General features: G+C 46.7%; 13 protein-coding genes across 14 annotated transcripts in view; 3 read left to right on the forward strand and 10 right to left on the reverse strand.

Moving 5' to 3' along the window:
• Positions 1-5,258: 5,258 nt before the first annotated feature.
• Positions 5,259-7,937, reverse strand: LOC101784318 (putative xyloglucan endotransglucosylase/hydrolase protein 1). Its single transcript, XM_004965038.2, has 4 exons — positions 6,567-7,937; positions 6,302-6,402; positions 5,959-6,158; positions 5,259-5,869 (listed from the first exon to the last, which is right to left on the reverse strand). Exons 1-4 carry the CDS (start codon positions 6,754-6,756, stop codon positions 5,461-5,463), a joined length of 900 nt encoding a protein of 299 aa, XP_004965095.1. The 5' UTR covers positions 6,757-7,937; the 3' UTR covers positions 5,259-5,460.
• A 195-nt stretch (positions 7,938-8,132) lies between these two features.
• LOC101784712 (NLR family CARD domain-containing protein 3) lies at positions 8,133-14,066 on the reverse strand. The gene is made up of 17 exons (XM_004965039.3): positions 13,636-14,066; positions 12,964-13,167; positions 12,791-12,849; positions 12,524-12,661; positions 11,823-11,897; positions 11,659-11,742; positions 11,485-11,546; positions 11,279-11,348; positions 10,587-10,662; positions 10,355-10,485; positions 9,717-9,776; positions 9,265-9,339; positions 9,085-9,189; positions 8,904-8,999; positions 8,740-8,820; positions 8,557-8,658; positions 8,133-8,463 (listed from the first exon to the last, which is right to left on the reverse strand). The coding sequence occupies exons 1-17, from the start codon at positions 13,985-13,987 to the stop codon at positions 8,395-8,397; spliced, it is 1,839 nt and encodes a 612-aa protein (XP_004965096.1). The 5' UTR covers positions 13,988-14,066; the 3' UTR covers positions 8,133-8,394.
• A 2,930-nt stretch (positions 14,067-16,996) lies between these two features.
• LOC101779481 (peroxidase 31) lies at positions 16,997-18,025 on the reverse strand. Its single transcript, XM_004966795.1, has one exon. The coding sequence runs from the start codon at positions 18,023-18,025 to the stop codon at positions 16,997-16,999; it is 1,029 nt and encodes a 342-aa protein (XP_004966852.1).
• Positions 18,026-18,611: 586 nt separating this feature from the next.
• Positions 18,612-23,571, reverse strand: LOC101785102 (chaperone protein dnaJ 16). The gene is made up of 12 exons (XM_004965040.4): positions 23,087-23,571; positions 22,644-22,767; positions 22,489-22,571; positions 22,290-22,401; positions 22,111-22,215; positions 20,679-20,729; positions 20,177-20,263; positions 19,977-20,085; positions 19,755-19,903; positions 19,601-19,654; positions 19,199-19,485; positions 18,612-19,118 (listed from the first exon to the last, which is right to left on the reverse strand). The coding sequence occupies exons 1-11, from the start codon at positions 23,257-23,259 to the stop codon at positions 19,204-19,206; spliced, it is 1,329 nt and encodes a 442-aa protein (XP_004965097.1). The 5' UTR covers positions 23,260-23,571; the 3' UTR covers positions 18,612-19,118; positions 19,199-19,203.
• Positions 23,572-25,444: 1,873 nt separating this feature from the next.
• LOC101785504 (putative DNA glycosylase At3g47830) lies at positions 25,445-30,030 on the reverse strand. 2 transcript variants are annotated; one of them, XM_022825729.1, is made up of 5 exons: positions 29,573-30,030; positions 29,245-29,445; positions 27,461-27,517; positions 27,192-27,357; positions 25,445-26,409 (listed from the first exon to the last, which is right to left on the reverse strand). In XM_022825729.1, exons 1-5 carry the CDS (start codon positions 29,912-29,914, stop codon positions 26,315-26,317), a joined length of 861 nt encoding a protein of 286 aa, XP_022681464.1. In that variant the 5' UTR covers positions 29,915-30,030; the 3' UTR covers positions 25,445-26,314. The 2 variants fall into 2 exon arrangements, with proteins under 2 accessions (XP_022681464.1, XP_004965098.1); XM_004965041.2 differs by having other exon boundaries at positions 27,109-27,357; positions 29,573-30,027.
• Positions 30,031-33,260: 3,230 nt separating this feature from the next.
• LOC101786182 (protein ALP1-like) lies at positions 33,261-34,032 on the reverse strand. The gene is made up of 2 exons (XM_004965043.2): positions 33,895-34,032; positions 33,261-33,810 (listed from the first exon to the last, which is right to left on the reverse strand). Exons 1-2 carry the CDS (start codon positions 34,001-34,003, stop codon positions 33,353-33,355), a joined length of 567 nt encoding a protein of 188 aa, XP_004965100.1. The 5' UTR covers positions 34,004-34,032; the 3' UTR covers positions 33,261-33,352.
• An 884-nt stretch (positions 34,033-34,916) lies between these two features.
• Positions 34,917-36,642, reverse strand: LOC105914193 (L10-interacting MYB domain-containing protein-like). Its single transcript, XM_022826068.1, has 4 exons — positions 36,249-36,642; positions 36,037-36,167; positions 35,652-35,957; positions 34,917-35,561 (listed from the first exon to the last, which is right to left on the reverse strand). The coding sequence occupies exons 1-4, from the start codon at positions 36,640-36,642 to the stop codon at positions 34,917-34,919; spliced, it is 1,476 nt and encodes a 491-aa protein (XP_022681803.1).
• A 1,757-nt stretch (positions 36,643-38,399) lies between these two features.
• Positions 38,400-40,451, forward strand: LOC101786578 (U-box domain-containing protein 39). Its single transcript, XM_004965044.3, has one exon. It carries the CDS (start codon positions 38,600-38,602, stop codon positions 40,172-40,174), a length of 1,575 nt encoding a protein of 524 aa, XP_004965101.1. The 5' UTR covers positions 38,400-38,599; the 3' UTR covers positions 40,175-40,451.
• Positions 40,452-40,993: 542 nt separating this feature from the next.
• LOC101786971 (protein CREG1) lies at positions 40,994-43,684 on the reverse strand. Its single transcript, XM_004965045.2, has 6 exons — positions 43,408-43,684; positions 42,810-42,845; positions 42,518-42,719; positions 41,767-41,845; positions 41,564-41,681; positions 40,994-41,444 (listed from the first exon to the last, which is right to left on the reverse strand). Exons 1-6 carry the CDS (start codon positions 43,572-43,574, stop codon positions 41,417-41,419), a joined length of 630 nt encoding a protein of 209 aa, XP_004965102.1. The 5' UTR covers positions 43,575-43,684; the 3' UTR covers positions 40,994-41,416.
• A 7,051-nt stretch (positions 43,685-50,735) lies between these two features.
• On the reverse strand, positions 50,736-52,154 carry LOC101752836 (protein JINGUBANG). The gene is made up of 2 exons (XM_022825782.1): positions 51,954-52,154; positions 50,736-51,877 (listed from the first exon to the last, which is right to left on the reverse strand). The coding sequence occupies exons 1-2, from the start codon at positions 51,983-51,985 to the stop codon at positions 50,884-50,886; spliced, it is 1,026 nt and encodes a 341-aa protein (XP_022681517.1). The 5' UTR covers positions 51,986-52,154; the 3' UTR covers positions 50,736-50,883.
• Positions 52,155-56,448: 4,294 nt separating this feature from the next.
• LOC101753247 lies at positions 56,449-57,647 on the reverse strand. Its single transcript, XM_004965047.3, has one exon. It carries the CDS (start codon positions 57,645-57,647, stop codon positions 56,736-56,738), a length of 912 nt encoding a protein of 303 aa, XP_004965104.1. The 3' UTR covers positions 56,449-56,735.
• Positions 57,648-57,786: 139 nt separating this feature from the next.
• LOC101753658 (ribosomal RNA small subunit methyltransferase G) lies at positions 57,787-65,204 on the forward strand. Its single transcript, XM_004965048.3, has 8 exons — positions 57,787-58,306; positions 58,423-58,618; positions 58,724-58,833; positions 63,772-63,850; positions 63,919-63,986; positions 64,134-64,200; positions 64,574-64,660; positions 64,749-65,204. Exons 1-8 carry the CDS (start codon positions 58,085-58,087, stop codon positions 64,772-64,774), a joined length of 855 nt encoding a protein of 284 aa, XP_004965105.1. The 5' UTR covers positions 57,787-58,084; the 3' UTR covers positions 64,775-65,204.
• An 807-nt stretch (positions 65,205-66,011) lies between these two features.
• Positions 66,012-66,755, forward strand: part of LOC101754470 (metalloendoproteinase 2-MMP) — a 1,604-nt gene continuing 860 nt past the window's right edge. The window contains exon 1 of the mRNA XM_004965050.3: positions 66,012-66,755. This exon is cut by the window's right edge and continues 860 nt beyond it. Coding sequence (XP_004965107.1) covers positions 66,110-66,755 — 646 coding nt within the window. The 5' untranslated portion in view covers positions 66,012-66,109.

The raw sequence follows: 66,755 nt of genomic DNA on the forward strand, positions 1-66,755 counted from the left end.
ACGAGCTATTCAGATCCCTAAGCAAAAATCGCCCAAATATAGCTTGTATTAACAAGTTTGCAAAATCCCAATGAGTTATTCAACTCATTGGACAGAATCATCCAATCGCGACTTGTAGAAGCAAGTCTGTAGTCCACAGAAGAGGTTATTCAACCTTACTGGGACAAATCTATCCAATTACGGCTTTCAAAAGCAAGTTTGCAGCTAGTCAAGGAGTTATATAACGCCTAATAATAACTTATTGGATAACACTGTCCAATGCGGCTTGCAAAGACGAGTTAGCACTTCTTTAGGGATTACCTAATCACCTGACAAACTACCCATTGGGATATTTAGCCTAAGTCATGGCTTGTATAAACAAGACCGCAGTTACAGGCGTTCTAGAGCATAACATCAATACAACTCAGAGAGGTTGTAAAGATAGGCTCTAGTCGTTGAAACCCTGAAAAGACCTATATTAAAAATGTCTACACCCCAGGCAGCTTGAGTACTCGTGCACCGCAACAAAGGAGCACATAACAATAGCACTCACAACTAGCACCTAATGAGGCTCATCAAAGAAGCCTTATGCACATACACTTACATCTACCGTATGAGCAAATATCAGGGAAGATTGTAAGATGCACTAAAATAACAAGTTGAAAGCAGCAGAGATTGCAACAAGACTTAGAAATATTTACATTGCAAAGCATTCATATTATGTTTTCAATATAGAACTAATGTTTGCTTTAATACAGAACTACTCAAGGACCAGATGATTGACTACTTCTTTTGTAATGGGGTCTATCTCCTGCAAGTACTCCTGAAAGAGTCCGTTAGAGCAGTCCTCTGCTATACCCTCTGCAACAGGAGCCAGATCAGCTTGAGGATAGAAATACTTGACGAAGCTCAGCAGTTGCTTGGAGACAGACTTCACCATCTTCTGAATATAGCCGGCGAATTTCCCTAGCATGTCCTTGAGTACTTCAGATAGCGGACAAGGCTCTACACCCTCAATTGGAGGCTCCACCATATCCGCTATTGGATGGGCTGCTTAAGATATCTCCTTCAGAGCGAGTTTGGAAGTTTCCAGCTCAGCTTCGCGCTCTCGGATGGTCTTCATGGCATTGACCAGATCAACCTCGCCATCCTCATGCATCCGCGTCTCCTTCTCCAGATCTCGCTCCAACTTCTCACCATGACGCACCAGCTTGTCATGTTGATCTGTCACCCAGTAGAAAGCATTCTTCCAATTGGTGATTGATGCTTGAAGCTCTAGTTCCAATTTCTTATATTATGTGCAACATTAGCACGGGGTTAGCAAGATCATCAGACAATCAGTAGTCGAAATACACCAAAGGAGAGGAGACTACCTTCAATTTTCTGATTGAGAGACTTATTGCGAGCAACAAGATGATCCTTTTCATCCTCCAAGTCTTGAATCCGGCTCTGGAAGGGTGCCATCGTGCTGCCGTGCTTCATCATCTAGCGGGAGGTATACAATTTTTCCTTGGCAAGCTCTTTCTCCAGCACTTCAGCACGGAGTATGGTATCACCATACACCTCGAGCATATCTGACTTGCGACGGGAGCAATTGATCAAGTCCTCGAACTCAGAAATTAGTACTCGAACCATCAAATGAGTACAAGCTAGCAAATATTGCGCCAGCAAAGCAAGGCAAATTCAACTCACCTCCGCATAAGTGCCGAGATGATGGTGCATCTCCATGATAGTAGCTATCATCTCTGGGTTCAGCAGTAGATCATCGATCAACTGGATGTCCTCCAGAGTCATCTTCCTATCAGTGCTAGTCCCAGCTTCCGCGCTTGCATGAGGGACCATCTCAAGACTTGTCGACGTCCCCCCTTGGGAAGATGCATTGACGGCCATGGCATCAAGAGCTATCGTCGCCTCGACTTCTATCTTTGGCTCTAGGGCTAAATCTGCACCCATGGTGCCAGTGGTAATTGTTGCTTCACCAACAATCTGTTGCTCCAGGGCTACAGAAGTAGTCACCGCGTCCACAACAACTAGCGCCTCCTTGGGTACTTGATGCTCGGAGGTCAAGATATCAACATTGGTCGCCGCACCAGAAGCAGCAATTGCCTTTTTAGGTACTTGTTGCCCAAGGGCTTGCACTACAATGTCAGTCAAAGATGATATGACATTTTGCATCAACGCTGCTACAAATGATACAACACCTGGACTACTTGTTGTCAAAGGTGTTCCTCTACAGACTTGCTTGGGCTGGGGCAACATCCTGGACTGAGAGGCTACCGCCATTGGTCACGGGCCTCAAGCTAAACCCTCCAAGGTCCATATCAGAGGATTTCCTGCATAAAACAAAGCTTTAGCAACACAACAAGTCAATTTTGAGTTACAATTAGTACTCAAAAAGAGCATAAAAGATTACCTTGACGATCTCCTCAGCTTTAGCGTGGGTTTTCCAGACAACCGCAGTGGCTTGACAGCTGGAGATGGTGCTTTCGGCACGGCCTGCACATCCACAATAGGATATTGGCCAGCTTTGAGCTCCGCCTCTGCTGCTTGAGTTGTATCTGCGCCAGCGGGTTCATCACCTGAGGATCACCCTAAGCGACATCTTGAGGCTCTGGATCATCCTCAATTTCGATTGGCGACTTGTTTTGAGCGGCCACAGCAGCCGCCTTCTCTGCTTCAGTTGCCTCGTCGAGTACTTGCAAACCACCAATGTCATCTTGAGTAGACACGGTGGGGATATTGGAAACGCCTATTGGGAGTACATGATCATCAGGATCTTGTTCTTCCTCATAAGTAATTACCACGGAAGGCACTTCTTTGGCGGTGACAGACTTCTTCATGACCCGTTTTGCAATAACGGATCGCTTCTTCTTCGGCAGTGGAGGAAACGCAGCTTCAAGCTCATCAGCAGTCGAGCATTTTCTTGTTCCGGAGAAAGACCCAGCCTTAGTAGACGGCTGAGCCCTAACTTCATCCACGACATCAGAGCTAGTGCCACTGGAGCACTCGAATACTTCCTCCTCCTGGTCGCCATCACTCTTTGCACTCTCTGTTGTATACACGCGAGGAGTAGTTTTGCAAGTAACGTCTGATCCAGGAGGAGGAGGAGCAGAGAAGTACAAGCCGACATCTTCCTGCAAAGAAATACAAGTTAGCAAACCCAACAACTTCAAATAAGTACTCGAGGGCTACGACCACAGGTACTTACAGGCTTTGGTGGGTTGGTGGCACTGAATTCACGCACAATTGTCAAGATCTCAGTCACATGTTTAAACATCTGTTTCAGCCTCATCATAATTTCATCTATGATGAGCTCATCAGGAAAAAGTCTGGATGGATCATTGACACCAGTATACTCATAGCCCTAATGGCATTGTTTCTGTAAGGGCTGGATTCGTCGCTTCATAAAGTTGAAGGCTACTCTAACCCCAGTGAGCCCTTCTTGCTTCAGTTTGGCTATTCTATCAATGAGATTGGGTAGTTGGAGGCAATCCCCATGTGTTGGCTCATCAAGCCACCGGTTGTTCCAGGAGGAGCGATGTCCTATTAGCTTGGGTAGTTTCGGATCATGGTTGCCAATGTAGCACCACTTTTCCTTCCACCTAGTATTGGAGTCTATCAACTCATAATCTAGATACAAGCTGTTGAGTTTATCCCGCATCTGGATACCGACATCTCCGACTACTAGAGTGTGTTCCCTCATAAGTTGCGTCTTTACACGAAAAAATTTCCAAAATAACTGGAAGTGAGGCTTGATTCCCAAAAAAGCTTCATAGAAGTGAACAAAAATGGTAAAGTGGAGAATTCCATTGGGGTTCAGATGAACCAACTCCAACTTAATATAATCCAAAAGACCCCGGAAAAAGTCAGCTATTAGCAATGCAAGACCATACTCGATGAAGTGAGAGAAAATTACCGTTTCATTGGGGTGTTCCTCCAATGGCCACGGATTGCCGTAGGTGGATCTCCAACTGATGAAGTCTTGATTTTGGAGCAGCTTGGCAGCCACAAGAGCCTCGATCTCCTCCTCTTTCAAGGATGACCACTTCCAAGCGCAAGTAGGAGTTGGCGGTGCGGTCTGATTAGTTTTCCCATACAAGCGTCGGCAACTGAAGATCTTTTCCCTTGCCAGAACCTTTATTCTTCTTTTCCCCCTCAGCAGGCTTGACAGCAGCAGCCTTCCTCCCCATCCTTGATGTCACGAGCTTTTTCTGCCGCATACGCTCAGGGGTTGAGTGGTGGGGGACAGTGGCGCTAGCGCTCGGAGATCGGGCAGCGGCGGCGCTGGGGCTCAAGTGTGGAAGTTGGAAAGACAAATAACGAGGATAACACAGAAGGGATAACTTCCTTCATTATTTATCATACTAGAACGGTAACAATTGCGCAAATGAAGAGATTTCGAATCACAAGATTCACAAAAATCAGGAAACCTGATTGGCAGTTACCTTTATTTTCTCGAGGAGATAAGATTTCCTTCAACAGATAGTCACGTCAACCACCCTTATACCCACCAAACTAGTCGGCTAAAGGCTCACGGGTTGTGTGCCACGTGTTTATCGATAAAAAGTTTTTTCTTCAGGTTTTAAGGGAAAAGTGATGCAAATTACAGATTGATCCTCAGCCTAATTCTTCGATTCAACCTAAGGCTCGAGGGCTACTCCATATGCATATAAAATTCAAGGTTGAAAGATAGAATCCTAATTTAAATGAAGCTTGAGCACATTCTAGCCGCACGGCAGTTTTTGGAGTTTTTGGGTACCTTTGAAGATTCAACCAGGTGAACTACTCAAAGAGTATAAAAACTAGTGGTGAAGTCTACAAAATTACTCGAAATTGCTACATTTGACTAAAAAAGTACTCGGGGATTTATCGTACATACATCTATGGGCCCACCAGAAGGTTTGGACAGTTCTAAATATGCGGCTGGACACCGAGATGCATCTGACATGGAGACTAGCGTAGTCTACATGGAAAGACAAGAACTAGTCGAGGATTAGGAAAGTAATTGTAGTAATAAGAGTAGAACTCCTCTAGTCGTATCCGACTGGTATTGTTGTAACCAACCGACATGTAACCCTACCCCCGATAATATAAGGTGAGGCAGGAACCCCCTCCAAAGCAATTCAATCCAACCAACACACAGGACATAAGGTTATACGCAATCTAGCGGCCCGAACCTGTCTAAATCGTGTGTCTGCGTTTACCTTCGAGTTCCTGATCTCGATGAGCCCCACTAACCAAAACACTACCTCGAACACTCACCTCGGTAGATTGCCGGGTTTAAACACCAACATGACCTCACCTCCAAACAAGATTCATGTGCATAATTTTCATTTTCCAAGCTAGTACAATTATTAGCAATAGCCTTTCCACGAATAGTCACGGTTAGTTACGTAAACACACTTATTTCAGCAAATAACCACACTCATATCTTTGGTACTTATAAACCTATAAGGAGATTTGACCCATCCAAAGGCACAGCTAGCTTCTTAAGTGTAGACTGTAGTTGCACTCGATCGGCACACTGTTGTTGAACCGGCCATTATCGGCGCAGTAGTCGTAGTACATGTACTCCTTCTTCACGCGCTCGTACGCCGCCCGCTGCTCCGCAGTGATGTTCCGGTACTCGCCGCCGTTCCACCACAGGTCCGGCGAGCTGCACGGCGTCGCGCTGCCGTTGGCGCATCCGCTGACGTCGAAGCCCCGGTACCCGGCCGTGAAGGGCCCCTTGGACCAGTCCACCTTGGTCCGCCCGCCGTCCGTCGCCCAGCCGGAGCCGTCCCACATGCTCGCGCGGATCAGCATCGTCTGCTTCGCCGGGAACGGGTACCCCGGCACGGTGGCCGTCAGGTTCCTCAGGACCCGGATCGGCGTGTCGTCCACGAACATCCTGTGGTGGATTTGTTAGTTAACATGTGCTTTAGGAGCCATGCAATTTATCATTAGGAACATGAACAAAAAATATCTTTTGGGGCTTACACGAGCTGGTAGGGATTCCAGAGGATCTTGTAGTCATGGAAGTCGGCGGCGGGGTCGAACCAGAGGTGCATCCGCTGCTCCCTGTCGCCGCGGCCGTTGACGAAGACGTTGGTCTGGAGGGTGATTGGCACGCCGGCCTTGTCGCCAAGGAACTCGAAGTCCACCTCGTCGCGGCTGCCATCTTCCGGCTGCGAAATAAGCTGGAACATGCACGACGATGTTAGCTAATTCTGATCGACGTGTTCGGATCAGGAAGTGAACGATCGAGAAACCAAGCAAGACGCATAGTGATCGATCGAGTACACTGTGTGTACACAACAACGTCGTCGATCGCGGAACTCACATAGAAGGTTGTGACGACGCCGGCCGTGTAGCCGGAGGGCAGCTTCATCCTCATGTGGAAGAACCCTGAGCCGTACATGGACTTGGACCGGAACCCTGCACCTGCACCCACGAAAGCACGATCACTCACGGGAAGGCTATCATGCATCGCAGCAAGAGAACGCAAACGGCGGGTCAATCTTCACGTTGCATGTGTGAGCAATAAGTTTTTTTATAATTTATATATATAATGAGCAACTAAGAAGTTAGCTCATATATACACCTACCAGAGCTCTGATCCATGGTGATGTTAGCCTCCGTGCCCCTGTTGACGAGGTGATAGCCATCTGCACCCCACTGCACCTCATAGTTCTTGTCGAACGCCGCCTCCGCTGCTGCCGAGCCAGCGGCTGCCACCAGCAGGACAACGACGAGGAGGAGGAAGAGACGCCAAGGACTACAGTTCTTGGCACCCATTGCAAAACCAAGACGACTAGCCTCCTCTAAGCTTAGCTGAGCTCCCGTCCCCTCTCACACCGGCCGCACGCAGCTCACCTCACCCTACCCCCTCAGGCCCTCAACTGTCACGCCCTTTTATAGCCGAGGGATCGGAGAACTTGCACGCTGGAAACAATTGGCAGCGTGTGTGAACTGCGCCTTGTGCACACGCATGGACTACCTCCCTGTCCGTCCCGATGCACATCTCTAATCTTTGCTCTCATTGCTCAGCCACGGAAGCTTGATTTCGACCATGGAACTGATCTCCATGCACTTGCGCAAGTTGTACGCAGCAACTGCCTGCCTGTGGCTGTGTGTATCTAGTTAGGCGGCGTCGCTGTGGTGTGTACGTGATGCCGTCCCCCGTTATGGGGCGCACGCGTTGCTTTTCTTTTCTTTCTTTCTTCGTTGTTTAATTCTTTTTTTTTATTAGATGACGCACGCGTTAGCTTGATTAGCACAAACACTGCGTCTCCGTGTCTCTTCTAACTTTCTAAGTACTAAGTGGTGCCCGTACTAGCACATGCAGATATGCATGGATTCACACATATCAGCCACAGGGCATGCAAGGATGAAGCCGGAACGTTCTCTTCAATCAGTTATCTAAAAAACGAAGAGAGTACAGCTAGTACACGCCTTGACCAAATGACGACGGAAATGGCATGGGCACGGGCCGGCTTCTCTTTTCCGCGCGGATCCGTCCGCTGTTCACGTACAGGTATATATGGTTCGGCGGCGGTGCTCATATCTTGCTTGTCACCACAAGGTCGGAGTCAACCCAATGATTGGGCTGAATTCGTTCATCGATTCAGAGCCGTGCCCGTGGCAGCAACACGAACGCACGTTCTGAAATGGCCTCAGCCCTCAGACACAGATCATGGAGCTGCGCGATTCAGAGTCTGCCTGAGCACGCGACGGAAATCTTAGTGCCTGTCCGCTTGTCCGTCACATTTTAGCAGCTCAACATAACCTCGGTCAACCGCATTCTACAAGGGCTATCTGGCTGGCTCCGAATGTAACGCGTGAATCTTTGTGTGACAAGGATACTATTGTTATGGAAGGTTTTACCCTGTAGGTCTTTGTGTACACATGAATGGCATGATAACATGTTTCAATTTCAAGGAATATATGTAACCATACCAACGAAATCATCCACATAATTACAGAACGCGCCAGCATAATCATATAATCCCTCCATCTTTAAAATCTTTAGATGCATGACGTTTAAAACAGGCTAATTAGTTGAGTTTAACATCCATACTATGATGTTAAGTCAAGCTAAGTAGTTTATCAACCACACGTAAAGATTTGCCAAAAGCCAGGCCTGCGACAGAAGGGCCAAAGCCACAACAATGTAAGATCAGCGGTATGTAATATCCATCATATCCAGTCCATTTCCAGCCAATATGAATGGTTCAAGACAAGATTGATGTCTCCAGCAAAAATTGCATATAGACAGTAGAATGGCTAGCCTAAAGTGTTAACTAGTTCACCAAAAATTTCTATACAGGCATAAAGCATGCTCTACCTGGATCTTATTCTTCAGCCTACTCGATGAATAGTTCCCAAAAAGTGCAAAAATCATGTGTTAAAATTGTCCAGTGAGGAAACCACCACCTAAAAATAAATGTCTATCTCCTTTTCGCTCATCTCATATACATGATCACGAGCCTCAGAGAGAGCGATCTGTATTGAATTGACTCAAATTAAGGCATATGAAATTAAATTAAGTATGCTTTCACAGATAATCATTGATAGATGAAAACAAACTAAACTAACCTGTCCAAATTTTGTGAAGAAGTTGTTTCCAAGATTTAATGATGTGACTGCCAGATCTTCATTAGCCTTGAGTGCTTGCGCCAATGCAAACGCTCCGTCATCCTATCCAGAATATAAACTGAAGTTGAGTATAACATCCAGAATGCCAATAACCAATAGAATGGGGAAACACTGTTCACTTACTCTAATCTCATTAAAACCCAGGTCAAGTGACGTCAAAGATTCATTGATTATCTTGAAACTTCGTGCCAAGCATATAGCACCCTTCAAGAATAAGAAAGTGTCAGCAAGCAAAGCATTGATCATGTACCAAAGTGCTAGTTATAATGAACATGAAGCGCGCATACATCATCTCCAAGCCCATTCGCCCGCAAATCCAATGTTGACAATGTTGTGTTGTACTTCAGACAATCAGAAATAAACTCTGCACCTTGCACACCTATCTGCAGGATATGCAACTTTGCTGAAGAAGCAAGAACACTTAAAGGTAAACCAGCCCATATGATTCTATTCAGTTCTGAGGATCACCTGGCACCAGCCAAGCTTAAGGGTTTGGATCTTCCCATGGAACTTGAGGACATCACACAAAGCCTTTACACCATCTGATCCAATTGGATTGTAGCTCAAATCCAACTACAATGCATATTTTGAATTAGTCTTAGAATTTATCTTGTAGGCAAAAGTTGTCTCAATGGCAATAGGACTTACTGTTGTCAGCACTGTGTTATCCTTCAAAGTTTCCGCAATTGCACTAACCCCTTTGGAGTGAATGTTATTGCCGCCCTGAAAATAAGAAGCTTCAGGGGTTCAGCATGTATACATATCCCCTCCAACGTGGCTCGCGTCCCATATGAAACATAGAATTATCAAGGGAATTTCAAAGAAGGTTTTATTGCCCCCCAAATTATCCTGCTTCAGTTTTCAAAAAAAAAAATATCCTGCTTCCAAAGAGGACCATTTTAGGTTAGATACGAAGAGAACAAGTTGTGCTAATTACCAAAAACTATGCTGAATCAACAATGTAAAGATCAAGTAGAGAAGCATACACATTGAATGGACAGAGGCAACTTGGGCATAGTTTCCATATGTGTAATATAAGGTAAATAGAAAGGTATGTAAGATTCTGACTTTATGAGGGTTACAACAAAATAAATACTCACCAAATCTATGGTAGAAATTGTTTTGTTATCTTTCAGAGCCTCTGCAATCTTTTCAGCTCCCTGGTGAAATTCATTTTAATCTACATCAGAATGCAGTATAAAAATGAAAATGCACAAGTTTAAATGAACATGCTTATACATTGGATACATGGGAAACATGTAAGGAATCATGAATATACTGAATATATATAACAAGTTGCTAAATAACTGGCCACGTGAATGCAAAACTTTTTACAAACATAATGGAGGAGTAACCAAAAATTGAGGATAGCTTGAGGCATAATTCAAGGCTAATTCAAAATGGCAACATACATTAACTTTCTAAAAAAGGATCCTATTTACATCATGAAACAAGGTGTCTCATATTTCTTATAAACAGGTAAGCTTGAGGAAATATGGAAAGTCTGAAATTAACAGCCAAATGTCTGTAGGAGCACTACATGTGCTGAAGTTCTATACAACAACAACACGTTAATCTGAAGTTCAGTAATGTCTGTGCATCATTAAATGGTCAATAAGGTCAGTGCTTATGTATTTAGCTAATGCTTCTAGACTGATCGTATGACCATATGTAGACAATCCAATATTTAGGTCCCAGGCATCATGCAAAGAGAAAATAATAAAAGCAACAGTATTACCTCGTCGCCAATGTCGTTCATGTAGAGACTGAACCACAGTAAAGACTTCGTCCTTTTGATGAACTCAGCAACAGGACGTAAACCTTCCGGGCTAATGTTGTTGTTACCAATATCCACAACTGTGATCTTCCCTGTAACTCAGCCATGCATGCACATGATTAGGAATACCAAATTAACAATCCAATAAGCACAAGCCTGTTGATAGTTTATTTAGCCAGAAAAAACGAAGCACCTTTGTGAGCAGATAATGCTGACATCAACTCATGTATTCCCTCATTCCCAATCCCATTTCCATGCAAGTGAATTTCCTAAAAAAGGTATAATGCTTAGATGTCATAACCATGCACAGATGAATTCAGGGACATTAGAGAATAGGACAAAAAAGTTATTAGATAGTGAACAAGACAAATGAGAAAGAATGATATGAATATAACTCGAGAAATAATTTCCTAGTTACTGATTACAAATTTACAATTGAGCCCAAGGTCGTAGACATTCTTAATGAGCTGTTCAATTTGGTCATACATAGTATCACAGGTGGAGTTCTACTGATATCGGCCTACCAATATTGTGACAACATGACTCCTAGTACACAGGTTTGATGATTATTTCCGTATTATATGAGGTACTCCACACTTTACCGATATGTATTTTGAGATCCAACCATATTGTCCCTGTTAGCATCAAGTACTGGGGGAGCAAATTGGTTCATACAAAATTAAGACAAACAGCCAAACCTGAAAGGTCCAAACTATTTTAGTATTTTTACCCCTTCAGTGAGCTAAAAGAGACACTTCTCCACAACTTGATACAAGCAAAGTTGGAATGGAATCTAGTTCACTTCCAAGCATTTAAAAATTTACACAATATCACAACAAGAATATGTTAAAGACTGGAAGTATAATCAAGTGTCTTAAATAGTACCCTCAAAGACTTGTTCCCTAAAACTCCTCGAGCTAGGCTGGATGCACCAAGAGGACCGCCATAGTTGCCACTACGATATATTGAACATTGTGCAACACTAGTTAGTCAGTAGTCCCACAAAATTAACTACCCATCAGCTGTGCTCAACATCATATGCACATTTAACATATATTATATGTAAGGACACTGGGTTGTGAGTGACTAACTTGAGATACAGGCTCCTTATAGAATTATTCTCTAGAAGGGCTTCCGCAATACTCACAAAACCCTGTTTCAAGGAAAAACAAAAGAAAAGTCTGAAAACCTTTCAAGGACATAAGCATATTGTAATTCTTTTCCCTTTTGTACTCAAGTGTGTCTTTGTGGATGCTTATACATACACTGTATTCAATTGCATTGTTGCTGAGCTGTAGGATACGTATTGATTTGTTCTTTTTCAGCATATTTGATATTGCCTTGGCACCCTGAAAAGAAAAGTCAATGTTACATTGTACCACATGGAGGGAATGAGAGTGCGAGAGTGGGCGAGAGGGAGAGCAAGCACCTCATCTCCAATATTAATACTGTTCAGTAGGAGCTTCTGAATACCCACATTTTCAATCAATATATCTGAAAGACACTGTAAGCATTCATGAGTGTTACATTCAGTCGTGTGCAAAGGAAAAATATGTTCAACTCAGTCTTGAAAACAGTTTCTACCAGTTATAGATTGTCATTTTGTGGACCACGTTTAGTTTGACATGGCTACTTATAAATACTAAAAAATTTGGATTACTAATGAGGCAAAAGACTCCAATTAGACATAGAAAGAAAAAAAGGTAATCAAAATGCAACTCAGATGGTGATCTAATGGTACAGTGGAGAACATGTTAAAGTGAAGCAAGTACTACCAAAGCTGTCCATACATGTGAGGAGTTTGAGATCAGACCATGCTCCCAATAAGTGATGTTTTTGGCTTCTTTGAAGTCAACCATTTCAAACTTAGATTACAAATTATTTTTGTGTGTTGAATTTGGATATTTTTAAATCATACAAGTAATTTGTATTCGAAAGTAATTTGTAATAACTTTTTTCTATATTTATAAATATACTATAACAGAATCAGTAGTCAAAATTGTGTTTTGGATACCATGTTGATGTCCAAGATGTCACTTATTTGTGACTGGAGGGAGTATGATTAGCATAATAAAGCATGCAAATTACAGAAAAATAAATGAAATGTAGAGAAGATAAGATTGAGAAGACCTTAGCTCCTTCGTCTCCAATGTCATTTCCAGATAAATTGAGAGTTTTCAAAGCGGTATTTATCTGAAGAATTCCGTCAAAGGCTTCTATCCCCACAGCTGTTATCCCATTGCCAGCAAAGTCCACCTCCTCTGCACTCTGAAAATACACACACAGCTCATTTACCAAAGTAATGAATAGATGAGACTAAGCTGTTAAAGTGTGAAAACAACTAGGTTTGCCAATATGCACATAGAGTGTACTAGAACATGGCATGAGATCTCTGACCTTGTTATAGGCTAAGCTTTCTGCTAGAAAAAACAGACCCTCATCCCCAAACTGGCGGCCTGTTGAGCAAGTGGGATGTAAGTGTTACAAGTTGGATGCTACTCCATATGATGTTGGAGCTTTAACCCAACATTTCCGGTCAAAGTATTCAAACTTTAGTTCCCTTGAGTTACCTGCCAAGTTAACAGTTTTCAAAGTCCGGAGTTCTTTGTAGAACTTGTTGAGATTTTTCCGTGACTCCTTTTCAGCATTGCGGGTAGATGTTGCCAAATTGGAACCAGCAGCAAAGGACCACATGATCCCAGAAGGCGCAGATTCTCCAGAATCCTGGTCATTTTTCTTCCCCGGAAGCATATTCTGAACCACCTTCCATATGACTGTCCTCTGAAACAGAGAATTAGTAACCATACCACACTCTAATGGCAAAGCCTCAAAGCTTTGTATGTGACCCATCACATTATCAGAGAATGGACACATCCTAAACATATGGCATGATATGCTCCATTATGCAACTATGAAGTTACAATGTGACGTGTGATTGCAATTTAATCTTCCCCCTTTAAAAAGGTGAGGTTAGTTTTACAAAAATAAAAGGACAACATTAAATACAGAAATGATATATTCTTATTCACTTGATGACTAGCAAATATCTCTCTGCGTTTGATGGCACACATTTCACATTTATTTTGGAATAGGGACTATCCCGGTATCTCATCAACACCAAGGGATATAGTACTTATTTTTGGATTGCAAACTATTCCTGTATCTTATCATCAAATGATACGGGCGATTCTAATTATGACAACTAGGAACTGCAAACAGCGATTTAAAAGGTAAAGCCATACCAAAGCTCAGCACGAGCACCGCCCCGGCGGGGACGACGTAGGGCGCGACGGCCGCCGCGGGGGGCACGGCGGACTCCCCCTGCGTCTCGCGGTAGGCCCTCCGGCGCGCGCCCCCGCGGCCGACCCCGGGGGGCCTGTCCTGGCTGCGGACCCCGTCGTCGAACGCCTCGCGCGCGGCGCGCGGCACCGCCACGCCCAGCCGGCGGCTCCCGCGTGTAATCGGCGGCAGGGGCGGCGGTGGCGCGGGAGGCTTCCCGCGGAACGACGCGTGGCGACGGCGAGCGGTAGGGGAGAGGAGCGGGTGGAAGGACCTGAGGGGGCGCGGGGACGAGAGGAGGAGGGAGGACTCCATTAGACGCGGCGGCTGGGGGTCGGAGGAGGCGATGGGGAGGATCAGGATGAGGGAGAGGAGAGGCGGGTTTTGGGAAGGGAGGGCTTTTGATGATGGGGGAAGGTAAGGTTGCGGATCATGTCGGGCCGGGTTTGGATTTTACTGAAGCACGCCTGCACGTGTTTATCGTTTATCCTGAACTTAAAACAAATTTTAGTATAAAGGAATGTTGCGAAGGGTTGGTTAAATCAACATTTCTCGTTAAATCCTCTCACTGTCTATTTTGCTCATCTACGGCAGTAAAAGCCTGTATTTGTTAAACCGCCACTCTCATGAGTGATCAGAATTCAGAAAAGTGGTTGGTCATTATGGAGTAGCAGAGTATAAAGTCATGTTTGTTTTAGCTTATAGATAGATTGTTGATTGTAGCTTAGAGGTGAATGGTGCTAGGCAATATAATAGGTTTCACGGTGGTGCATGGGCTTCAAGATAGGAGCAGAGATGAGTGCGAAAGCACGAGAGAAAATCACCAAACATGTCACATGGGCAACAAAAAAGACAATATTGGTGAACTGAAAATAGCAGACTCACTCTCATTCCTCTCGTGGAATTTTTTTTTTGTTACAAACCGAACGAGATAGTTCGAGTTTCTATTGATATAGCAGAAAAATATAAGATCCCGGGAGGTCATAGGCAGCTAAAGGAAAAGAAAAGCAAAAAACAAACTAAACTCGTCCGGTTGGATTGAAACATCAACGCGGGTAACCACTCAACTCGAGAACGCCAAACCCGACCAGTTGGATTGGGACATCAACGCGGCCGCACCACACCACTCGACAACGACAGCCGAACCGAAGCCTAATCGCAGCATCCACCAACATTCTCACTATCATGTAGTCTCCGAAACCTCCAGGTGTGACCTTACATTAACACGGAACCGAGGGAAATAGACTGCACCGAGAAGGCTACCGCCATGCGGAACCCTTCGCTGTAGTGCCGCTGCAACATCATACTCCACCCGATAGAGTGATACCACCAGATCCGGACCTCTCGCAGTCGCCACCACGATAACACAAACACGCGGGGCCTTGCCATATCCGCTGTTGGACTCCACCTCGCTCTTGCCGCTTCGAAGAAACACCGCGTACGGGGGCCTCGCCATGCTCGCCACAATATTCCATGTCACGGATCCGATTTTTTTGTCGCCATCAGAAGGTGAGCAATATTGCCCCGCTTCTCAAGGTCTCCATCAAACAGCCAAGTCACCGCCGCAGGTCAACTTCACCTCATTGCTCCACCCACGCACATAGTTTTCGCCGCCATGTCAGCAAGTCAAAGTAGTCGCTTGCACTGTCTTCCGACGATGTATTGCACCGGAGTAGCCCATCAAAGCTGAGCAACCCGCCACAGTCCGCTACAAGCCTAGTCATCCCACGATGCTGTTGCTGCAAGCGCCGTCCTTCGACGCAGTCCCACACCCACACTGACAGTAGCCAAGCAACACCAGCCACCGCGGTCCGCTGCAAGCAGCCAGCAAGGAGGGGACAACACTAGTGGCGCCGTTGTCGCTCGTCCAGAATCTGGACAGGACTTTTACCTAGAGAACCCCGTGCAATTGAGATGGAGCTCCAAGATGATGCCCCAACGGGGAGAATGACGCCCTAAGGTGCCGCCGCCATCACCACTGACAAGATCGTCGGCAAAGGCTTTCGTCCGGAGCATCACACCCCTAGCTACTGCACGTACACAGCCCGGCACTCCCTTAACAACAACCATGAAAGCCCCCCCGGGGCGGTGCCGCTGCTGTGCCTCCCCACGCCACGCGTAGACCACCTTCGGCTGCCACACCACGATGCCTCGTCACATCATCGGCCCCTACGCCGCTGCCAACAGGCCGCCTCCGCTGCCGCAACCCGGCCGCTTACACCCCTCGCCGCAGGGCCTCCTTCACGCGCCTCCTCCTTCTGGGCGCCGCCTCCCGGGTGCACCATGCTGCAAGCACCGGCCCGCCACCCCAACCTTGCGGACTAGCCGTCGTGCCGCCCGTCGAGCCCACAGGCCACGCCTGTCGCAGCCTACCCCACGCGCACCCTCCATGCCCCTCGCCGAGCCACCATCGCACGGCCTCGCAGCCCCGCGGCCGGACGTCACCACCGCGAGGCCTCGTCGCCCCTCACTGGGCCGGCGCCGCGCGCAGTCTCTTGCCCGTCGTCGGCCATGGCCCCCATGCGTGCCATCCTCGACTGTCGCGCCGCTCCCACGCCGGCCAACACCTCCACCGCCTCGCGCTCGTGCACAGGTCGCACCCACCGGATCCGGTTGGCGTTGTGCCAAATCCGTGGCCCTCAAGCTCCGCCGCCACGGGACGCCGCCTATGCCGGCGAGCACCCGCAAGTAGCTCTGACGACCATGCCCAGCCAGATCTGCTTGGGGAACGGGAAGGGGCGCCGCCGCCCTCATTACAAGCCGCACAGGCTTCCGGCAGCCCCCTAGGGTGGCAGCGTGGCGAGAGGAAGCGGCGGCGGGGGCTTCTGTGGCCGCCCGAGTCGCCCCCGAAAAAACACCCTCTCATGGAATCTCGGCACCACACAAAAAATGAATGAAGATTTTTTTTCACAATATTTAGTTGAGTGGGATAGCAAGTTATATTAAAAGGAAATTTGTTTCACAAAGAAAAAGGAAACCCGTTGTTACTACAAAATTGATATAACAAACGTGCACTTTACAGCACCACTACACTGACGACTACGCTTGATCATGAAAAGAAGAAGAAATTAAAAGTTGGGAAACAAACGTCAAGTCATTAGCCATCAACAGATTACACACAGATGTCACGGAATCATACTTCGGTTCCTTTTCTCCCAACTGGTAATTTCTAGCACGAATGTCGACACGCGATCATGCTCGCAGTTGCAGGCACAGGCGCTCGTGCGGTGCACAGGGTACCACCACGAGACAGAACAGGCAGCCGCCGGCCAACATGGCGCGGTCACTTCTCGGATCTGCTTCCGCCGGCCGGCCGTCGGCGGATCAGCCCCCCGGGACGGGGTTTCCGTTGAACATGTCGCACCGCCGGCGCACCTCCCCGTCCCGCCCCGTCTTGACGCCCATGACGCCGAGCTTCACGATGGCGCGCGCGAAGTCGGCGAAGAAGGCCGTCTGGTTGGCGGCGTAGCGCTGCACGAATGGCCGCGTCCGGGGATCGGTCCAGAGCTCCTGGTCCGTGCTGAGCAGGCCCAGGCCGCGTTGGAGGTTGACGAAGTACATGTTGTCGAACTTGCCCGGCGTCATGACGTCGTTGAACACCGCGATGGTCGGGTCCCGCTGGTAGTTCCTGCACGCGTCATGCAGCCCCTTGGCGTACGCCGGGTTCATGGCCGGGTCGTGCGGCGCCGGCGCGGCGCCGCCACCCTTGTTGCCCCGGCGGAAGATGCGGTCGGCGAACTCGGCGCAGTGCGCGAACCCCAGCGTGTGCGCGCCGGAGAGCGCGACGAGCTCCTGCACCGTGAACCCCTTGGCGGCGAACATGGCGACGAGGCGTGGCACGGTGGAGTTGGCGAGCGGGAGCTCGGCGTCGGGCGCGGCGGAGGACGAGGCGAGCGCGTCCTTGCGTCCCAGGCGGAGCGGGTAGAAGGGGCCCCCGGTCATGGTGACGAGGTCCCGGGCCGCGATGGCGAGCACGTCGGCGCAGGACACGACGCCGGGGCACGCGAGCTCGAGCGCCGTCTTGGCGCGCGCCACGGCCTCGAAGGCGTCCCCCGGGAGCGACTGGCTCTGCGCGGCGTCGCGCTCGGACCGGGCGAACGCGGTCGGGGACACCAGCACGGACGCGTCGCAGCCGCTGACGAAGCAGTCGTGGAAGAAGACGCGGAGCACACCCGCCGCGGTGGTCGGGTGCGAGAGCTGCTTCTGGGAGACCACGTCCGTCACGATCCGCTCCGCGCGCGGGCACGTCTTTCTGTAGTAGTTCGGCACCAGCTTGGCCTCCGTCACCATCGCCGCGTCGATGACGAGGAGGAGGAGGAAGAGCGCCGATGTGTGCAAACGGTGAGTGTCCATAGCTTCGCGGTGTGAGATTTTTTTTTCAGTGCACTTGGTGTGATCTTGAGTTGAAGAGGCAGAAGGGTTCTTGAATGGAGGCCAGTGGATGTGAGCGAATGGAGGGGGAGATAACCGCGGGGAATGGTCTTCGTGGCTGGGGGTGCCGCGCATGGTTTAATCACTCGTCAGAAGAAAACTGAATACGAGAAATCAAACCAAAAAAAAGAGATGTTTCCTTCGGACTTCGGTGTTTACCGACCAGAGTCTAGAGTAAATGGCATGCCCTGACGTTTGCTTGACATTCAATCACTTGTTCAGCATTTCAAGTAGAGAATTTGATTGGTTACTTTCGTGTAGCTGATGGCGACTTGGCGAGCGATCTCCTTTCAGCGCTAGGAGAAAATCGAGGCAATTTTATGTTGGACGATGCAACACAAGCCATAATAGTCACACTTCAGACTGAGACACAAGCATCCTGTCTGCAAATGCCACAAGTTCATCCTGGTGCTAGCAACAACAGTGGTCCAACAAGTTCTGCATTCCAAGTTTCAAAATCCACGTCTCCTGACGTATTCTGATGGCTTATGCTGAAGGGAACATTATGAGATCAATGAAGGCATCATTTGTTAACAGTTAACTTCAGAGTTTTACAGAAAACGCAGCCTACCTACATCACTAAACACAAGCACCAGCCGTGCCACGGTAATGCACACGAACGAATTTCGTATTTACATCAGGGGAGTAGTATTTACAGTAGTCGTTAGCCAATCAAAACAATAGACACCCACAGATTCTTGTGACAAACGAATATATAGCTACCCTACGGTTCGCAGCACATAGAACCTTACACAAGCTACAAAGGTCATCAGAGAATATATCCTCTTAATCTCACTCCCATGCATCATGGAGTAGAGAGCAGGGGCCCTCTAGATCCAATGCGAAGAGCAGCAAGCCAGCAACTAGCCAGTGAACGCTTCAGAACATAAGCTAAAATGAATTACTTTACACCATGCCTCAATTCTCAGGCTCACATATGATCTTTACAGGAAATAATAAGAGTGGTATTAAAGATGGGGTGGGGGCTTCAATTGAGTGAAGCGAAGGGGGCAACCTACAAAAACATCAAAAGAGAAGAATCAGCTGGGAATAATGCATACAAAAAAAATAGAATAGCTACAGAACATATAATACATTGCTCAGCATGACTTTCTCCTGTCAAGTTTAAATGGAATGTTCAACCATTTCTTCCTTGGGAACCGCTCTTTTGGTTTCTTTTCGCTTGAATTATCATCTTCACTACCGTATCCCTCCATACAGTGATCCTTCACTTTCTTTTCCTTCTGATGATGCTTTTCTGCATCATTTTTGGGCATTTTTGAAGGTGATTTTGCTTTATTCCTGCTAGAACTCCGTTTTAGAGGTGGATTGTTGGTGTAGGAAGCATGGATTTCATTCCTCTCCTTCAGAAGCTGGTCGATCTACAACAGCTCATGAGGAGTTAGAATATTGTTGAAAGTGAACAATGGTTACTACTAGTAAGACGAAGCCTAAACTCCCAAGTGAAAAATAACTATACTTCAAAAATAGATGTACCGTTTGCATTTCTTGTGTGTATTTGCTAGTCATTTCAGTGAACTTTGCCAAAACCTGAAAATCTCAGTGTTTAAGAATGATTTCCTTCAAAATCGCATATGCAAGGAAAGGATCTGACCAGGGTGAAACAATAGAAGACAAGTTTAGCACATACCTCCCTATACTCTGACTCAAATTTGGACAGCTCAGCTCGTTTTGTGAGTATTTTTGCTTCTACACTTCTCAGCATCTCCTTTTCAGCAGGGAACGATTCACCACACACTACCTCTATAGTATAATTTGCACTCTTGAAGAAATTGTCACCTGAGAGAAGGGTTTAAGAAGTTTCGCACTGCCTCAATTAATTAGAATTGCAACAGTGAACAAAGTGATATACCATAGACAGCAAAAAAGTGGGTTCCAGGTTTCAGCTCATGTATGTCACATGGTTGAAAGCTATCCAATCTTTTAAAGAATGCACCATCAGAATCCTTTGCAGCAGCTGCCTGAAAGTAATTGGAACTTTTTAAAGGGGGAAGATCCACAAAAGGAGAACTTAGACAATGGAATAAAACCCGATCAATCTTGTAAACTCACCAAGTTATTTTGTTCAAAACGGTACACAGGGAAGCCAAGGAAATACATCCCTGCAGCAGTAACCTTTCCAGTTTTCACACTGTCTTCCTGCAACAGGCTGAGCATTAGATGAAACATACTCAAGCCATAACACATAATCTTAATAATTCATCACATCTTGGATGACACGAAGGTCAACAATGTGGAAACATATTTCAATCATTACACAGTTGTACAGTAACTCCACCAGAATTCTCAAGCTTATTGGTAAAGTTGTAATGATTGTGCTATGATGTGCCACGTCTAGAGTCACTAAAAGGTAATCTTACTAACATGAATAAACTACAACCTCATTTTACTCACAGTAATGTATAAATACTGTTGTTTTATTTCTCAGTGTGTTATAGAAGACCTTAGTATGATATGATTATACAAAAATAAGGTTCCAACACATTTCTTCTTTTTTAATTTTCAGTCAGGAACAGGTTAGGAACAAAAGAAAAGAAGAATCCGGTACACATACCTGCAGTGCAAGACTCAGCCCGCCATTTTCTTCAAGTTCAAAATAAAGCAACTGAAATTGAACGAAGAAAACATATGAAATATAAGGACAGGTGGATGCTTTCACGGGCGCGTATGTTTCTCAGATAACTGAATGTGTGTGGGGTGTGTGTTTGTATGGCTATTTTGGCCTTTTTTTCCTTCTATTTTAATGCAATGGTATGCAGTTCTCCTGCGTATTCGAGAAAAAAAAAAGGACAGGTGGACGGAACAAATCCTATGTGTGTTAAAAGTAGCACATCCAGTCCAAATGGTTGCATACAAGTATTTAGATTTTAGAATTGTCTCATAGAAATGATAGCAGTAGAATTAGCCTCCATGATTTTCACTATCATGTTAGGATCAAAGCTGTGTACTGGAGACAGTTTGATGTTCAAGACAGCACCCATTTTGGAAAAAGGGGTGGTAACTAGTAGGTCATACCGTAAATTTATGAGCAGTCACGTCATATTTGAATAAAAGAATTCAGCTTAATGAAAATATGTTGTAATTCTAAACAATAAAAGTAGAATCATAAAAGTACGATATAGGAGAATAACATGGGAAATTTCTCAAGTTTACTCATGGTATCATTAACTTCGCTCACACTTTTGATGCCTAGCGAAATTCGAACTTATAAACCAGCACAAGTTGCTGGAAACTACCAGAAAGCCTGCTATGGAGCTAAATCCTGAAACCTGGCTTAACCTTAACTTCAAACTAGCCAAACAGCCCACAAAGTCATGTGGATAGATTTAAAAATACAGTTGCATTATGTATAAAACTCTAGTGCCAGTAGTTTTGATTGGCAGTCTGGTTGTACTGGTTAACAACTACAACAGCTCTAAGATGAGGTTCAGATTTTCTCTCAATTAATGAAATAAGTTCTTGGTGTTTCTTTCTCCCCCCTCTAATTTTAGTGTTATTGAGATCCGTCACGTTGAGAAATACTCCCCCCCCCCCCTCTCTATAGATTCCTGACATAATCCAATGGAAGGCCTGCATTTCATTGAAAAGGCTCTACAGCGTAAGGCCCTAAATAGAACATCTAACCCAAACTCCCCATGCCAACACATCATTTAAGTTCAAAGTTCCATACCATTTCAGCCACTGTTGGTTCAAAATTTTATTATGCCTTTTTCATTTTACATGCACAAATAGGGTGTTGACCTAGTAATTCAATGATATATACAACTTCATATTAGATATAAACATCCAAATATAGTATCTAGCCAGTCATATGTGTGGGGTTGGATGCTAGTCTGTTAGTATCACAACTTCAAAACATTTAAAATTTAACCAAACAAACCACATGGAAAGATAAATATTAGAAAAGGAAAACAAAGGATATGGGAACACCAGGACCACATGTACTTAAATATAGCAGATAAATAAAAAAACATTTGGTTGCGAACCTTGAATTTGCTTTTATCGTTTGAGTGAACGCGGCAAACTAGCCCCATTTTCGCTTGTTTCTCGGTTATGTCCACAGAATAGAAATGGGCTGTTTGCTTTTCCACCTGGCCACATGTGACAATTAAGCATTTAATATAAAAAAGGAAGAAAGGAACATTGCAGACAACTGGCTGCCAACCTTTCTCTGCACTGAGCTTCCTAGCTGGAGCTGAGAAACCATAACCGAGCCATTCAATGCCTCCTCCAAAACGGTTGCTGAAACAGTTGTTTTAATTGGCACGCCAAGCTTACTGCATGTATTGCAAACATGATCATATGATAGCACAATACAAACTAGCAAACAATTGAAGAAATATTGGATTATTTACAAGGTTTACCTAAAAAGAGCTGCAAACACGGTGTTTACAGTGTTGAGACTCGATAGGTCCAGCTCCAACTCCTGACTATCAGATTCGATTGCCTAAAGAAAATGCAAAACGTGACAAAAAAAAATCAAATACAACTAAAACACACCCAATGTTGAGTGAATTACCTCGAATCCTGATGTATCGTACTGCCGCCTCTTATCGGGATCTGACAGGATGTTGTAGGAGAATGTGACCTCTTGGAACCTGTCAGATGCGACGGGGTCATCGCCATTCTTGTCCGGATGGTACCTGCCGCAATTTACCAGAAGAAACAGCAAAATGAGTGCTTCAATCCAACATCAGGCTGCTGCTGTGCAGACTGCAGACCAGCAAATGTTCAGACGAATAGTCGCAAGTCGCAACTGATGATAGGGGTAACCAAAAGTGCCCAAGCATAACTGGAAACTCCACAAAGTGCACACGCAACCCAGGCGGCATAATTCGCCAAAAATGTGCCTGGTTTCGCGCAAATTTCGAACAAAATATTTCCAGCAAACTCCTCACGGGACGGGGAAAACAACAAAAGCAGCACAGGCGCCTAAATCTGAGCGGGAAGTGGCGGCCTTACTTGAGCGCCATGCGTCGGAAGGCGCTCTTGATCTCCTGGTCGGTGGCGCTGCGGCCCACCCCGAGCACCTCGTACGGGTCCCTCCTCTGCGCCGCCCCACCCGCGGCAGCCGCCGCGGAGGCGGCCGAGTCGCCCTTCTCCGACTTGAACGACCCGAACCTGGACCCCGCCATGGCCTTCCCTCCTCGTCACCGCACAGCAGCAAGCCGCCACCAAACCTCAAACCCCCCGCACAGCAGCCGCGCGCCCTCGGATCTCACCGCGGCGGGGCGTCCAAAATCACGGACTCCCACACGCGGCCCCCTCCCGAGCACCAGCGGCGGCTGCTGAAAACGGAGCCTACAGCCGCTCCATGAGCCTCCTCCCCTCGCCGGACCCTCGGCGGCGGCGGAGCGCTCAACTAGTCGTTGAGGCCGACGGACTCGGAACGGGAGGAGGCCACGCGAGTCGCGAGGTGAGGTGGCCGGCGAGCTGGGAGGACTTGAGGTGAGGTGAGGTGGGCCGGTGGGGGAGGTGGCGTATTAGGTGTACCTCTCGTGGCGGGGCCCGCGGCTCAGTGGGCGTTGGTAGTGGCAGGCTCCGCCGAGCTGGGCCTCGTACCGGTGGGCTCCGCCGCCGGGGGACGAGGCGACGGTCCGGATCCGCTCTGCGCGGGCGCGGTGGTTAAGAGCAAAGTTTCTTTAAAAAAAATTCTTCCCAAAATTAAATTATGTATGGTGTACTTTTTCCAAAATTTGCTTTCCCCAAAATCATATCATCCCAAGCAGATCTCCAACAACTAGCCCACAATATTTCCAGAGCAACTGGACCCATTCACATGGGTATAATGGACTTTACACAGCAAGACCTTCTGTTTCCGGAGCTGGATCTGTGCATTTTGCCAAACATGTGGATAGCTCTGGTATTTTTTTTAGAGTTGGTGGAGTGGAGCTGCAATGTGGTGGAGTTGGTGGAGTGGAGCTTAAAAATTTGGAGTGAAGTGCTGCCAAACACCCCCTAAATCACGTCATCATAATTAGGCCCATCAGTTGGACAGCCCACCTCCCCTCATGCAGATCACCTCCCCCTCTCTGTGATCTCGTGCGCTGCCGCCGGGAGACTCTCGTCGCCCCTCCCAGCCGCCGCCGCCCTACCTAGAAAATACCTATCCCTACGATCTCCAACTCCAATTGGAGGTAGGCAAAACGGAATCGTAATGAGTCGTGATCTCGTGCGCTGCCGCCAGGAGACTCTCATCGCCCCTCCCAACCGCCATCGTCCTACCTAGAAAAACCTATCCCTACGATCTCCAACTCCAATTGGAGGTAGGCAAAACGGAATCGTAATGAGTTGTGATCTCGTGCGCTGCCGTCGGGAGACTCTCGTTGCCCCTCCCAGCCGCCGCCGTCCTACCTAGAAAAACCTATCCCTACGATCTCCAACTCCAATTGGAGATAGGCAAAACGGAATCGTAATGAGTCGTGATCTCGTGCGCTGCCGCCAGGAGACTCTCGTCGCCCCTCCCAGCCGCCGCCGCCCTACCTAGAAAAACCTATCCCTACGATCTCCAACTTCAATTGGAGATAGGCAAAACGGAATCGTAATGAAATGAGTCGACGAAGCTTTCTCATGAATCAGGCGAATGGATCAGGTGCGCATGCGGGGGAAAGGAACCGTGGGGGTGATTGGGCGAGGAGAGACCCCGCACAAATATGTGGGGCGTCGGTCTCTCGATTCGGGATGGCAAAAAGATGCGGTATATTAAGGTATTAGGGGTAATTTAAGGGATCTATTGAAGTTGCTCTAAACCGGGCGGTAGGATGGTGGCGGTGGGCCCCGCGCAGGCGTGCACGTGAACGGCAGTTGGGTCTCTGTCTTGTGGGGCTTGAATGTCAGTGAGTTGAACTACCAGGCCTCGTAGCTTCCGTTGCGTTCTGCTCTGCGGGGCCAGGAGAGCTGGTGGATGGTGACAGGTGAACCCGGAGAGCTTGGGATTAAGGTAGTGGGCCCCACAGGCAGTGGCTACCCCACCACCAAGCTGCGATTGCACACTACCGTATGATCTTTTTGTTTACGTGGAGTGTAATTTTGTAAGCAATAAGGAGCTTGCAGCTCTTTTGTTTATCACTTGCCGTTGTCTGCACTTGCACGGCTGCGTTGCACCTGACCTGCATTTGAGGATTCTTGGGAAACAGACAGGGCCAAACAAAAAGAAAAGACCCCTCCAAAAGAAAATGAAAAGAAAAGAAAATGTAAAGCACCTTGTCTCCACTATTGTTTTCCCAGACATTCTGAAGCAGCAGAACTACAACTACCATTAAAAAATCATGTCAGATGTGATCTGACAGCACTTTCTTCACTTGATGCTATGTTCAACACTGGAAGCAAAGATGATAGTACTGGATCATGACTCATGAGTGGTTAAAGGTTCACTCCAAAATACAAAAGTGGCGGTTACTTGTCGGAGAAAGGTCAAAAAGTTGGACTTTCACACCAGATGTTCCCAGCAACACAAGGCTCCTAGATTTAACCCATGAAAGCGCATTACATTACAACACAACAAAACTTCTAGCTGCAGCCGATGACGCCGGTACTTAAACTTCATGTGAGCATGAAGCAAGACACCCAGCCAATCAGATCACACGGCAGCATGGTATGGCACATTGCTGTGCTTCAATTCAAAGCATGAAGTACCAAACGTCCATCAAGGATCCACATCTTGTCCTTCCAAAGCTCCCAAGTTTCCACAGTTTTAAGTCTAGACATCCGCATCAAGCAGGTGGGTCGGCAAAGCTCAGCTTAAGCTTGCAACCTGCAACAATGGTGATTGAGAGAACTGGGCGAATCAAACACAGCAGGACCTTTTAAACACTGTGAGCTAATGCCTGCTCTGAAAGTCACAAGCCACCCCATCAGGCACGAGAGATCCCGTGCATTAGAAAGTCGAAGGGACCGTGTGCATACAATAGGTTGGGTCCACACTGTTCACCATTTTCTTCAATGTGTAATGGGCATGATATATTTCAGTAAGTCGCTAGAGCCATTGCTCTGATTCTTGTTGGAACTTCTTTAGCTGGCCGTATGTCTTGATAAGTAGATAATCTCCATTCTTCTGCTTGTCGTTGGAACTTCTTAGTTGGAAGTAATGAGTTTGCATGTAGGGAGATTAATATAACCCAATACAGTAGAGCTGGAAGCTCCCCAATTGCAAAACTTGAAATATCAGGATGGAACTATGCATTCTGCTTTTCATTGAACCTCAGCTTTGCAAAATCCTTTTGCTGCAAGTGCTGTTGAAAGGTTTTGCAACCTCTTATCAAAATAGCAACAGCCATTAATGATGCCTACAGAGGAAAACAAACATCCCAGGAAACGGTTCAATAGACTATCACAATGTGCAACAGTTAGGTATGAACTTTCACATAGTCATCAGGGTCCTTTTGCCATGAAAGACAAAGTTCAGCATAAACAAACAGTTATAGCATGGGGCGCATGATTTTCCTTCTACACTGTCCACAATTAAAAAAAAGGGTGGGGGGGGACCATAAATCCCAACCATCAACAACCAGACAGAGAAGTTACCACAAAAAATGAAAGAAAGAAGAAAAAAAACTAGGCAGAGAATATTGAAGCAGTTGATCAAATCAATACAGTCAAAAGTCCAGCTACTTTGCAACTCCTTTTAAAATGCGAAACTGGAAGCGCAATTTGTTATGCAAGAACTATTTCTATCGTTTCCTTAACTGGACAATAAGAAAGTATGAAGCAACCTCTTCAATACAAAGTTAATGCCTATATTAGCCACTTCTATAAGTGCAGCCGTGCAGGCTGCACATACAAAGTGTCAATTTAGAACAACCAGCATTTGTTCAGTTTTGTAAAGAAAATAAGTAAATACTAACTCATTAAGCAGAGCAACTTATGTCACATGGGTGATGAGACAAGAGTTGACAGTAATAGAAGCATATCCAACTTGAGGTATGAAATTTCACGAATTGTTTCATAATGGGAGTGAGCAATGTTGTTAGTTATAAGTCACAAACCTTAAACTACTGCTGAAGCTTTTCTCCAACACAATAGTAACTTGCTAGAGGACAGGCAGCATTGGGAACCTTGCTTTTCTCACCTCCCATCTTTTTGGTACATGTTTGGCAAAGCTTCCCATGAGTTACAAAAAGACAATTCAAATCAAATTTCAGATCATCTGGGATCTTATTATTTAGATGAATATATGCCTTCTCCCTGGTACATGTTGCAGGAACCCAACCCATAGCCTTTGTAATGCGAAGTACCTATTTGCAGAAAATATATTCACTGTTAAATATACATGATACACCTGAACTGGGGCATAGACTAGATATGACAATGATAAATGGCAAATGAATATTCGCGTACATGAGTATCCACTGGAAAATCATCTTTCTGAAGATAGAACATCAGCACGCATGCCACCTGCCATACGACTGATATATTAGAAAACGCATCAATATGTGCTTGCTTACTCCAGCAGCCTACAATGACAGGAAATCGTCCAACTAAAAAGAATGTATTAACCAGCTCATAGCACATCACAAGCAGATTGTGCATCATAGACATTTCTAAGTAAAACATTATTTTCATTAGTTTCAACAAGGAAGTTTGAGTTCCTTCCTCATGGGGTTATAAACTCTAAAACGATGACACTGACAACACGGGAAACTAACTACCGTTAATCACAAAAAGTTAAAAGTAGCACTGTACTCTGAACCTTGAACAAGGTACACATCATCAGCTGAAAACTCAGCCACCTGTTTTTGTTAGACATTCATTGCAAGACAAAATTGGTTGTTGGTGGCAACCACCAGCCACATCAGTAGCTGTCCAAGTGTTTAACCAATCTAACATAAATTGCTTCTATAAGGTGCAAGACTACTTTTCCTTTCCTTAAATGAGATACTATTTTTTTAACAGTAAATATTCCAATCACAAGAAGCTGGAATCTCCTGAGTTTTTCCTCTTTTAGCACCATACCATCAACATTATTGCTTTTCTTTGCATTTGCAGCCTTCACTGAAAACATGGAAATCAAGCTAAATAGCTTGAAAGAATATGAAAAGAAGGCCAAGCGGAACATCCTGCATTACCCTTCTATCATTATCTCGTGCCTCACATCACTCATCAGCTAACCACTATATTTAAGACTTCAGTAACATCTCATCAGGTCATATTTACATCAAATCAAATTATGTGAAACATTCATACATAGAACATCATTTCATTGTTTTGAACTGTTCGAGTTCCCGTACATAGAACAAAGTCCAAACACAAATGCCAACAACTCCAGCAGCTTAAGGAAAGGTACACACCATCAACAACAAGCTTTCGGTCACCTGTTTCTGTTGGCCATTCATTGCAAAATGAAATTGATTGTCAGTGGCTACCACCAGCCACATTAATATTTGAACTTCAAACAAAACATATATTGCTTCCATAAAGGCTCATGCCTTCCTTTTAAAAAACGGAGATTTGCTAATCATTTTGTGCATTTGTAGAAAAATACATTAAGATTTTTTGCACGATTATTTTCATATATTAGGAGCATCTAATACTAAATTAACTCTAGAGATACAAAATTGCATGAAAAGTAATAATCAAGCATTCTTAAAGTATGTTTTTGTAATATAGGATATCATGTCCTCTATCACGTGGAGAATAAAAATAGACAAATCTCATTAGGGGACAGATTGGGCAAATGAAATAGTATAGGTGAGCAAATTGAGTGATTTTTTCCCAGGGGTCAAAGGACAAAATGGATTTCTCGGGTGTAGTACAATAGACCTTTTCTGTCACAAGAAGAATGGAAATTTGTATTTTAGATTTCTTTAGAAAAATTATGGCATCAGAACTACTCCTTTTATGCGCATTTGCAACCTTCGCAACAGAAAAATCAAGTTAAATGCCCAGAGAAAGGCCCTACAAAGCCCTGCATCGCCCCTCAGACGGCCATCTCATGCCTCTCATCACTCATCGGCTAACAACTGCCCCTCAAAGTTGAAGGTTTGTTCAACGAACTCTCACCAGCCCACCTTTACAACTAATCAAAAGCAATATTTTACTTCATGCATGGCATGCAACATCCCTTTGAACAAGATATTCAGTTTATTGAAAACTGAAAAGAGCAAGAAAGTGGTCAGACTCACGGTCTTTGGCCCGATTCCTTTGAACAGCGATAGCTCCCTCTTCACCTCATCCACCGACAGCTCCCGCAGGTACTCGAGGCAAATCTTGCCCCTCTGCTCCCTCACGCCCCTCAGCATCGCCCGTATCCTCGCTGCCTTCGTCGCCGCCAGCCCGCCGCACCGGATGGCGTCCTCCAGCCTCGTCCCCTCCTCGTCCACCACCTCCATAAACAAATCGGGAAGGATGAAACAGACATTTAGTGTCCGGAGGTTGTAGAACCTTCACGAAGGGGAAGCTAGCGGGCAGCTGTCAACTGGCCGCTAGTAAGTACTCCTAGGTAGCACTCACCTGGTCCCAGGAGGGGAATGCGGCCTTGAGCGACGCGAAGGCGCGGCGGGAGATGACCTCGGTGGTGTTCTGGGAGAGGAGGGTGGTGACGAGCCCGTCGAGTACGGTGGGGGACGGAGGCGGAGGGTCACCGTCACCGCTGCCATCCTCTGGCGAGCGGCCACCAAGGCGGAGGCGGCGGAACGGCGCGAACTCCTCGGGGAAGCCGTGGAACGCGAGCAGCGCGTCGCGGACGGCCAGGCATTGCGCCGGGGAGGGGGAGGCGTGGGACGGGTAGGGTTCCGGCGAGGTGTCGCGCGTCGCCGGCGAGGCCGGAGCCTTCCGCTTGGGCTTCCGGGGCATCGTGGAAAAAAGCGGTTGCGGCGGCCGCGGGCGCCGGCGAGTCCGGTGGAGTAATGGGCGTGGGCGTGGACTGGGCCGGATTTTAGTTTGAGCCTGTGAGCTGAAGACAACCAAAAGTGAGCAGCCTCCTGCTGGGGACCTTGTGATGTATTATGGGCCATTCTGGAGGAAACCTTTTGGGCCGAGAGAGAAAAGGCTGCGGTTTTCGGGCCATGCGCAATTTGCCGCCCAGAAAAAAGCTTTGGTTCGTCATCATCGTGCTTTCCTTGCCATCTCGGAGACTTTCCTCGCCATCGTGCTTTCTTTTCCTCTAAGCAGCGGCCAGCCCACTCGAAAGGATAACGCATTATCGCAGCCCAGACCTTTTGCACTGCTCGATAAATGTTCTCCCTTTTTCTCATATGGGAAAAGGAAAGGGGAGACAAAAGGGATATGGTTATATGGATCTGCAAGTTGAAGTGTTGAACATTCGCGGATCTTGTCACGATTTTTTCCGAAATCATATCCATATACGAGCACACTTAAATACATGAATACACGCACACAATCATATCTATATAAGCAGTTTTAATATACTAAGCCGACTGATCCTCGATATTGATGAAGTCACTACTAGCATCGAAAATGTGAGCACCCGTGCTAAGTCGATGACTCAAACTCGAATAGGCAGTTTTCACTATGAGCGCTCAGTTTGCATGTATATATACTTACATCATGGAAGTTCCACGGGACAAGTACTTGCTTCAAGCTCTTCATTCGAGGAGATTTGTTCATGTATGCACAAAACAACACATTTGACCTCCACCTAATGTATATGTCAATTTGCACACAATGTTGCTTCCTGATTCTTTGACTTTGGCCACAGTATGCATAAGATATGCACTTCACCACAGTTGGTTACAACTGCCAAACTGTTGTACCGAAAGTCTGAACTCTCAACTGAACGTTTGCTGTCAAACTGGAGAAAAGTTATGTTAGTCGATCGCCATTATTCGCCAGTGTCGATGTTCCTACCCCCACGTTCCCTAGCATTTTGGGAGCCTCATGAAATTCGACCAAGCTTCATATCCTTGCGTATTTTCCACACAAATTATTGGAGTAGCTTGGAGACAGACGCTACATTGCTACAATTCTGCTCGAAGACTCGTTAGACAGTGCACAGCCCCCTGACGGTATAGCATCGGAATTCAGAAAACCGCTCGCTCATTCAGGCATGGATCCATCTCGACACGACGACACGTCGGATCAAAAATATTTAGATAGTTTATGCATGCGCCGGCAAGGGACAGATTGCAGAATCTTTTTGCTGGTTAAGAAAAGAAAACAGATTGCTGAAGAGAGCCTGCAGAGTGAAGACAAGTAAGGCAGCTCTAGTATCGATTCCATTACGTTATTGATGAGCTCTTGGCAGAACCAGCAACCCTCTTTGTCAACTGCAACCAATCAAGTAGCCGTATCCGTCGTTAGAAAAGGATCAGGACGTGATGCATCGATGCCAATCCAAACAAACAAACAAATCCTGCGCGAAACATGTACGCAATGCCACAGAGGACTGACAAAGCAATTGTTTATTTGCGCTAACCTGCAGTACGATCAAATAACGCATTCTCTAATTCTGTCTCGCTTTCTCAGATAACGTAGGCTGATAGGCGCCATGTGACTGGATCCGCCCTTGACACCAGCAGCCGTTCGCCGGCGAGGTCACTGCTGAGCAAGTCATCCAGCTGCTGAAGGCTTCCAAGAAGAGCAGGTGTTCGGGGATCTCTTCAGAATACTCTTTTTCCAGCTCCAGTTCCAATTATGCGGCCACTCCTCGCAATATTGTTCAGAGATCTCACCTAGTTCTAAACCTACTGCAGACTGCAGCTGGTAGCAAGTCTTAGTCATCGCCATGCCTCCATTACAAGTGAAGTTATCATGAAAAAGATGACACTGTCACAGTGATAAACAAAACATGCGTCCAACACTAGTGGGCTAGTGGCTGAATTGGAAGTTTGGAACGGACTGCCTGATTGCATGGAGGTAGTGAAGGAGTTGCAGGCTTGCAGCTGGAGCACTAGCTTTGATGCCAATCCTGATTTCACACTCTGGGTGCTGGCTGGGGATTCCACTTTCCTTGCCTTCCAAAAAGGTTATGCACACCACCCTTGAAAGTAGATTCCATTCCAGCGTTTGCTTTGCTTGCCTGAAATCTTGGCCTTGCATGTTGCTTTGTTAACTTGTCATGGCAAGCCTTGGCATGCTCTGGACCGACCATCTGATCATGTCTGGAAAGTACTAAATTTTAAGCATACTTTATTCATTTATTTATCTTTCAAAAACTTAGGAGAACTTTTTATCCGTAGCATTGATCCGTGGCCAAAAGAGACCGAGAAAAAATAGTCTGAAATCTAATGGAATTGTTTGACCTGTTTGGATCGATATATAGAGATAGATGCTTCTCTCCATGGACTGGGAGTGCCTTGCATGCCACCGAACTGCCTGCAACTGTCAGCAAATTCGGTGGCGATGAGTCGATGACAACGACACCTCATATCGTATGCTTAAGATACACCAGTTTTTAAAGGTCTGGAAGAAGCAACTGTTTGGGGTTTTGGGAGGTCCACAACCCAGTGGTACATGGAATAATCGAGCTTTCCAGTTATGAAACCAAAGTCAAATGACAAAACTTTGCATGGTGGGTGTTTGGTTCCAGGGACTAAAGTTCAATTCCTATCACATCGAATGTTTAGATACTAATTAAGAGTATTAAATATAGGTTAATTACAAAACCAATTGCATATATGAAGGCTAATTCGCGAGATGAATTTATTAAACCTAATTAGTCCAGGATTTGACCATGTGATGCTACAGTTAATATTGTGCTAATCATAGATTAATTAGGCTTAATAAATTCGTCTCGCGAATTAGCCACGGCTTATGCAATTAGTTTTATAATTCGTTCACATTTAGTCCTTCTAATTGGTATTAAACATCCGATGTGACCCAAACTAAAAATTAGGGCCTGTTTTCTTGCAGTTGCTAAACTTTAGATGCTAAAAGTTGCTAAACTTTAGCATCTAAAGTTTAGCCAAACCTGTTTTCTTCCACTTGCTAAAAGGCATTGAATGAGAAGGTTAAAGACATGTTTGCCCCTAATGATTGCTACCCTTCTTTCTCTCTCATCTCACTCCTCCCTGGCGCCATTTTTCCTCCCTCCTCCCTGGCGCTATTCTTCTGGTTCGACTGCTCTTGGCGCCAGGAACTTGGCGCCATTTCTTTCCTGGCGCCATGCACCTTCCTGCCCATTTGTTCCATTCCTAGCGCCGTTTAGCCTACTAACGTTGCGTCGATCAATAAAATGGAATGCCACGATGCTGGCAGCCATTTTTTTTATTGAATCAAAAAATTATTGTGCATCCCAAAAATTACATTATTACAACAAAAAAGTAAAGGATCCTATGACCTATTGAACAATCCATCGGCTATCCAATCCCGAAACTGGTTCATGCTTTGATCTTCATATTCATGTTGGGTAGCACCTTCATTTGCTTGAGATGATGGTCCTTCAGAAGGTGTAGCATCGTTTTCTTCATGATCCGCATTCTCAAAATCAACATCACCAATAGCACTCTCTCTAATGAAATTATGAATTGCCATGCAAGCAATAATTATTTGACTTTGCTTTGCCATTGGATAAGATGGTAAATCGCGCAGAATACGCCATTTGTTCTTCAACACCCCAAATGACCTCTCGATGACATTTCTTAATGATGAATGTGCATAATTGAAATGCTCCTTTTTACCTCTGGGAATTCGTCCGGCTCGAAATTCTGGTAGATGATATTTCGTACCCTTGTACGGGGCAAGATACCCAATACAGTTTGCGTATCCAGAGTCGACAAGATAAAACTTCCCTGCACATCAACAGTTCTCGTGTTACATATATCCACAAACATCAAAAGTACTACGTGCAGATAGTTCATAGATGAAGGAAGTACCTTCAGGGGGGTGTGGAAATTTATCGCCATACTTGTCCAATGCATCTTTGAAGACTCTCATGTCATGAACCGATCCAGGCCATCCCGCGACGACAAAGGTAAATCTCATGTCGAAGTCACATATGGCTAACACATTCTGGCTACATTCTGGCTAGTGTACCCATGTCGTCCCGTATGTTGGACAGCCTTATCTGCTGGCACAACAACAGGCACGTGTGTCCCATCTATAGCCCCAATGCAATTGTCAAAGTATGGAGAGAACCGTGCTGACCTCAACTTCGGATGCACAGTACTGAATGTTGGGTCAACTGGTCTAATGATATCCCCTGCTAGTTTGCAAATGCTGTGTAATACTTTGTTGAACTTCCTACTAATTGTGCAAGTAGACCTAACAAAACGGTCTTCGGCTTGCCTCATGCTTTGGGGGGCACCACACATCCACAGGAATAAAGCTAAAGACTCTACTGATGTCATTCTCCTAGTAGACTTTAATCCATAAGACTGTACAAGAAGATTATGAAGCCTATCAAAAACATTCCTATTCATCCTGAACATGTTGTGACAAGATGATCTATTTCCTAAAGTTTTGATAACCCATTCATATCCTGATTCTGTTGGTACCCTATAATCTGATCTGTTCAAATGTGTGGCATAATAGTACATACCGAGGAAACCACCCATTGCAACAAATTCTCTTCTTATCCTTTTCCTCTTCTGAAACCAGTCATCAACATAGTCAAACACATCAACCTGTACATAGAATGAAATAGTCCACAAATCAGCCATGTCATAGTACATACAAAGCATGATTAAAAGTTCTGAACAAGGCAGCCATGAAATTGATCTCAACTAAACAGCCACAAATCACAAGACAAATTTATTAAAAGCTCTAATATGACTACAAACACAACATGACAGATTCATAGTTCTCAACAAATTGTCCACACAAACCACAAATCATAGTTCACACAAATTTATTAAAAGTTCTAACATGACTAGCAACACAACATGACAGCTACAATTCATGGCCGGCCAAAGGTCTTCCCACACTTAGTTTGCAACCATTTGAACCTTGCTTCCTTTGTCGATAGTGTGCCAAAAGCTACCCTGTTAAGTCTATCCCTAAACAACTCCATAGCAAAAAAGTACTCTTCTGACTCTTCTGATGCTCCACACTCCTGTGCCAATAGAAGGCTTGCTCTGAACTCATCTTCTTCTTTGTCATGAGAATGCCTTCTAAATTCCAACTCCAGCTCCTTCTGCTTCAGTTGTTGTTGCAGTTCCATTTCCCTCTGCTTCAACTGCAACTCCATCTTCACCCTCATGGTAGTGTTATCTTCAGAGATCCCCTCATGCATAGTGTCTATGAGGCCCTTGAACATCTTGAAAAAAGGACTTTTACTCTTCTTTTGAGGGCTTGATGCTGTATCATTTGTACTGGTACTCCTTTTCTTGCTGCCATTACTCATAGGGCTCATAGGGCTCTGTTCAGGGTAGTCCTCCACATCAAATTGGAAGTCATCTTCTTCAGGTACCTCCTGCCTATCTTCATCCACATCTCCTGGTATGGTTGTAGTTGATCCATCAACTACATTTTTGTGGTACATCTCATACAGCAGCTCAAGATAGTGAGGTAGGAACTTGCTAAATTTACGGCATTCTGGATACTGCAATCGAATGACACAGGAATTCAGAAACTATATGTACTCCAGGCACAAAACAAAAAGAAATTATCACAAACAACAAAAAAAAACTACCTTGCAGTATTTATCCCACCAGGCTTTACTTGCTGAAATGGCTCCATTATTTTTCCTACCTAATCCTGATTGTTTCATCGCGAAAACGTAAAATTCATATAATTTCTTGCATTGATCCCACCTATTTCTGAATTGCTTCGGTTCATGCCTGATGGTAGTCCTCTCCGCAAATTTGGCAGCTATTTCCTTGAAACCTCTAGAATTGACCACCCCACCTGTTGCATTGCCTATACGGATTTGTTCCACAGCTAATTCGCAAAAAATTCCTGTGTTTAATTCGCTCCAGTTTGCTCTATGACATTTGTTCTACCAGAAAATGAAAAACATAAATACAATTCACAAAAACATGGAGATGCACACTGCACAGTGAGGACAGGATGCTTACATGATGATCCTCCCCAGATTCCTCGTCCAATTGTTCAACATCCTCTGTGTTCATGGATGTAGAATAGGCAGCAGAGGTTGCGCCTCGTCCCAATCTCCCACGAAGATGTTGCCGGATAGGAGGACTTGCATCTGAATATGTAAGATCACAACACTCAGAACCGCAAAGCTTGCAAATCATCAAACCATACAACCAATTCAGTAGGTCTTTACCTGAAGGCGGCGAAGGTGAAGCAGTACCTCGCCTTCCCCGACCACGGCGGCCACCACGTGCAGTGCCACCCCTTCCCCGGCCGATTGGAACACCACCATCGGTCTGACGGGGAGGTTGAAACGAGCCGATCTGAACACCATCGCCGCGTCCTCTTCCAAACTCCAGAATGTCAGTGTATTCATCGAGGTAGGGGAAGGACTCGTCCTGGGAGTTCAGATCAAGATCCTGCATGTTGACCCTCCCAGCCGAGAGAGATGGAGCCGCCCGAGCACGCGACGGGCCTTGGGACATGAACTCCAACTCCTCTGGATCGGGAATGGGCGCAGGAATAGGGAACGAAGGGGCCGCCGAGGATGAAGCACCCTGCGATACCCAATCACGGTATCCGGCCATTGCTCGGAGCTGTTGCGGTGGGGATGGGGTAAGGGGAGTTGGAGGTTGCGGTGACTATGGGGATGGAGCAGGGGCGGCGAGTATGCCGGATCCGGGAGTTGTGGTGGCGAGGATGGCGGATCCGGGGTGGGAGTGGGGGGAGGGGGACGATGGGATGGCGGATCTGGAGTTGGAGTTGGAGATAGGGCGGCCTCCACCAGCAGGCGGCGGCGGCGGTGGACTCCGGGGGTGGCGGCGGTCCTGGACTCCGGGGGGCGGCGGCGGCAGTGGACTCCAGGAGCCGGCGGCGGTGGGGCTAGACTCCACGAGCCGGCGGCGGGCGATTGTATGGGCAGCGCCGGTGGATGCGTTGCGGCGGCGGCGGTGGATGCGGCGCGGCTAGGGCGGCGGTGGATGCGGCGCGGCTAGGGCGGCGGTCGATGCGTCGCGGCTAGGGCGGCGGTGGGGCTCGACCCCAGGAACCGGCGGCGGTCGATGCGTGGCGGCGGCGGCGGATGCGTGGCGGCGGCGGGTGTGGATGCGGTTGCGGCGGCGGCGGTCGATGCGGGGCGGGAAGGGGGTGGATGCGAAGAGCAGCAGAGGAGGCGGGCGAGTGCGGGATGGGTATGCGGGTGGGCTGCGTGCGGGAGTGCGGGAGTGCCAGACAATAATGAGGGGTACAAGGTGTCCAACCCACCTTTTAGCAAGTTTTAGCAACCCAAAACTTGCTAAAGATCTAAACTTTAGCAACTCAGCTTTAGCAAGTTTAGCAAGACTGTTTTCCAATTTAGCAGCTCAAAGTTGCTAAATTTTAGCATCTAAAGTTTAGATGGATGGAAGAAAACAGGCCCTTAATCTATGGATCCAAATACCCCTATGTATACGCGTTCAAAGACAGCTGTGGGGTCTGTTACATGGATGTAATTCCAAGGCGATGCATGCCTTTCACTTGTAGAACCTTACGAATGGCTAAATTTTAAAAATATACAACCATCATGACGTATGCTGCTAAAACTACAACATCCCTCCATAGCTTGCAATTTTCCACTAGAAAAATTGAACTCGACCAAGTTTTGAAGGAAAAAATACCATTGTTACCCCTCCCAACAATGAAAAAACGAGTTTTTGTTCCGCCCCTTGGGTGCCATATATATGGGCCTAGGCTAAATGTCTAAGGTCTCTAAAACGAATGTATCAGTTTAGTGTGTATTTGGTTGTTTGTATCATTTGGTTCAGGTATGAAATGGTTCAAAATAAAAATGATCATTTTGTTAATTTGGTTAGGTGAATTGTACCAACCCATCCAGAATGAAGCCATCCCACTTAATACATTATTCTACTATTAGGGGTGAACCATGCAGTACAAGCAAATTGGTTGGACTCCACCATCCAGAATCATCCGTACATACATCATATGGTGTATGCAACCAAACACACCCTTAGTCTTTGTGAAACTAATCCCAAGAAGTTGTAATTTCTGGGTAGTTAGGCACAAATAATTGTAGTTTTTTCTTTGGCAGTAGATGATAGAGTAGCAGTTTCTTACGACACGTGTTGCAATAGTTTGCAGATTCTTGAGATTTCATAAGGAACTCTTTTAAGCGCAACTCAATTCAGTGGCAATTCTGTACTAGCGACTTTAGAGATCACCGTCGTTTTCGCATCCGTGCCTGAGCACGGACTTCAGAGATCACTGTCATTTCGGTCGACACTTAAGTGAGAAATAGGAGCCTATCGCAATCATGAACTGCAGAATGTGCACAGACTGTGAATTCGGTTGAGATTTTTCCTTCGTTTTTTTGCTATTTCGTAGCCTCCTTTGTTTTTACATGATGGCATGGGGATGTTGAACCTTCTGCCGGTAGCGCGTAGCGATGGCGAGTGACGACTGACGACTCGCACTAAAAGCCCACGACTCGCACAACTGCAAAATCACGCAGACAGCTGAGACGCTCTCGACGACTTCACCCCCGAGCCCATGGCGACGGGCACCCGCCGGCCCTGGTGGGCGCCGCCGCCGTCCACGGTGACGGCACCCCCCTCGGCCCCGCCTTTCCCCTCACCGCCGTCGTCGTTCACGGCCGACCCGCCGGAGGAGTTCCTCTGCCCGATCTCCGGCTCGCTGATGGCGGACCCGGTCGTCGTCCCGCCGGGCCAGACTTTTGAGCGCGCCTGCATCCAGGTCTGCGCCGCGCTCGCCTTCTCCCCGCCCGCCGTCGCCGCCGACCTCGCCGCGTCAGTCTCCTCCTCGTCCCCGCTCGTGCTCGTCCCCAACGTCGCGCTCCGCACCGCCATCCTCAACTGGTGCGACCGGCTCGGGCTGCCGCACCCGGCCCCGCTGTCGCCGGACACCGCCCACGACATCGTCTGCCGCCTCATGCCGCCTCAGCGCGAGGACCAGAGCTCGAAGCCGCAGCAGCGGCCACAGGTCGCCTCCTCGGTCCGGTTTAGGAGGCAGAGCGTCGACGGCTTCGCGCAGGAGCCCAGCCCCAGGCAGAGGGGCGACGCTCTGGAGGAGGAGATCATGGCCGTGCTCGGGGCGGAGGGCGCCACCCCCGCGGAGCAGGCGTCGGCGATGGCGTCGCTGCGGCAGGCGACGCGGGAGAACAGGGAGGTCAGGAGGCAGCTCTGCACGCCGCGCCTCCTCGCGGCGCTGCGCCCGATGCTGCTCTCGGCCGACGCCGGCGTGCAGTCCAACGCGGCGGCCGCGATGGTCAACCTGTCGCTGGAGCCCGAGAACAAGGTGCGGATCGTGCGATCCGGGGCGGTGTCGCCCCTCGTCGACGTGCTCCGCGGCGGCCACCCGGAGGCGCGCGACCACGCCGCGGGCGCCATGTACAGCCTTGCCGTGGAGGACGAGAACCGCGCGGCCATCGGCGTGCTCGGCGCCATCCCGCCGCTGCTGGAGCTCTTCGCGGGCGCGGCCGGCGCCGCCGCCGCCGGCTACCGCGCGCGGCGCGAGGCCGGGATGGCGCTGTACCACGTCTCCCTCTCCGGGATGAACCGGTCCAAGATCGCGCGCGCGCCGGGCGCCGTGCGGACGCTGCTCGCGGCGGCGGAGGCGCGGGACCGCAGCAACGAGGCCGACGCCGCCGCGCTGCGGAGGCTGGCCGTCATGATCCTGGCGAACCTGGCCGGCTGCCCCGACGGGCGCGCCGCACTGATGGACGGCGGCGCGGTGGCCGCGGTCGTCGGGCTGATGCGCAACGGCTCCGCCGCGCCGGGGAGCGCGGAGGAGGAGTACTGCATATCAACGCTGTACGGGATGAGCCGGGGCAGCATGAGGTTCCGGGGCCTCGCGCGCGCGGCGGGCGTCGAGGCCGCACTGCAGCCGGTGGCCGAGGGCGGTGGCGGCGTGGGGCGGGACATGGCGCGGCGCACGCTCCGGGCCATGCGCGGGGAGGACGACGAGGCGCCGGTCACGGCCACCGGGCTGCTCGGCCGGCAGTGGGACGACGGGAGCGTCGTGTCGGAGGGGCTCGTGTCCATCCGGCGGCCGCCGCACCGGAGCAATTACGCCGGGCCGTCCGGGTCAAACACGACCCAGTTCTGAAAAGTCAAAGTCTTCGTTTCTGCACTCTGTCTTGCTCCTTGTTGCGTGAAGTCTTTGGAAGTCTATTTGGCATTTTGGCTACCATAACAGAAAAATATGGTATGGTCCTTGTGTTGTATAAACTGTAAGGTTGATTCTTTTGTTTGAACTGAAATGTAACTTTATTTGATTTGTGCAGTTTTTGGGATTATGTCAAAGTGTAATTGAGAATAGAGAAAAGATTTTATTATGGTCCTGTGATTCTAATATGGAATTGACCTTATGCAAATTTAAGCCCTATTTGGAACACGATTCTAGCATGAACAAGGCTGCTTCTTATGGGATTTCTATTTTACAATCCCCAACCGTAGTTCCACTGCCTTTTTTTTTTATAGAAAAGGTTGTCTCATTCATTCAAACAATGTTTCAGAGTTTACAATGCCATGAACACAACCAGGGATACAATGCCGGTAGACAAGCTCACTCGATCTAGCCAACAAATGAGCCACCTCATTTGTTCCATTGCGTTGTGTGAGTGAGTCACAGGTGCTCTGAAGGAGCTTTCAGACACGTGCATACTCCAACAATGTTCAGGAACAAATATTGTCTTCGCAGTAATGACTAGTAAAGGATCAATGATTAAGTTGATTCCATCACTTGAAATGTTGGTCTATTGGCCATTACCTCACCAGATCTGAAGTCAACTCTTTGCTACGTTTCCGTTAGGGACAACAAAACATAAAATTCCCGTACTTGCGAGGAAATTTAAAGAAACATAAGGATAACGTTACAATACTTTCAATGCATAGTTATATTTCTCATTTGCTTACATGTCAACAGTGCAACAAATTCCATGAATGTTCAGATTTCAGGATAACAGTTTCAAGCAAGTTTCAGACAAAAAGTTTCATAGAGATTTTTCAGCATCTCCCAAGAGTTCTAAAGAACTTTCAAGTAAATTTCATCAACATATTATGACCCACGAACAGACTCTTCCTGGTCAGGTGACCAATGCCAATTTGATCAGTCAAACCTTGGAAATTGTAGGATACAGATCAAGAATGCATAGTGCACACAGAAACTAGTTCTCTTTTTTCCCAATAAATTGCTCACGAAGATGTGATGGGCAACAATATCAACAACCAAAACACTAAGTCTATTCAGTGCACAGAGATGTCTTTACACTATGAACAGTATGAATTTCATCTTTAAGAGCATGCACAAATGAGGTATTGATCCGTGATTCCGTGAAGCATTATTTGCTTATGAGGACATCACTGAGTGCTGATTCCTGCATAGACCGAATGCATGTTAAATAAAATGGTTCTGAAGAAATGAACTACAAATTGACTTGTATTAGAGCAGATACAAAAGTACAAGCTCGGATTTTCTAAGGTCTTGCATGCTCACCTTCCGAATTCAAGGTACTGGGAGGGGGATATGGGTTTAGGACCCCCAAACCAATCAATCAAAAATATGTTCTCAATTTCCAATTTGAAGATCTTGAAATGATGGTTCTTTGGCCAATCTATCAAACAAAACATATGGTTATTGAGATAATAGATCGGATCAATAACCTCTCTGCACATGCATGATTAGAAGTATGCATTTACCCTTCATTTCAGGATGTTTAGTGAAAAGTGCTGACTTGGCCAAATCTGCTTCAGGTGACTGAAGGTCAACCAACTTCAACTGCAAAGGACAGTAAATGCCACTTCATATCACGATTTTACCTTTAAACAAAAAGAAAGTTACAACATAATAGAGTGGGCTCTACAGCACGCAATAATTAGCAAACCCTTAAGTGTCAATGCCCATTACAGAAGGGTATTAAAATGTCTTGCTTGCTCCTCTGCTTATTGCTAGTTTGATAAATCCATGCATGATAATTTACTCCACCTTTAGTCCACATCCTAAGAGACAGTTTCAGCAACATAGCTTGGAAGGCTCAACAAAAGGTTTTCAGTGTTTGTATGATTATAGAGGAAATCGACACCAAGTTCTACCTATATAAGAGTCTGCTACTTCCAATGTTGGCAATGTATTTAATTTCATTTCCTTTTTCGAGAAAGTATCCCTGTTCTTATTCTTAGCAATATATAAGTTTAATAGTGGGAACACACAAGCCTCTACAAGTGTGCAGCTTATAACCCTTTCAAGGGTGACAAAAAGCTACTAATGAAAATTCAATCCTGTCAGTAAGTATCGATTCCAAAGAAACTTTAGTTGTGAAATTCAAAGGTAGAAAATAAATAGAGCATTCTAAGTTCTCTTGCCACCAACACCAAGCAATATATTTTACAGGAAATTAAGCTGCAACTGCAAGTGAACAATCATCTTATCATGGTTGTAATTTGTTAGTACCTTTCCATTAAGAGTAAGTTTTGCACAAGTAGGGTTTTCAGGATCAATCTTCCCACATGTCCCGAGAGGGAATTCGCTCAGGGTGAAGGAGGTCCTTTCGTCCGCCAGCGCATCTCGTGCAGTAGGATCCAAAGTTGTCAGGTAGAAGTATGGGATTCCATGGCCCTCACCAGGTAACCCATCACTATACGAAACTACATTGCTGTACATTTAAGAAGGCAAGAATAAAGTTAACCAACCAGAAGAGAGTATATATGTTGCCAGTTTGCAGTACTGAGACAAGAAGGAATACCCAAATGGAGCCCCGTTCAAATCACTTGATATTGTGCTGCAAGATGTGATCAGGTATTAGTGAATAACCAACCAAATAGATTATTGATCTACAATTATCTCTGAGCAACAAACAGAATAGAGCAAATCTATTAAATTACAGTTCTACCACGCAAGGTAAAGAATGCAGTGATGCTAGTTATGTGATGTTCTACAAATAAATCAATTGTGGGTTATCTTCAGTCAATTTGCATATTGGGGTAGTGATTTACTCAAAATCTTCATCTTTTAGGGAAAATCGGGTCACTTGACGGTCAAACCAGTCTTTAAACTTTCGAAATCTGAAGTTCTGAACAGGACTGCGAACTCCAAAGCAAGCAATAACATGGTTCCGTGCAATTCGTACACATTCTCAGCACTTGCCGGCACTAGCTAGGAATTCCGAATTCGCATCAACAAATTTCCCAGCTAAGCAGCGGTAGTTCCCAGCTTCCCATTCGATCAAACGAACACATGCTGCTACCTCTAAGAAGAACACCTGTTGCTAAAGGAACTAGCTGCGGCACCAAATCGCAGCGGTAAAATAAGAGAAGACGGGTTTGGGCGGAACTGGATGGGACCTGAGGACACCCCACGTGTTCTGTGCGGCGAGCCACCTCGCGGTGGCGGTAGCCTCGGAGGGGGCAGGCTTGTCGTCGACGATCGGGCGGGCGGCTGAGGCCGGCGCCGGCGGCCGGAGGACGAGGAGGAAGGCGGCGGCGAGGGCGAGGCGGGCAGGGGAGAGCATCGCGATTTCTTCCTTTGGCTGTCAGCTAATCGGGCTGGGGTGGGAGTCGTCGAGTTCGATGTCTGATGTCTCGGCTTCTTCAGCCTGTAGCGAATCTCTTTCCCCCGTGGTGGATGCGACGAGACTCGCCTGCAGTTGGTGCCCTGTGTTGAGTCACTGCCGTGTGGATCCGGGTCCACATGACAGGGAACCAACTGCAGAGGATACCTGTCCGGTGGATGTGGATAGGATCGGAGGAGCCGGACACAGCTGATGAGCTGAAGCTGAGTGATGGACTTGGATGCCACGAGATGAATTTTTATTTATTATAGGGGAAAATCGTAAAATCAATTAACATTACTTTGAAATTCTCCCTCCAAAGTTGTTTCGTTGCAAATGCACACCTCTTACTTCACTCTGAGGCAAAAACTGTGCACTGCGTGCTTGTCAATTTCACCTTTTTTCCCCTGATGTCGCAAATGATTCGCGGAGGCAACTCAAAATCAAAATAACATAATTGGCTCTTTTTTTGCAATATTTTCTTAACACATATTTGCATAATCCCATTTAATCCAGGGTAAAAGCTTTGGGGTATGTTTTGGCTTGCAACTTTGCTACACTTGTTTAACTTGTGGCCAAGATAAATGACGCAAAGGTAGCCAAAGAAAATCATGCCATAATTTCATGCCTAAGGTTCTATTTGGGGGGAAGTTACTAGTTGTTTAACATTGTGGCAAAGTGAAATGACGCACAACTTAGAGCTTTTGAATTGTTTTGAAAAGCTGCTGCTATTTTTTTTTCTGAAAATTCAATACAACTTTTAAAAAATATGTTTAGCTTTCTGAGCTCAAAAAGCTAAAAAAACCTTAAAAAACCGAGCTTTTAAGTTTTCCATATAAACTCAGCTTTTTCGAACTTCTGATTTTTCGAAAACTGCACGGAAAGTTTGCTGTTTGTTCGAGCTTCTGGCAGAGGGCCTCAGTCATATCTAAGAGAATCGTGCCATAGCATCATTACCAAGGGTTTATTTGGGAAAAAGGATTAGAGCCTCTTTCAAACTAAAGGATTCTCAAACGTAGAGATAGAAAAAAGAATAGGATTTTGAGTTAGTTGGTAGTTGCAATTCTACGTGCCAATAGAATACAAGCACTTTCCAACCGAGGGTCCGGAGATATCACATAAAAAATAGGAATGTAAGAAAAGATATAAACTCAAAGAGGTTGGACCCCACATTAGAACAACTTTGAATTCAGATGAATTCGCCTAGGAATATATAAATTTTAGGATGGCCAACACTCTTTTGTTACAAAGCTACTTCATGTAGGATTTAAACCCTACAAAATTCCTACGCCAATATTTATATGCGGAGGAACTTAATTAAGACAAAGACTCATTTCAAGGCAAGCAACTTAACAAAATGGGGCTATTTGCAAAGTTTAGTGATATCCTTGCCTAGTTCCAAATTTTAAGTCGTTTTGACTTTTCTAAATACATAGTTTTTGTCATGTATCTAGATATAGCGTTATCTAAGTGTATATCTATTGACACCGGATTTTGACCAATCCTATAAATTCGGAGTACGAGATAATTGGAGTCACGTACATCAATAAGAAGCTAGCATGCGCGCACATGGGCATGGAGTCCAAATCGGCTTCATTGGATTGATCGGCAAGGAGAGGTAAGACTGATATAAAGGAAAGGCCAGCATGTATGGATAACAATGATTAGAATATACAACATGGATTCTGGTGCACTTTGCATGCCATACATGGGAGGCTACCAGAATAATTATGCATGCGGCCGATCTTTGCATGCACGGGAGGTTGTTTTATAGAATAAAATATTTAGAGATAGAGTTGGGTTAGTTAGAGATAGAGTTTTTTATTAGAAAAGATTGTGTACGTGACTTGCCTTGTACGTGGTTAGATGCCAATTATGTAACATCCGCCCTATAAATATAAAGGGACGTGGCCATTGTAATTTTCATTACACGATCAATACAAACACATGTACCTTTTCGGCTTCACGCCATTGCATTAGGAGTAGAAGTAATGTAGCTTTCCGACGAGTCCCTTCTAGCAAGCTGGGTTGCATCGACTTCGATCTCCGGCAAGCTGCAAGTTTCGTCACTAGGTGTTCTAGGCTTTAACCATCGGACGTATCGTTGTGGTTTCGTCTAGTTTCATCTACCAGTTATCGAGTATCTTGGATCTTTGACTTACGACGCATCACTTCTGTCTCGATCTACGGTATTCACCAGTTATCCCGCCTTGATTAAGATTGCGTCGGCTGATATTTATCTGTTCTATCGTCTTGCCGTTTACAACATATTAATTGTTATTAATTCTATCGGAATAGACGATAGATTTGTTTTTAATAGCCTGTTGCATCTTAATCTTAGTTAATAATGAAGTTAAACTTTAAATTCCTAATGCGTCTACGAACAAATGCGCCAGCAAGGACTATACAATCTATCATGATAAAGTTGCAAGTCAACACACAAAAACCCCAAAAGATTAACCCACAATTTTTATTTTCTTACCTAATCCTTACTGAAGGCCTTTCTTTTATTTTTAGCAAAGGTTATAATTATTTTCTAACTTGAAAACCTAATTTCCTATGGGTTAAGAATAATTTGTGATTAAGAAAATGTTATTCCATATTTTATACATTTTATAAATATTAAGTATTTATTTAATTACCTTAAAAGAAAGGCATTAAATAAATACCCAAATTTTTATTATTTTTCTAGGGTGTAAAAATTTTAATGCATAAAGGAAAATAAAACAAGCCTAACAAAATTGGTTTCACTAATTTTGGACACTCCTAGAAATTTTTGTGATTTAAATGGGGGAATTCGGATTTAAACTAATTATTCTATAAAGGAAATCTAATTTTCCCGAAAAAACACCCCCGGAAAACTTTTCTCACGCAGCTCGACTCTACCCTCTCTCACGCGCGCTGGGCCCGCGGCGCGGACCCCCCTTTTCTCCTGTTCCACTTACCCGCCGGCCTTTTTCTCCTCCTGACGGCCCCTTGGGCCGTTTTCGTTTTCTTTTTCCTTTCACCGGTCCGTTACTGGCCCAACGGCCCACTTCTTCTTTTCCTTTCCTCCCGTGAAAACTGGCCTACGAAAACCTTGGGCCTCCGGCCTCTTTCTTCAGCGGTCCACCGCACCAACACCTGGGCCGTCGACATTGCGGCCCAGCTGACGCCGCGCTCGACCGGCCCCTCTCTTCTCCTTCTCCCCTCTGACTCGCGGGCCCGACGCTCCAGCGTCTTCTTCTTCCTCCCGCCAAAACGCGCGCGCGACAGGGGGCGGCGCGACTCGCCAGCCGGCGCCCTACCGGCGGCGGAGCTAGGTCAGGACAGCACTTCTGTGCCTTCACGCACCCGCGCGCGGCAACAGCTCCTCGGGAGATGGCCGGAGCCACTCCCTCCACGGCGGCGGGCGGCGGCACCTTCGGCCGGTCACGGCTACGCACGACGTCGGCACAAACTACTCGAACAACTGCTACTACACCATCCTAGTATCCTAAGGACCTGCCTAAGACTACCCAAGAAGGAAGGGAACCAGCGCAAGGGGTGCTCACCGTGAGCGGAAGGCGCGGCGATGGCGGACAGAAACGGCGGCGGTTTAAGGTGTGCCGGCGAAGAAGCTGGGCAACAAGCTGCTGGGGTTGCTGGTGGGATGTGGGCGGAGGTGTGGACGGAGGGAATCGACGGGAGCTGTGGTGTGGCGGTGGAATTTTACCCGGCGGCGGTGTTTGACAGAGAAGGCGGCGGCGGTAAGAAAAAGCGGCGGTAAAACAGCTGCGCGGGAGCGGTAAATATATGAATGGCTTACCGCGCGCATGGGCGACACCGTGGCCTACTCGTAGGCTTGCGTGGTGAGGAGGTGGCGTAACCGTTGCGCTGGCGAGCGACCGACGACGGCGGCGGCGACACGTCGAGCTCGCTCTGCTGCTCTTCCCCTTTCTGATTTCGGGTGCCCGAAAATTCAGAGTTTCCTCACGGCTGATTTCCAATCCGACGGTGTATAAGTGTCTTAACCGAAGTTGTAGATAAACTTGAACTCTTCAAATTTTATTTTGGCTCTACCCCGAGATAAACATCCGAGCACAGTGTAATTTGAATTTCTTTCTCTACTTCAACTGAATTTCACTGAACTCAAAGTTCAGTTCGTCAGTAATACCACAGTGTCATTTGCCTTACTTTGGGAACAAATTTGGTGATCCAAACCCTCCTTTTCCAGTCCAACTTCTTCCCATTCGTGTTCTACCATATCCAAGGTTTCCATTTTGCCCAAAAACACATACCTCTTTTGATCCACATTCCTCTGAAATCCATTTCAAAGTCAGCCACCCACGGCTGTTTCAGACTTAGTCATTTCGGCAAGACAATCACCTGTGACAATGTGCTGACTTTGAGCTTGGATTTGAATTCGTTCCCCTCACTATTCCTGATCAACAACAACCAATTCTAGGAGTCCAAAGTTCATACTTCAATATGGTATAGTTGTCCTGATCCACTTACTTGAAAAATTCATCAGAATTCAATTTTCAAAATGGACTCTGAGGCTGTTTTTCTGAATTTCTATTTTCGGACGATGAACAGTGAGTTCAGTTTTCCATTTTCTTTCTTTAATTCCTTTGAGATATTTAGGACCATTTCTGTTTCAAATTCTTGATCCTCAAGTTCTAATTACTCTTACACTTCTATTCCATATTTTTGCCGAATTTTTCTGAATTTCAAATTCAAAATTCGAATTTCGGCCAAATTTGACCTGAATTTGATTTTCGGCCAATTTCTTTTTCTTTTCTTCTCGAATTGCTTCCAATTCTTCAAAATCACTTTGATGACTAAAATGGCAGGTGTTACAGCCTCTCCCCCTTAACAGAATCTTGTCCCGAGATTCTCGGGGTTAAATCCTTGGTTTTGAGAATGGAAAGAAAACTGCGTCAGGTCAACTATTCTTCCTTTTTCTGTACAAGGATAGTGGGGTGGCTTGTGTTCATCTATTCCGGTGGATGTGGATCGGATCGGACGAGCCGGACACAGCTGATGAGCTGAAGCTGAGTGATGGACTTGGACGCCACGAGATGCATTTTTATTTATTATAGGGGAAAATCGTAAAATCAATTAACATTACTTTGAAATTCTCCCTCCAAAGTTGTTTTGTTGCAAATGCACACCTCTTACTTCACTCTGAGGCAAAAACTGCGCACTGCGTACTTGTCAATTTCACTTTTTTCCCCTGATGTCGCAAATGATTCGCGGAGGCAACTCAAAATCAAAATAATATAATTGGCTCTTTTTTGCAGTATTTTCTTAACACATATTTGCATAATCCCATTTAATCCAGGGTAAAAGCTTTGGGGTATGTTTTGGCTTGCAACTTTGCTACACTTGTTTAACTTGTGGCCAAGATAAATGACGCAAAGGTAGCCAAAGAAAATCATGCCATAATTTCATGCCTAAGGATCTATTTGGGGGGGAAGTTACTAGTTGTTTAACATTGTGGCAAAGTGAAATGACGCACAACTTAGAGCTTTTGAACTTTTTTGAAAAGCTGTTGTTGGTTTTTTTTCTAAAAATCCAATACAACTTTTAAAAAATGTGTTTAGCTTTTTGGGGTCAAAAAGCTAAAAAAAAAACTAAAAAACTGAGCTTTTCAACTTCCCATATAAACTTAGCTTTTCCGAACTTCTGGTTTTTCAAAAACTGCACGAGAAGTTTGCTATTTGTTTGAGCTTCTGGCAGAGAGTCTCAGTCATATCTAAGAGAATCGTGCCATAGCATCATTACCAAGGGTTTATTTGGCAAAAAGGATTAGAGCCTCTTTCAAACTAAAGGATTCTCAAACGTAGAGATAGAAAAAAGAATAGGATTTTGAGTTAGTTGGTAGTTGCAATTCTACGGGCCAATAGAATACAAGCACTTTCCAATCGAGGGTCCGGAGATATCACATAAAAAATAGGAATGTAAGAAAAGATATAAACTCAAAGAGGTTGGACCCCACATTAGAACAACTTTGAATTCAGATGAATTCGCCTAGGAATATATAAATTTTTGGATGGCCAACACTCTTTTGTTACAAAGCTACTTCATGTAGGATTTAAACCCTACAAAATTCCTACGCCAATATTTATATGCGGAGGAACTTAATTAAGACAAAGACTCATTTCAAGGCAAGCAACTTAACAAAATGGGGCTATTTGCAAAGTTTAGTGATATCCTTGCTCAGTTCCAAATTTTAAGTCGTCTTGGCTTTTCTAAATACATAATTTTTATCATGTATCTAGATATAGCGTTATCTAAGTGCATATCAAAAGCTATATATTTAGAAAATCAAAACATTTATAATTTGGAATGGAGAAAGTATTAAACTTCCTTAAAATTGTTTCTTGTGTGATCTCAATCTATTCGGGCTAGCCAACCCCACCAAGTACATACATGAGCTTGTTGCACACTAACATGTACGAGAAAAGCAATACTTCCTCCATTTATTTTTAGTAGGCTTGTTAGGGATTTAAAAAGTCTTTAAAGATATATTTTGACCACTAATTTATATTATAAATATATTATCAATTGCTACAAAATTAAAGTGGTACAATCTCCATTTTAGATAATTGGTAACTTTGACTTTCATTATTCAATATTTGATTAAAACTATATGTTCAAATATTTGGTTAAGTTAAACAAGAAAGTATCACTAGATAGGTTACAAAAGGTACTTCAAAGTTAAAACATTCACTGAAAAGACGAACATTCAAACAATGAATAGTGAAGTCGAAGTTGTTAATTATTTTGAAGCATAGGATTGCACTAAAAAGATATTTGAAATACAAATTGTATTCATATAACTTTTTACATTAAGTATACATATAATTTGATTAATTTATTGGTAAAAATAATGAAGTTAAACTTTAAATTCCTAATGCGTCTACGAACAAATAGGTAACTAGATTTCCAAAAAAAAAGAAAATTGAGCTCTTTCGGTCATTCAACATGCTGAGCGAGTGAGAACCAAGCACAACTTAATTGGTTAGTAAAGTTTGTTATACCTTCTACTCATCAAGGATGAAGCTCAAATTTTATGTATTTGTTACGCCCGGTTTTTTTATGTATTGTTTGTCTGATTAATTAATGTAGCATGCGACGTGCTTCTTGATGGAGAAGTGTATGCAATTGATATTTATAGGACAGGCGTTTATATGCGTGGCCGCGTTTTGTTTTCTAAAAAAATACTAAATCTGTCATCTCGAAGAATATACTTGTGTACACATAGCTACGGAGTACACCTCTACCGCTAGTCTATCTACGGCACTCATAAACAAGAAACGTTCACCCTCCAAATCTTCACGTCAGAGTCCAGCGATCCGCTGCAAACATGAGCTGCAGAGCAGGAGCAGCACCCGTCGCACGAGCCATCGTGATCACCTCCCGATTTCTTCACCAACGTCAAGCTCTTCACTGCTCCAGCATGGCCGTCGAGCACGGCCAGACAGGTGTAGCCCGCTCCTGCCGCTCCCCTCCTCCACACTCTCACCGTCCTGTCCGCCGAACCGCTGCACACCACGTCCCCGGCGGCGGCCACGCACAGCACGGCCTTCATGTGACCCCTGAGCGTCGCAGTGGCACACATGGCACCACCGCCTGCACACTCCCAGACCACGACGGAACGGTCGCACGCGCCGGAGTAGAGCACCCGCCCGCCGACACCCAGCGCCAGCGCGTTCACCGCCGCCTTGTGGCGCTCCATGGTGCCGACCAGCGCGAGCTTCCCCTGCCGCCCCGGGCGGCGCCTCCACGCCTTGACCGTCCTGTCGGCCGAGCCCGTGTACACGCTCCCGTCGGCCGACACGGCCACGGCGTTGATGGCGTCGTCGTGTGCCGCTGCGATGGACTCGGCGCAGCGGAGGCCCGGCAGCCGCCACGCCTTGAGGCTCCGGTCCCACGACACGGAGTACATCTCCGCGCCGTCCGGGGACAGCGCGAGCGCGGTGACCGCGTCGGCGTGGCGCACCCAGGTGCGCCTCCGGTGCCGCCGGACCTCCACGTAGTTGCTGGGGAACAGGAACGTCCGCAGGTGGTCGGCGGCGGTCGGCAGGACGGCGCGCAGGGCGAGGTGGTGGTCGGAGCTCCCGTTCCTCCGGGCGGGATGATGCCACACTCTGATCTTGCCGTCCTGGTGCGAGCTGACGAGGCCGTTGCTGGTGGCGATGGCACACTTTATGGAACTGTTGGTGACTGCAACCGTAGAGCTGGACTGCCCGTGCTCGGCTTGTCGCACGTCCATGGCCATGTCCAGCGGCCACAGCCTGATGTGCCCATTTGACGAGGCTATGTAGAGTGAGTCGCCGTCGATGGCGAGGCTGGAGACGTAGAACGAGTTACCTTTGAGGGTGGCAATGCACTGGTAGAGGCATGAACTCAAGCTTGGGTTCGCGGAGTTCTGCAAGGAAGGGCGATTCGATTGCGACAAGAATGATATGGTGTGTTCCGTCTCAGACACATCCTGGGCTTGGGTTTCTTCTTGCCTAATAGAACTCATGGAAAACCTGTCATTGGAGTCAAGAACTCACTGCATACTTGCAACCTGCATGTGGAAGCATAGAAAGAAGGTTATGATAAGCATCAGTAAGGCAGTGGGTTATCTTTATAGTAAGTGACCTGAAGGATGAGATCACAGTGCAGAAAGATCCAGCTGAGAGGTACTTGAGTGGGGGAAAAGACAGTCTGGAGCGCTTTAGATTCTGGGGACAAAACTCTTGGTAAAACGTCTGTGTCGACATAGCTACATTCAAATAGAAAATTATGCGCCTATATGGACTAGCTTTCACCGGATAATTCATGGCGACTTTCTAACAGGTAAAGGTGATCTAGGCTCCTCATTGTTCCTAGCAGAGAAACAGGTCTAGGGTCTGTCAAGAAATGCATATGCACACCTGATGCGGATTTGCCTTGCCGTGTTGGGAATACATTCAGCTTCCTTTTCTTCCTTGCCCCGCCCCGCCCCGCCGCCACCCCCCACCCCCCAAACACACACACTTTTTCTTCCATCAAAAGTGAGCTTGCAATGATAACTTGGGTGTAATTTGATCTGATCTCCATTGAAGCTCGTTTCAGAGTGATTTCAACAGATTTTGCTGCAGTGATATATTTTGTAAACATGGTAAAAGAAGAGAACTCTATGATTTGTTATCATATCAGATATTTAACATCAAGAAGCCCCATAACCAATGCACCTGGCAACAACTACTACTTAACGAGGCACATCAATATGACAATTATCTCGCACTCAAAACAAGTTTCAGGTAAAAAAGGGTATTCGATGCAAAGACATGGGGGCCATGTATCAATTTCCATTTACAGTTGAGGTGCAATTCAACAGAGCATTTGGACATAAACTTGTTATGAACAACATAGGGTTGGTGTTTTTCTTGAAGAAAATTGATGGAATTGTATCGCCAAAGCTCATGGACTCAGTTCCACTCAAAAACAGTTGCATAAAGCACTAAGCCACAGAATTTTTTAAGCTAAAAATTGCAATGGTTCTGCCCTACAAATCAAAACGATTCTCAAATGTAAAGAATATCCTAAAGACAGGATTAGCTACTTTAAATCCCTCAAAAACAGATTTTAGCTGCTTTAAGGTCTTCTGTCTGGTGAAAACTGTGCTCTCAAGAAGCAAAACTAAAAATTAATAGCCTAGCTGTGAGAAGAATAGAACTACTACGCTAGCTCGGGAAGGACCCCACTTGAAAAGCCCAATCGATATGTCACAGCACAAGAAGCAGACAGACACTAAACATGTTGCATTATCCATTGCTTATCATCAAGGACCGAAAGACATGATGCAACACAACAGCGATAAGATAGGCACTGCTAAAGCTAGTGCAGGAAAGCCTAGTGTATCACCAGATAAACACAAGCTCTGCATTCTCACTCTCACAACTAGTGAATTCTCACTTGACAAACAAAAAAAGACTCGTGAAGGAGAGGAGAGGTATGAAATTAATCAGGAGCCACTGCCATATGAAAAGTTTAGATCTACTGATCAGAACAAATAGATAAACTCTCGGAAGACTAGCAGTTGCTGAGTTATGAGATAGAAGAACTATGTGATGATTTCAAGCTTGAGGCTTAGCCATAAACAGTGAATAAAAACTTAAAATGTCGTCAACTTGTTCACACACATGTGCATGCACACAAGAGCATATGCACAGGATGATAAATTAGTATACTCGATATATTTAACTAGGAAGTTAAAGTGACTTTATGGAGCCTTTCAGAAGCACTCAGACAAGATTTGTGCCAGAAACAAGACCATAATTCTTGTCGAACTAGCTCAGCTCCTACAATTAACTTTCAATTCATGAAAATTAACATAAGAAAAGTATCATAAGTTCAACGGGCAGAAATGCATACATATGACATCACAGTATCAGCAACTGAAGCCAAAGACCAATAGTTGAACCCAATAATCAGTCATGTGAGAACAACTTACCATGCAACTTGAGAATTGATGTTAGACTTATCTTTCAGCAGAACTGCCTTCCAAATGTGAGACACTCATTTTGTGGCCTTCTGGTTTTTCTAAAGAAGCCACTGTTGATCCAGCTTGGGTCTTAGCATGTAAATTCTCTCCATGAAAGCAACACATATGACAAAGACAACACAGTGTTATAGGAGAGCCTCCTTTCTGCCTACCTCTCTCCTCTCTTCTCTGACCATGAGTGATTATGTAGTTGTAGGACAACCGTGCTAGACAACTTGCTGCAGAAAAGACACATGACTGGTGGTACAACTTGGCCATGGCCTATTAGTAGCAGGTTGAAATTTGTAAATTGCTTGTGATGAATCAAGAAGAAATGATGGTGATCAAGATGAATCCAATATTTTCATCAATTGCGATCCTACTTCAAATAATTCACTTCGGGGTTTTGGGCAGTAATCTAATCCACATACAGAAAATTATCTGTAAGCCATGATCTTCGCTAACTGGGGTTAAAATAACACTTTGGTTCTCTGCACTTTAGACTGACTGCAAGTTAATTATCTCGATGTGGCCAATGAAATGATTCTTCTTTCCTGGTGCATGATACAGTTGTCTGTCCTCGTCTCGGAAATTACAAGAAAATCCATATTAGGTATACTGTACACACATCATATGCGCATAGATATTTCTGGATAAGAGAGACTTTCCTGTTAGAATGTTTCCATAAATGACACTTTTCCAAGAACTTGCTATCATAGTCTAACATTCTGTTCACAGAATTGAAGTAACTCAGTTCGAGACTAATTTCCGCATTTCATTCCCATGAAACTTTCTTAAACATCATCATTTTTAGAAGGCTGACTGTCTATTATAATTGACTTACTGCACATGGTTCCATTGTCTGTTACTAGATCTATATCCAAAACTTTTGTTTGCCCTGTGATCGTTGTTATACTTGAATCCTTTGTGGTATGGTTCAGCAATGATGATGAGCTATATTTTGTACCTCAAACACGGTGGGATAGGAGCCACAAAAAATTCTGTAGATGTTTAAGCAAAAAACCAAGCATTATTAAGCAATAGAAACAGAGATAAAATAATTCGTTTCTTAACCATAATCATCATGCTCCCATGCTCATGCTCATGCAGTTTGCTTAAAAATGAAAATGAAGCATATAATACATTATTGAAACTAGAAGTGCACTGGACAAGTTATAGATGCCAAATCAATGATAGATAGAATTCATGTACACGACAAGCATGTCATCATTCATCAATGAATATTGTGTACTTGAAAAACATGGATCATTTAGTAGCCACAAATACAAATAGAATCAATCATCTTTGCTATGAGCACTGCAGGCAGTTCTGCAGGCAATCCTCAACATGCATTTGTAGCTGAAATATGAAGCCTTAATCCAGCATAAAAAAAACTGAAATCACCCAACAAGAAAGGACAACTTTGCCAAGAAACAATGGCAGCAAATAAAACTGCAAATACCTTTGCAATCTGTCATCCAGCTTCCGGAACCAGATAAATGGACATGATGAGCCCCCTCTGAATCTGAGTATCAGTAGATCTTGATTTTTTCGAAACACACAACCCACAAGGGCAGCATTCACACAAGAATGCAAATGCACTTGCAGCTATATGCTTCAGAAACCACATACCTAGGCACAACAACATCCTGTACACAAATGTTAAACTGTCCAATGACCCCTCCACCCATAGGGATACGTTCCTGCTTGCCAACGTCTCCTTAAGCCAATGGTCTAAGGTCAGTAATGTCAACATTGCAAATTGTGTGCATTGAATGCACTGAGAATACCAACAGATGCCACCATAGTCATAATCCCATCATCCAAACACCAGATCACCATTATTCACAGGCAGCTAATGCCTGGCAGGATAGTGTGCATCAGATTCCAGCAAATGCTCCTGCCCAAGTATGGCCAGTGGCAGTTGCCTCTCTCAGGGGATTTCAGCACTTTGCAATATCAGATTCTTAGCCTAGGATCTCCATTTCTTGTGAAGAAAAGATAACATTTTATCAACAAAATGGGTGTCAACATGAGCAAAGCCATGAGTCAGAATTTGGGCCTTCTCATCGAGGTAATGGAAGAAGAGGCTGAAACAGGAGCGGAGAGGGTTTGGGCAATTCCAAGGCTAAATATACCCGCCAATTCGCATTCAAATTCTCAGTGCATCACATTATGGAATAATCTAAAAGGTATGTATTGATTATTTCATTAGCAGTAAGAGAAGATTGATGTAACTCTGAACATATATATTTATGCTGCAAAACTGAACAAATTAAAAAATTATGTACTAAAAGAAACTAAAGTAAGTGTCAACTAGTTAGACAATATAGTAAGTGGAGAAAAAGCACATTGTTCTCAAAGTGGAACATGGGTTAACTTTATTTCTCAAAGATCTATCTGAACCCAACAAATTACAATATTATACAGATGTTAACTCTATTGTATGCAGATCAAACTAAGCAAGATATCTTTCCACATGGACAGAGAACAACCATTATCCAAGCATCAAAAAGTGAAGACTGTATTGAAATGAGGTACAGAAACACACAAACATCTCGCCACATCATTCTGCAGCTCTGTAGATGCCTTCCTCAACTGCAATAATCTACATCAAAAGCACCCCAATTCCAGCTGCATCACTTGGAACCAGGAGCGTGCAGCGGGATCTCGTCATGGGACTCCACCCCATTCGCCGCTGGCGCCGCTGTGTTGGTTATCCCTTCATCTTCCTTCTCCTCATCCGAATCCAGTGTGAACTGCGACATGATCGGCACCCCCTCCATCTGCACCTCCTTACCCAGAATCCTGTACCCGCTGGGTGGCCGGTTCGCCCTGGATAGGACGGCAGCGTACGCGGCCGCGCCAGCGATGACGAGCAGCGCGAGGTGTCCGTTGAACTGCAGCGTGGCGACGGACCGCGCGCGGTGGTAGTCCTCGTGGGTGCGGCACTTGATAGTGTAGTCGGCGCGGCTGGCGGCGTGGAGCGCGCAGCCCTGCGCGATGGCGCTGGTGAAGAAGGAGAACCCCATCTGCACCATCCAGGTGCCCTGCAGCGCCAGCCCGGCCGCGCGGGCGAGCCGCGGCGCGGCCTCCCCGGGGCGGTGCGCGGCGAGCAGCGTGGCGCCAAGGCAGAGAGCGATGGGGACGAGGAGCAGGTCGAAGTAGCGGTTCTCGATCCCGGCCGCGGTGGAAGGGCGACGGTGCGCGAAGAGGAGCAGCTCCTGGGCGAAGGCCGCGGCAAGGAGGAGGTCGAGCAGCGGGAGCGGCAGGGGCGCGGCGAGCGGCGCGAAGGGCGCGAGGGAGTAGAGTAGGAAGAGCGCGGAGGCGGCGAGCGTGGGGAGGGAGAGGTGGTGCGCGGAGACGAGCGCCGAGAGGAGGCAGAGCGCGGAGAGCGCCGCGGCGAGGAGGTGCCGGAGGTGCAGCGGCGTGGCGAGGCGGCGCGGGAGGAGCCGGTGAGGCGGGACGCGGACGGGCAGGGGCAGGGACTCGAGCGCCGCCAGGGCCAGGAGGCCCAGCCCGGCGCCCGAGTAGGCGAAGAGGCCCGGCATGGGGCGGGTGGGTGTGGTGGGCTCGCCGCGCGCCGCGCCGGTGGTCGAGGTCGTTGCCGGCGCGGTCGGGTGTGCAGCGGGGCGGCGGATCTGAGGCTGGGGAGGGGAGTGGGAGGCCAAGGGGGGTTGGCCCGGTTGGCAGCGAGCACTTGTCTTGGAGCAGGTGGTGAGACGAGTCAGTGGTTGGGTTGGGTGGTTGGCGTCGCGGTTTGCGACCGGAGGCCGGCTCGGGTGGCGACTTGCGCGGGTCGCTTCCAAGTGGGGTCCGGCTGTCAGCTGGGTCGTGCTCGTCGGCATCGCGGGCAGGGACCAGACACGTCTGACAGAAATACGTTTTGAGAGAAAAAACACGTAATCACGGCACAAACCCCATCCAAAGCTCGCACCTGAGTTGAGGCGCGCAAAGCGCCGCCGCCGCCGCCGCTCGCGAGAGAGAAATGTCGCTCTGCTGCGGCAGCACCGCCGCCGGCCGCGGCTTCCTCCTCCCTAGCATACTCCTCAGCCGACGCCACCTTCCTCGACACCTCCTCCTCAACCTCCGCACCACCGCGACCGTCGCCCCCACCGCCGCCGCCGCCACCCCCCTCATCTCCTCCCTCTCGGCACCGCAGCAGCGCCAGGTCGCCGTCTACGTGGAGGCTCTCCTCGACTGGAACCAGGTCCGTCCCGAGACCCTGAGCTCCGCAGCTACTGGCCAAATCCCTAGGCGCCAAACACTTGCGGCGCCGACGCGCGGCCCCCTATGCGTGCTTCTCACGCTCTCGAATCTGTTCAGAGGATGAACCTCACCGCCGTCACTGACGAGGCCGAGGTCATGACGCGCCACGTGGCGGACTCCCTCGCCGTGCTGCCCCCGCTGGAGCGTGCGTACCGCTCCACCACCGGCGGCAGCGACATCGACGGCGTCAGCTTTATCGACGTCGGCTCTGGGGCAGGGCTGCCGGGCCTGATCCTTGCGATTGCAAGGCCAAGTAACCTCCTCTCTCTAAGCAGATAATTGGTGGTGGCGCTGAGAAAAATCTTGTGCCTTTTGTTTCTCCGGCTGGCTCAATGTGGATTCGTTCTGTTTATTTCAGGCTGGAGATTTACACTGCTGGAGTCGATGAAGAAGCGGTGCACGTTTTTGGAGCATGCCGTTGAGGCCATGGGGTTGTCAAATGTGGATGTGGTGTGTGACCGGGCGGAGGTAATTTGGCTTTGAGCTCCATGGGTTGCTGTGAATTATGAAGCGCTTTGGCCTGAGCTGGCCAGCATGCCTGACATGAGTTGGCCCAGTGTGTATCTCTTGGTAATCTTGAACCCAACTACATCGAAGACTAAGCACTCCTTATACATGTTTATATCTGTAACAATGTCAAAGTTAGACTCGAGGGAGTGGGAAGGGGAAGAAAAGACGCCCCTGCGTCGCTCCCGTCGGGGCGACACGGGCAGAGCCCAGTGCCGCTGCTGCGAGCCCCTCCCACTCCGCGGTTCATCTCCCTCATCACCACCGGAGTGGCCTGTGCGGAAGCTCGTGCGGCCACTAGGATGGCAATGGCGGGGCCTCTCCAGGTTGGGGCTGCCTTCTTCTACGGACGACGGCTTCATGGTTGCCCGGCTTCCGGCGGCTTGGGCTGCCGGCGTGGACGGGGCTGCCTGGATCCGCGGCCAACACGGCTGGATCCGGTGGAGCCGGCCCCGGATCTGCAGCCACTTTGTTAGGGTGCGGCGGTTAGGGGGGGGCGCTTGTAGCTGTCGGCGTTGGGGTGTTGCGGTAGCGGGCCGAGGTGGCAAAGGGCGCATGTTGGTGCTGTGGTGGCTAGTGACGGCCGTGTGGGTGCCCGTGGCCATGGGGAAGGCATCGGCGTGGCGACGGCACAATGGCCGTGCTGCATGCGGCGTCGAAGGGAAAGCACAACAGAGGAGCGGCTCCAGCTTCAGCAGTAGCCGGTTATTGCATTGAGGCCGTCGGATTTGGCTGCACGCTGGCCGTTGTCGAGATTTGCGGCAAGGGAAGGTGTCGGTGGGAGGTGCAAGGACGACCAGAGGAGTTACAACCTCAGCATGCGATGATGCAAGGTGTGGCACGAGGGTGGCGTGTGATGGCCGTGATGTTGGGGGGTGGCCGTGCGAGGCGCAACCGGTGTGTGCAATCTGCATCCGCTGTGGCAGAAACAAAGCAGCTGGCAGCACTATGCATGGTGGTGTTGCAGGAAGGTTGACGACGCCGTGGCGATAGTGGCCCATGGGTACGGTGGTGCCGGGAGAGGACGACGAAGGGCGACTACAGCCAGCAAGTGCGAGATGAGTTTCGTGCGCCCATGGCGAAGGATCTGTGGTGCTTCTAGATCGGTTCACGGTTAGTGTGCCGGTGGCTATGGTGTTGTGAGCATGCCGGCCTTGCTGTTCGCAGCGGATCGTGGCGCTTAGCCCTGCTTGGCAACGACTATTGTGGTACGGGATAATGTCGGAAGACGGTGCTTACGGCAATGACGACGTGTTGCCAACACAGCTTGCAGCGGCCTGTGGCGGATAGCTCGGCATGGCTGGGGCTAGTTCGGTGCAGGACATTGTCGAAAGATGGCGCAAGTGACAACAATGGTGTGCTGGCATGATGATTGTGCTCGTATATGTGAGGTGGGAAACGGTGATGTCGACTTGATAGTGGCGGAGCTCAGAGATGGGATGAACCTGTGTCATCAGAGGCCTCTAGGTGACATTGTTCGTGGTGTAGCCGAGACTTTGGTGATGGCTTGACAGAAGGAGGAGATCTCGGGGTGGTGGGGTGGTGCTGCACACTTCGTCAACGGCAGTACCAAAAACGGGTTTGGGCCGTGGAGTCTTGCGGCAGGTGTGGTGAGGCCCCTGCGTGCTGTGTTTCTCGAGGCGACGAGTATGGAGTCCAGCGGCGGATGTGGCGAGGCCCCCGCGCGTTGTGTTTCCGTGGCGGTGGTGCAAAGCAGCCTTGGAGGGCCTAGACCCGGTGGATTGCTTCGGTTGATTTGGGGAGTGGTGGTGCTGCAGCAACACTATGCGCGAGGGGTCTTGCTTGGCGATGGCCCTTTTGGTGCAGTGTTGGTCTGCTTCTCTTTTGGTTTCTGACGATGTGGGAGCCACATTAGAGTTTTCGACAACTACATGTGACCTGTGGACGAGGATGCATGACGTGGTGCCGTGGCGGCTATTGGCCCTACATGGTAGCGACCATTTCGGCAACCGGCCAGCAGTGGTGTGGTGCTTTGCGGCTTGGTCTTGGTGGTGCAGTTGTCATGTTGTTTTGCTCGAGTGACGTTGTGGTGGTTGAGCAGTGTACTGTTGGTGCCGTGCGAGCACACCACTTGTTGTTTTTCTGCTGTATCACCCAGTCTGGATTTTAATCTTCTTTTTACTATAATCGGCAGCTCTCCTGCCTGGTTTGTTTCAAAATACATGCTTATATCTATAATAAAATCAAACTGTTGTGGACCTGAAATAAATAGTTGTAAATAAAACCCATAGCTAAATCCACAAGTTAAGATATTTTTACATTGTTACTAAATTATTTTTTTGAGGGAAACAGGAGGGGTTGCCCCGAGGGGTTGTTACTAAATTATGCACATTCCTACCGAAAATGGTATGTGAAAATTGAAAAAAGTATATGGTAGTCATAGTTCTTAACACTGCAGATGACCGTTGCATCTCCTCTAATATACTTTTTGTAACCACGGTTGGTTAAAGACATATAGTCTTCTAACAAAAGCAAATTCCATATTTCTCAGTGTTGAGGAAGAAATAGCGCATGCTTAATTGAACAGAACCAAATCGACAGTATTAATCTTGAATGACACAGCAACCACAATGCAATCCCCACTTGGACATTTAGTCGAGCATCTGGTGAACGACAGCTATTTGAGCACAGCAGAGGAAGCAGGAGGATCCACAGTCGTGGCTTTGCCACGCACTGGTTGGAGTGGACCAGTTCTTATGCATCTAGTTTTCTCGTCCTATAGGATTTTTTGAATTTGAGCCCCATGTCAATCTCTCAGTATGGGGAAAAGAATCTGGACACCATCAATGTTAGAAGCACTTAATCATCTCAATTATTCAAAAATATTGATTAAACATTCACAAGTTCGATGAAGATATTATATGCAGAAAGCTCTTGAAATGCCTTGACAATAATGTGAGATACATAGTGTAGATAATATATTACATTTTTATTGATAAGGTAAGTCCGTGAAAAATTTATAAACATAGGTTCTGAACATGAACAAGTTCTGAGCATAAGCACTGCAAGAAGTTGTATAAGTATGTAGATGGCACCAGAGATGGTAGCATTACACAAAGAGGATTAGAATCCCAACTTGGACCTATATCAGCTTGAAGCCACTAACGAAATTAATTATGGAGTTTTTATTTTTAAACCATTGGATCATCCTAGTCTATCCTATGGAGACATTTAATGTCTGTTTTAATTGAAATTGTACACTGAAACTTAAATACAAACTTAGAACTAAAGTGAAGATTCGATCTGTTGTAAAATACTGTTAGAGGTGAAAAAGAACTTGTTAAGCGCCGGTTCTGCCTTTACCTTGTTACTCGGAGTGGTAAAATGTCATAGTTGTAAATATCTGCAGATAATGGATGGGGAAAAAATCTGCAGATAAGCAGCTATGAAAAAAAAAATCCTAGATTAGACTTAATACTTAAATTGTAATACCTATTTCCATTATTTCATACATTTCAGGCCAGACACTCAAAATAATAGACAAAAATTAATGCAATAATAGATAAGCCTATTTGTAAATCATTAAACTGTAAATAGCTAGCCTGATCTCCCGAGACAGTGATTAAACTGTTTGAACAGCATCTGAGTCAAGCAGCATAGAGGATAGACATGTCCCATGGACAAGCAGAAGAGGAGGAGAAGATGTTGGATTGAACATCTGAGTCAAACCGCATAGAAGATGCCTGCTCATTTCCTTCCCCAGATTTGGGTTCAATGTGTCCTTATTTCTGGTTGTGGTTGGTAATTCAAATAGTTATTCAATCACCACAGTAGCTCACGTAGGCAAATGATCGAGCATATCGTGTGCATAACAGAATTCAACTGAGAGCAACCAACATCATCTCCACTGGTATGAGTACTTGGGCTCGGCTGCAGCATGATACGACGCCAATCAACGACAGCAGGCAGTTTCGACATCTCAAGCTCACGGAAGAAGGATGGCCTTTCCTGAGCTACAACCACTCCGATTCGCCGCGTCCTTACCATGCTACTGCATGCAGCCAGCGTACATCGCAGTCGCCAAGGATGTCTCACCTTGGAGCCGCGGTGCCGCGTGGCTGGGGGTGCAACGACCATGTATTGTGACCAAGGTCCGGCGGACGGCACTGTGGATGGAGCGCAGCAGGTCGGCCAACGGCAGCGGTGCGACGGAGATCAACTCCAGGTCTCCAGCTACCATTCCTTTGTCCACCCTCTCCTCCACCTTGAGAACACATGGGGAGGATAAAGGTTGCGCTGCCGCTTCTCATCTGAGTTGTGCCGCGCCGCGCTGCCACCACATCTCCTCCTGATGATCGCCATGGTGTCGGTGCGCTTCCATTGGCCTCCACAAGGCAGAGAGAGTAAGACGCGGCAGGTGGAGCGAATGCTCTTCAGGCGGACAGCGCAGCGATAGGGTATGCGATCGGGACGAGATGCTGGAAAGTTCGACACAAAAGGAGAAAGGTCTGGTGAAACGCGAGGTGCTGTGCCCGTGGTCCAACGGCTGACTTAACTGCAACAGGAAGATCGAACGGATGAGCTTCGCTGGTGACGTGGCCTAATAAAATGATCGTGCTTGGCGCAGGATTCATACTATAGAAATTACTAATTGTATAGCAGAATTGCAAATTAGATTGCTTGAAGTTTTGTTTTCAACTCTAGTTAGTTTTCAAACTCTATTATGATGATTTTACCGAATTGATGACAACACCTTGAGGAGACGCGTTTCTGCGTGTTTCTGGGTGAATAGAGAGAATCTTTTAACACATTTGATTTCTGACATTTACCATGAAACTAGCCATTGTAAGCTGCTGTCTATTGTCTACATCACCAAGTGTATAGAATTTCTGTCCATGTTATTTATGACCATTTTACTTGCATGGCTTTATAGGACAGAATGTTGGCCAAAGTCTTGATTACAGAGAAGCGTATGATATAGCGGCTGCAAGAGCCGTTGCAGAACTGAAAGTTCTAGGTATGTGATATTTGAATTCCTGTTACGAGACCTGTTATGGAAAATTTATCTGGATTTCTCTTTTGCAGCGGAATACTGCCTTCCATTGGTTCGTGTTGGTGGTTTGTTCATAGCTGCAAAAGGTCATGATCCCCACGTAAGTCTTGGATTTCTTATTTAACTAGCCTTCTGATACCATTGTATTTTCCATCAAACCTAAGAACATAGTTTCTATGAATATGTATTGCTGACTTGCTCTAGTTGCATGCTTTTCTTATAATCTAATTTCACATTTCCTTGACAGGAAGAAATAAAAGATGCTAAAAGTGCTGTACAGAAATTGGGTGCTTCCATGCTCGAATTGTGTAATGGTAAAATATTCCTATCCTTCCTTAATGCTTAATTGCTTATAGAAGGCATTGCACTAAATATGTTGTAATCTGCATATAAGCAATTTTACCCTCTCTTAACCTAAATGTAGAAGTGCGAGTTTGTTCCCTTTCTGACTAAATGGCATCTTTCCCTTGTAAAGTTTCTCTGGATTAGATAATACTGATGAGTAGTCATATTTCTATTTTGCATATTTTAATGCCTGTTGCCATTTCAGCAAACAATTGCTAACCTGATTCCTTTCTAATTCTCATGAATATAGTTATGTTGCTTCTATGTCTTGTGCATCCAGCCTTTCAGGTTATGATAAGCATAGAATTCTTGGTAACATGCTAAGCCATAGTTTCTTTTCAGTTGAATCAATGGGACCTCATGGTCATCGGACGGCTGTTATATACTTTAAAGAACGAGCTACTCCAAAAAAATACCCGCGCCTTCCAGGTATTTCCCATGTGCCATCATGAAAAAGCATCTGGTGTTGGAAATTTTATAATAACTGAAGCTGAAATGTTCCACTGGCTACACCCAGGTACTCCTTCCAAGATGCCCTTGTGAGAAGCGTGTTATTGTTGGTGTAGACCTTTTGCAACTGCTAAAATCTGAAAATCACAACTGATCTATATCAGAGGTCATCAACTGGAAGATGTCTTTGTTAGAAGCACAGAGTAATCGTGCTACCTTACAATCATATCCTCACTCTGCTGTTTTGGGCAACTAATTAGCTTGTCCTACACTCCTACTCGTCATATATTTAAAACGGATGGGAGTAGTTTCTAACAGGATTCAGTAACTCTGCTCAATCGAATGAGACTGAAAAGTTTATTGGTGTTCATGCAACTGTCAGAACTGGACATTTTCACGAAGTGCAATAGGTTGATGTACCAATTGTATGAATCCTCAGTTCCTTTCATGACTTGTATCTTGTGGACGGTTTGGAATTGGATAGTTCTTGAATAAGAAACTAGCAAATGAGACCTTTAGGATACGTGCTGTCGTATACTAATGTTAGTTCTTGGACCTAGACAATGGCGCCGTAGTCATCAACTGCTACGGCCCCAAGCTGTTCTATTCCATGCCATCATGGATTCATGGATGTGTTTCCCTTTAACATATTTCAATGACTAGGGCCAACTTGAAAGAATTTATCTTAATTTGTCACCTACAAATAACATTATCAAACGCTAATTGCGGCAACGCATGCGCGTCAGCACATGGGTACCATCATTGCTCTCTCTTAAACATCCTTCTCTGCCTGCCTGTAGCCCTGTGCCAAGTAGCAACCTGCCAAAGCCGGCTGCTATACTATTCTAACCAAAGAGGAGCAAGGAGCAAGAACTAAGAAGCTTCACATCTACTCCTACCTTCTCAGGAACAAGACACCACACCGGCCCTGTCACCAACACAACACACAACAAACACGAGACTTATTCCCCAGCTTGACCAAATCAAACTCGCAAACAAGCAAGGACGGGTTGTGTCGTCCAAGCCGTCCCTTGCTGGCTGACCAAGTCCTTGTTTACTTCCCTCCAAAATCCCAACTTTGACACTATGCAAAAAGAAGATTCCCCATCACATCAAACTTGCGGTACATGCATGGAGTACTAAATGTAGATGAAAAATTAAAAACTAATTGCACAGTTTTGTTGTACTTTGCGAGACGAATCTTTTGAGCCTAATTACTCAATGTTTGAACAATAATTCACAAATACAAACGAAATGCTATAGTTGCGCATTTATAGCAAAATGCTAATTTTGCCACTCCCAAATTGGGAACTAAACAAGGCCCAAGTAGTCGTCGTTGGACCTGTCAGCCCTTCAAATTAAAACGCCTACGAGTTGTGCCGCCTCATCCATTCTCACCTGTACCTTCAATCCCTTTCTCCCCGGACGATGACCATGGCCAGCACCACCTCTCCTCTCCTCGTCCTGCTCTCTGCCATGGCGGTGGTGGCGCTCGTCGCAGCACCAGTCTCGTCGGCGGACCTGCCATCCACCTTCGCGGACATCGCGTCCAAGATCCCCAACCCGTGGTCGGCCTTCAGGAACCTCACCGGCTGCCACTTCGGCGAGGAGCAGCAGGGCGTCGCCAAGCTCAAGGACTACCTCGCCCACTTCGGCTACCTCCCGGAGTCTTCCGGGTTCACCGACATCTTCGACGCCGACCTGGAGGAGGCCATCAAGGTGTACCAGCGCAACTTCGGCCTCAACATCACCGGCGTGATGGACGCGACCACGGTGGCCCAGATGATGGCGCCGCGGTGCGGCGTCGCCGACGTCATCAACGGCACCTCCACCATGGGCGCCTCGTCCCACGCCCACGGCCGGAACCTCTACTCCTACTTCCCGGGTTCCCCGTCGTGGCCGCGCTCCAAGAAGAGACTCACGTACGCCATTACCGACACCGCCGCGACGACCATCGACCGGGCGACGCTGAGCCGGGTGTTCGCGCGGGCCTTCGCGCGGTGGTCGGCGGCGACGACGCTCAACTTCACGGAGACCGCGTCGGCGCGGGACGCCGACATCACCATCGGGTTCC

Source organism: Setaria italica, chromosome IV (assembly GCF_000263155.2).
Source record: "Setaria italica strain Yugu1 chromosome IV, Setaria_italica_v2.0, whole genome shotgun sequence".
Lineage (NCBI taxonomy): Eukaryota > Viridiplantae > Streptophyta > Magnoliopsida > Poales > Poaceae > Setaria > Setaria italica.

Excerpts from the sequence above, each read along its gene's own strand:
- LOC101752836 (XM_022825782.1), bottom strand. The coding sequence starts at position 51,985 with ATGCCTCTACCAGTGCATTGCCACCCTCAAAG. Across the intron at positions 51,878-51,953 it reads GTGCATTGCCACCCTCAAAG|GCTGTGGCCGCTGGACATGG; the intron begins GTAACTCGTTCT and ends TGGGCACATCAG.
- LOC101753658 (XM_004965048.3), top strand. The coding sequence starts at position 58,085 with ATGTCGCTCTGCTGCGGCAGCACCGCCGCCGGCCGCGGCTTCCTCCTC. Across the intron at positions 58,619-58,723 it reads CCTTGCGATTGCAAGGCCAA|GCTGGAGATTTACACTGCTG; the intron begins GTAACCTCCTCT and ends TGTTTATTTCAG. Across the intron at positions 63,987-64,133 it reads CAAAAGGTCATGATCCCCAC|GAAGAAATAAAAGATGCTAA; the intron begins GTAAGTCTTGGA and ends TTTCCTTGACAG.
- LOC101786971 (XM_004965045.2), bottom strand. The coding sequence starts at position 43,574 with ATGCTCTCCCCTGCCCGCCTCGCCCTCGCCGCCGCCTTCCTCCTCGTC. Across the intron at positions 41,682-41,766 it reads TAAACATCCTGAAATGAAGG|ATTGGCCAAAGAACCATCAT; the intron begins GTAAATGCATAC and ends TTTGTTTGATAG. Across the intron at positions 41,445-41,563 it reads CAGTACCTTGAATTCGGAAG|GAATCAGCACTCAGTGATGT; the intron begins GTGAGCATGCAA and ends CGGTCTATGCAG.
- LOC101786578 (XM_004965044.3), top strand. The coding sequence starts at position 38,600 with ATGGCGACGGGCACCCGCCGGCCCTGGTGGGCGCCGCCGCCGTCCACG.
- LOC105914193 (XM_022826068.1), bottom strand. The coding sequence starts at position 36,642 with ATGGCCGGATACCGTGATTGGGTATCGCAGGGTGCTTCATCCTCGGCG. Across the intron at positions 36,168-36,248 it reads TTCACCTTCGCCGCCTTCAG|ATGCAAGTCCTCCTATCCGG; the intron begins GTAAAGACCTAC and ends TTACATATTCAG. Across the intron at positions 35,958-36,036 it reads AATCTGGGGAGGATCATCAT|AACAAATGTCATAGAGCAAA; the intron begins GTAAGCATCCTG and ends ATTTTCTGGTAG.
- LOC101785102 (XM_004965040.4), bottom strand. The coding sequence starts at position 23,259 with ATGGCGGGGTCCAGGTTCGGGTCGTTCAAGTCGGAGAAGGGCGACTCG. Across the intron at positions 20,730-22,110 it reads ACGATAAAAGCAAATTCAAG|TTGCTTTATTTTGAACTTGA; the intron begins GTTCGCAACCAA and ends GTTCAATTTCAG. Across the intron at positions 20,264-20,678 it reads GGCTGAGTCTTGCACTGCAG|GAAGACAGTGTGAAAACTGG; the intron begins GTATGTGTACCG and ends AGCCTGTTGCAG.
- LOC101753247 (XM_004965047.3), bottom strand. The coding sequence starts at position 57,647 with ATGCCGGGCCTCTTCGCCTACTCGGGCGCCGGGCTGGGCCTCCTGGCC.
- LOC101779481 (XM_004966795.1), bottom strand. The coding sequence starts at position 18,025 with ATGGACACTCACCGTTTGCACACATCGGCGCTCTTCCTCCTCCTCCTC.
- LOC101786182 (XM_004965043.2), bottom strand. The coding sequence starts at position 34,003 with ATGAGATTTACCTTTGTCGTCGCGGGATGGCCTGGATCGGTTCATGAC. Across the intron at positions 33,811-33,894 it reads ATTTCCACACCCCCCTGAAG|GGAAGTTTTATCTTGTCGAC; the intron begins GTACTTCCTTCA and ends GTTGATGTGCAG.
- LOC101785504 (XM_022825729.1), bottom strand. The coding sequence starts at position 29,914 with ATGCCCCGGAAGCCCAAGCGGAAGGCTCCGGCCTCGCCGGCGACGCGC. Across the intron at positions 29,446-29,572 it reads CATTCCCCTCCTGGGACCAG|GTGGTGGACGAGGAGGGGAC; the intron begins GTGAGTGCTACC and ends TTGTTTATGGAG. Across the intron at positions 27,358-27,460 it reads ATTTTCCAGTGGATACTCAT|GTACTTCGCATTACAAAGGC; the intron begins GTACGCGAATAT and ends TTCTGCAAATAG.
- LOC101784318 (XM_004965038.2), bottom strand. The coding sequence starts at position 6,756 with ATGGGTGCCAAGAACTGTAGTCCTTGGCGTCTCTTCCTCCTCCTCGTC. Across the intron at positions 6,159-6,301 it reads GCGTCGTCACAACCTTCTAT|CTTATTTCGCAGCCGGAAGA; the intron begins GTGAGTTCCGCG and ends TGCATGTTCCAG. Across the intron at positions 5,870-5,958 it reads TGGAATCCCTACCAGCTCGT|GATGTTCGTGGACGACACGC; the intron begins GTAAGCCCCAAA and ends AATCCACCACAG.
- LOC101784712 (XM_004965039.3), bottom strand. The coding sequence starts at position 13,987 with ATGGAGTCCTCCCTCCTCCTCTCGTCCCCGCGCCCCCTCAGGTCCTTC. Across the intron at positions 11,898-12,523 it reads TTGGAGACGAAGGAGCTAAG|TGTCTTTCAGATATATTGAT; the intron begins GTCTTCTCAATC and ends GAATGCTTACAG. Across the intron at positions 8,821-8,903 it reads CGAATGGGCTTGGAGATGAT|GGTGCTATATGCTTGGCACG; the intron begins GTATGCGCGCTT and ends TTATTCTTGAAG.